Source organism: Haliotis rufescens, unplaced genomic scaffold, assembly GCF_023055435.1.
Source record: "Haliotis rufescens isolate VD_foot unplaced genomic scaffold, xgHalRufe1.0.p SCAF_3, whole genome shotgun sequence".
Taxonomy (NCBI): domain Eukaryota; kingdom Metazoa; phylum Mollusca; class Gastropoda; order Lepetellida; family Haliotidae; genus Haliotis; species Haliotis rufescens.
Window position 1 is genome coordinate 22382954 of NW_025964001.1, and position 64318 is coordinate 22447271.

At 40.2% G+C, this 64318-nt stretch overlaps 1 protein-coding gene across 1 annotated transcript; it reads right to left on the minus strand.

Annotated features, from left to right (window-relative positions):
• Positions 1 to 26832: 26832 nt before the first annotated feature.
• Positions 26833 to 60109, minus strand: LOC124146466 (dynein regulatory complex subunit 7-like). Its single transcript, XM_046516772.2, has 18 exons — positions 60091 to 60109; positions 59272 to 59553; positions 58230 to 58401; positions 57469 to 57594; positions 56727 to 56921; positions 55696 to 55854; positions 53751 to 53969; positions 51813 to 51935; positions 51498 to 51573; positions 49696 to 49824; positions 48998 to 49126; positions 44738 to 44970; positions 38373 to 38588; positions 32964 to 33074; positions 32628 to 32738; positions 31859 to 32053; positions 30949 to 31088; positions 26833 to 27730 (listed from the first exon to the last, which is right to left on the minus strand). Exons 2-18 carry the CDS (start codon positions 59478 to 59480, stop codon positions 27649 to 27651), a joined length of 2625 nt encoding a protein of 874 aa, XP_046372728.2. The 5' UTR covers positions 59481 to 59553; positions 60091 to 60109; the 3' UTR covers positions 26833 to 27648.
• Between the last annotated feature and the right edge of the window lie 4209 nt (positions 60110 to 64318).

A 64318-nucleotide genomic window follows, 5' to 3' on the forward strand; every position in this document is an offset into this window, starting at 1 on the left:
TAATTATCTCAAGAAGAGTCTGATAAAATCAGTGTTAATAGCATATGGAATGGTGGCCTCTGTGCATAGCACCCACAAAGCCCAATATACCTTGAAGATGATAGGCTGGTGTCTGATGCTGATTCTAGATAATGCCACACTGACTATTTGAAATGTGCTTGAAAAGGTATTGTTTATGTGCTATATTCTCCCTGCTCATAGTATGCTACAACGAAAGGGTAATATGTATACACACAAGTAGATATCTATATAAATACACTAAGGATCAATCTGGAACCCGAACCCACAATCTTAGGGTTCTGGCACGCCTAAGGGATGCAACTCTGCATATTGAATACCAGCGCCTTATACGACTGGGACACTGGACACACTCCGGCGCAGTGGTGACTCAGCGTACCACCACTGCCAAAGACTAATTTGCATATCACGTGACCGGACTTTTTCCTTGTTTGTAAACAAACGCGATTTTTCAGAAATCAGTATAGAATGGACTAATGCAGGTATTTTGGGGCGCTTTACATATTGTTTTGCATAATTATATAGATATGCTACTACAACTGCGACAGTGAGTTGCATGACAATATATATTCATACATCAAAGTGACCGTATCGCTAGCTCTCCGTTGGGCTTCGATGACAGCACGTGGAGCCGTACAACCAATGTAAACAAAGGATAACTACGCAAAAACAAGTAGATTTTCACGTATTAGGATAATGAACCGTAAACATTCTTTGACATTTGTTTATGAAAATGTGTAGACTTGTCAAACATGAAACGGATGAAAAGCATATGCAATATCTTGAATGGACTGTGAAAGATGTGATGAATCGTCACATGTCGCTGGCCTGTGGCAGAGGTACTATGCTGGCTGGCTGCCGGCCGCATGGAACTCTGGGTAGGAGAGTGTGACACTGGTATCCCTTTCTATTTACGAATGTCGTCGTTCGCCGTACTAAGTTCGTATTAATAGTTAAGTTTCTAGCACATACCCGGCTTGATTTACCTTAAACCTGCAATAAATATGAATCACTATGCATGATAAACCATAGCCAAGAAATTGTCAATGGCTTTTTGAGAATAAATGTCACTTTGCTCACAATCACAACACTATAAGCATTTCTGAAAATGTACATCAACCTTTAATTCGTCACACGATATTTTGTTATTCTTCCAGCTGCGGCATTTAAGCTCGACTACATTCACTGTCCGCCAGCGAGGTTGAACATATCAGAAAAGTAATGCTGCATAAATGTGCTTTCTGCAAGACCTGTCTCATGGCGTCGGTTTTTGACATGACATGCCTACTAACCCTTATCGCGAACACCTGTCATAACTGATTTTGAGTGATCCATTCATATAACTTTCACCGCTATTTTCCTTTAACGCCCAGTGGAATCTGTTTCGGTGGACTATGGTGACTGTTTATTCCCTGGCGTTGACGTGTGATATTTTAAATAAAAACGACAAAACAATTTCCATATTCTGAGCTAAAAGCAGAGTCATTGTGCTATTCTACTATATCATAAGCATGTTTTTTTATGAATTATTATCACATAGTACCGATATCAGATGTTTGCGAAATTGTTAGCGAATCATGTTCCACTGTTGGTACCCGTCACAAACACATACAAGGGCAAGTCAATTGATCACCTGAACAAAATATTAGGACCATATGGTTGAAGTCAAAATAGCGAATTGACTCGGACATCATTTTGGTCATTACAAATGTCCACCATTTGTCTACCATAAAACGTTTTGAAAGTTTTACTCTGACGCTCTTTGAAATCTTCGTAGAAAGAGTATGCTCAATTGTGCCTCACAAGTTTAGAAATGTATACATCACAGGCTGGAACTTTTCTGCATTATTTCTACCAAAACGCCAATAGCGGCGTGCATGCACGTGTGTTTGTGTGTGTGTGCTTGTACTATTTTTTGGTGTTAGACCACTGAGGCGAACTATGCCGAAGTGTAACATGAATACAGCATACAAACACAGCATACTGACTCCGAGCCGACCAGTCCTCGTTTTAGCCGATTAATGGCGGGCGCCAGGCAAGGTAACAACAAGTACCATCTGTTAACGTATTTTGGTATAACACGGCCGGGATCGAACGCCGGACCTTATGCTCTCCGGGCGGACGTTCTACAACTAGACCGCGGAGGCGGTCAGAACCGACGTTAAAAGCAACCTGTGGACCATTGCCTCTTGACCATTGCCTCTTGGCGGAAGTTTTCGTGAAAATGGCATATTGATTGGTGTTAAGCAGGTATCATATACAGTGTGCCGCGCGGAGTGTGCGCTCGACGGTAGCACACATTTCCTCCCCCTCTCCCTCAGGCAAACACCTCGTGGGGGAGTAGCCTGGTCACAGGTCAGTCGTGCACTCGTCAGCTGTTTGACCGGTGGCTAGTGAGGGGTGCAGGGGGCCGGCCATACATACTCTTGAAGTTCTGGGATGCTGTTTCCTAGGCCAAGAGTAAGAATATCCGGACGACCACATCAGGAGAGGCATGTGGGTTGTGGACGAGATACTACGTGGCCTAGCCGTATTATTTTAATGAAGGTTATTAGGTTAGTTATATGCATGTAGACCAGCGCGAGCAGTTGAGTTCTGGGAGCTAAACACTAAACACCAGGTGAAACCCTCTCAATAAAACGTTGTGGAACCGCAGACGAACTTTTGAAAAGATGTATGGTAGACATGTGGAGGACATTTCCAAATTTGACTCATCAGTGACAAAAATGATATCCGATGCAAGTCCCTATTTTGACTTTTCAGGTGAACAATTGACTTGTCTTTGCATGTGTTTGTGACGGGTGCCACCTGTGGGGCAGGATACGCTCACCCTTTCGCGAATACCTGGTATCATTACTATTTGATAGACTCATGCTTATGATCAGAATCGTAAAATCGAATCGAGATTTCTATTGAATATGGAAAGGGTTTTGTCACTTTATTGTTGTTATTTTTAGTTGTAAATTTACGTTGTAAATTTAAGCAATATCCGCTAGAACAACCATATTCTACGGTGGATACAGGTGAGATAAAGGTGAAAGGTTATCATAAAATCAGGAAAGGGCATATTATTGTTTGTAATCCGAAATATTTATCCTTTAGTAGACATAGCAACGTGGACATGAATATTACATTTCGCAAATTGCCAACAAGGCGTAACCTAGCGGGTAATATCTTATAGATGTTTACCTTTATTTACAACTCATGATGTCATCGGTAATTAAAATATATATTAACTCAGTCCACTTCGACCAAACATGCGATAGCACAGGAAACAAATGTGGCCTTTCATTCGGTTGCTTCTTGAAAGGGAGAGGAGGTGTTTGGGAGAGGAGAAAGAGGTGCTTGAAGAGGAAGAGGTGGTAGAAAAAACAGCAAGATTGAAGAGGAAGAAACGCTTGGATGGCAGCAAGAAGAGGCGGAGAGGAGGAAGGGCAACACTGGCAGGTGGTTGAAGGGGAGCAGGAGACGGGGGTATTTGAGGAGAAGGCAGGAGACGGGGGAATTTGAAGAGAAGGCAGGAGACGGGGGTATTTGAGAAGGAACGACACGTGGGTATTGGAGGGGCAGGCAGGAGACAGGGGTATTTTGAGGAGCAGGCAGGAGACAGGGGTATTTGTGGAGCAGGCAGGAGAGAGGGGTATTGGAGGTGAAGGCAGGAGACAGGGTTATTTGAGGGGCAGGCAGGAGACAGGGGTATTTTGAGGAGCAGGCAGGAGAGAGGGGTATTGGAGGTGAAGGCAGGAGACAGGGTTATTTGAGGGGCAGGCAGGAGACAGGGGTATTTTGAGGAGCAGGCAGGTGACAGGGGTATTTGTGGAGCAGGCAGGAGAGAGGGGTATTGGAGGTGAAGGCAGGAGACAGGGTTATTTGAGGAGCAGGCAGGAGACAGGGGTATTTTGAGGAGCAGGCAGGTGACAGGGGTATTTGTGGAGCAGGCAGGAGAGAGGGGTATTGGAGGTGAAGGCAGGAGACAGGGTTATTTGAGGAGAAGGCACGACACGTGGGTATTTAAGGAGAAGGCAGGAGACAGGGGTAATTGAGGAGCAGGCAGGAGACAGGGGTATTTTGAGGAGCAGGCAGGAGACAGGGGTATTTGAGGAGCAGGCAGGAGACTGGGTATTTGAGGAGCAGGCGTGAGACGGGGTAATTGAGGAGCAGGCAGGAGAGGTGGGTATTTGAGGAGCATGGGGATTCAGGTTGGATTCAAGAATGGATTCAAATAACAAGATGTTTAGCCCATGAACATATCGTTTTGGTTTCAGCAAAATCAGTAAACGTGCTGTCGTGCACTGATTTGTCTGGTCAGTGACACTGTATTGTCAAGATTCGATTGTTTACAGGGCGCCATCGTATGGCACGAGAAATGCTGTGCAGTGTCAGACGACAAACAAACACTTATTTATGAAAACTGTGTGAGTGGCGGGTGCTGTCGGTAGAGCAGGACATGCTGACCATTTTCGCGAACATCTGATAGATTATTGTCTCGTGATGACGTTTGAATGTATAAAAAATACGTGTGATAACACATTACAGACTATATCGGTCCCAATTAAATAACCTCCTTCTGGAACCTCCCCCGCAACCTGTTTAATGATACACGACCGACGATGAAAGCCGGGCTCATTTATATGTTAATATGTCATCATCTGCAGTCGATAAAATGTAACTCAACATTAGGAAGGCCTTTAACACGGTACAGTACAGGGAACGCTACGTCTCATGCACAATCTGAAGACTTGTCCACGTTGTCAGCTTCGGAACAGGGCGTGAAAGGGTAATCTCATTATTCGGCGTTGGCAAGTTCTGAGGCAAGACGAGACCAATTGTCCTACAGGGCTTTCCGTAACGTCTCTTACCGTGCATAGCCTGTTTACCTCGCCATGTTTTTAACTTAACTTGGCTCCACATAAGACGTTTTTTTCCAGTCATGCAAATGAAAATGGCGTCCCAGACCAGTGCAGCCTTTAGAGGGAGGGCTATTTGTTTGGTGTCGTGTATCTCTATACGATGATAGCCTGAACACTTAATGCTCTCCAGTGTATATAACAATGGATGGCATGTACGATAGTTTCACAAGTATCCAGAAGCCATCCACTCGTTTTGATTATTTATTTTCCCTGGTCGGCTACAGACGAAACCTTTCGAATTTCTCTTAAAACAATTAAGGCTTCATCGGGCGGTGCTTGAGAATTTCCGCTTCAGATAGACAATGGTTCTATTTCGATCTGCAAGCTGAACTTGTGTGGCAATCAATCGTTTGTTTATAGTTCTGTTTTTATCACACACATTTAACACACAGATATTGTACAACTGAGAATTTATTTCATACACGGATGAATACACTATAATTTCATGAGTATCAGCTTCATAATAGTTTATATTCTTGTGTGTAAACTTTGAATGAACAAATTATCAAATATCGAGCAGATTCTGAACAATGCAGCGTTAAACAATGTCATATCCGCGATTGGTTATGCTTCCTTTCAGTTATTGGTATACACGTCTTGAAAAGGAATCGTTATTTTTGGTGAGAATAATCGCCTACTAAGTCTTGATAGAGTGATACCGCACCCCGTGTATAGGGAATCCCTCCTCCCGTCAATCTTAGCACTTTAATAAGTCATTTGCACTTATGATTGCTGATTATATTTCTGCTCTAATAATCGCATTCAATCTAATGCCCTTGAAATATTTTGTAATAAAACAGGTATGAGGGTAATTGTGAAAAAAAAGACTAGAAGCTATTGTTTGTAGAAATGGTAAGAGGTGAACGTTTTGAAATTCTGTTGCTACTTTGGACTTTTTTCTACCGTTTTAGCAGGGCACGGTTACCCTTTTCGCGAAACCTGGTGTCCATCAAGTGATCCATACATATCATTTTCACGACTATCAAGCTTTTACACCCAATGAAGTTCGTACAAGCAGATAGTCGAGACTGGTTATTCTCTGGCATTGACGTTTTATATTTACACACAAACTGGTATGGATTAGAGCTGAAAAACAGAGATTTTGCAACATGAGTTCACTCCAATGGGTGAGCTTCAGTATTTTGGGAACCTTCCATTGTAAAAGTATTGCACCTGTACAGATAAGCATTTTGAATATTTCTTAAGAATTGATGGAACATCATTTAATGGCATGATACTGGGTGTAAAATGTGGTATACTCCCCCAACACCAAAATTACATTATGCTTAGACGAAAGTGGGCGCATAACATGGGCAAATAAAGTGAAAAATATATGTTTTCTAAATGGATTTGAATATGTGTGGTTAAGTCGGTAATGTAAAAATATTCATTTGTTTAAACAATTGTGTGATACCTTGAAACTGTCTTTTGAGCAGTCTTTTTGCGAACACCTGAGATCATCACTATTTGATTCATAAAGATTCATAATGTACATGCACGTCGCTATATAAGTGAGTGTAATAATCTTGGACGCGACGTTAAACCCCATTTCACCTCACCTGATTCATAAAGACAAGCTCATGATATAGTCGGAATCATACAATCGACTTTTGGTAGAGATTTCTTGTGAATATGGAAAGGGTTTTGTCGCTTTTATTCTATATATAAATGATTCTCAAAACGCTATAATTAATTATGAGGTCATACTTATTGAGAGAGTGAGTGAGTACGGTTCGAGATAGATTGATTATTCTCTGGCGTTGACATTATGAATCACACCGATTTAAGCAATATTCCACAAAATATCACAGCGAGAAACGCGTAGATTATGTCTTCAGCAATCCATGCTTGCCGTAAAAGGCGACCGTGTTGTAAGAGGCGACTACCGGATCGGGTAGTCAGGCTCGCTGTCTTTGTTGATGCTTGTCATCGAATCCCAATTGCGTAGATCGATGATCATGATGTCAGTCACTAAATTGTCTGGTCCACACTCAATTATTTACTGTCAGCCTTATTATAATTGGAATATTGCGGAGTGCAACAAACAAACAAACAAAATCACATGTTATAATCATTTGACGAATCAAACCGTGACCTACGACGACACGGATCACACTTTACAACTACGCTACCTATCGCCCCCACAATACCAGAGGGCATATGCGTGTTATCCTTGATATTAGCTTATAACAGAGACATACTGGTCAATGAATTGATTTATAACTACGCGCCCACTTTGACAGCATCTTGACGTACGAGGAACTCCCACCATTCTGCATTCAGCAGAATCTACGACTCCGACAGCTATAACTGCCTCATCTCCGGACATGGCAAAGTGCTGTCCTCTATGATTTGGAAAAGCATGAAAGTGCATACCTACCCAGACACAAGCATTAAGTCATTACGGAATGTGCCGAGGGCATCTGAGTGATCGGAAATGACGTTCTATTTTTGTCTATAACACAAAGTTGAGACTCGCTGAAAACAGAAAACGATGACATGGTTTTCATGTTGACGGGCGTTGGAAATGTATAGCCAATGTGCCCGGTGTCAAGTTAATGCCACACATTGATCGTTTCTCACGTGTGATTATATACATATACGTCTACAAGACTTTAGATTGATGCTTCAGATAACACATATGTTGTCAGGCTTGAGCAGGTAGATCGGAATAACATGTTACTGTGTGACGATATCTATAAGCATCATTGTCCGAAAGAAATAGTTCAAAACGCCAACGCCAGAAGAATAATAATCCTTACAATTCGTACCGTATGTGATAGATACATTAGAGAGCATTTTCAATACTCTATTGAACGATTATACAATTTGACGTTATTGTTATTAAAATAAACAGATTCCATTAGGCGTAAAAGGCACTGAAAACATGCATAATGGGATCACTGAAAATCAGTGATGACACCAGGTGTTTGTACAAATTTGTACACATAAGCTTTGTTGTACAGTGTAGGTTTGACTTAATTTGTTTATCAATATTTAAGGGAGCGACCATTTCATATTTTCTAGGGGTCTGGGATTTTTCTTACAGACGAAATATTGTTTTCAGTTAGAGCTTTTGTTCTCACAAATTCTTTATTGGACCGACAGCGCATAAATTTTCAAAAAATCCTGCATCTGCAGTGAACAATTGTTTGTGTGTAAAGCCTCAATTCGCTGTTGCATCCCTTGGGCACGCCAGAAATCTATGATCGTGATATGTTTCTTGGTTTGTCAGCACCATACCTGTGCTCGTGGGTTTCACTGAAGTGTTCAACGTCTGAGACATGCCTCACTTCGGGCTTTCCTCCCACATTAAGCTGACACTCCGTGATATAATTGGAATACTGTTCAAAGCGGCGTTAAACACAACTCACTCACTTGATAGTAAACATGGACACATATATTCCATGGTATTATTACATGTAGGAATTAGCTATATTTACGCGAGATTAGTAACTGACACATCCCAGTAGCTGATACGCATAAATCCCATAACACAAACGTCACACGTTGACAGACTGGCTGTTTTACGTCTTCAGAAACCATATTCCCGACAATGAAAAGCTTACCCGGATTATTATGGTACGGGTTCCCTATAGAACAAGGTATTAGGTCGACGCCATCTTAGAGTATCATCTAGGCTTGTCTCTTGAGATACAAGATAATCACCTTCAAGTCTCATTCACAGTACTTAGTGTTCCCTGAAAGTTCAAGTTCTTTGTCTGTCTAATCCCCCTGTAAACCCTGCATTCAAACCACTCATTGTCAAGTCTCAAAGGAACTCCGAACATCACAATCTTTTCAAATACGGATTTTTGAAGCATGCAGTTTTATCATCATCATCATCATCATCATCATCATCATCATCATCATCATAATCAACAACAACAACATAAGGAACAGAATTTTAGACAACAACATAAGAAAGGGAATTTTAGAATACAAAAACAACAACAATAATAATAATAATGATAATTAACGTGGAGGCTCTTTATAATAGAATTGCATTGTGCACTTTAGCACACATTTATATGTCTGATGATGCTCTTGTATAGCATGTCAAGATTCATAATGACAACAAGGTATTCCACAGGCTTAAACTAGCCAAGGATGTGAGACATAATCTTAATGTCAATGTTGATTTTGTTGATGGTTGTGTAGTGCTGGACGGTTCAGAAATGAGTGTCAACCAAGCGAAGTGCCATATCAAATCGGCCCAGTCTCATTTTTGTATAAAGGAGAGGCTATCTGAACGACTACAGCATCGAGTTTATGTGCAGTGTGTTGAGAGAATCAGCAACCCTGCGTAGTCATTCGCTTGGATGAAGTCGTCTGGCCTGAAAAGTGAAACAGAAGGCTTTCTGTTTGCTGCTCAGGACTAGACACTTCCCACTCGAAACCGTCAACTTGTGATCAAAACGTAAATATGAAATGTAGATTATGCAATGAATTTAATAAGACTGTCCAACACATTGTCAGTGGATGCCGAGCTTGTCAATGTTGATTTTGTTGATGGTTGTGTAGTGCTGGACGGTTCAGAAATGAGTGTCAACCAAGCGAAGTGCCATATCAAATCGGCCCAGTCTCATTTTTGTATAAAGGAGAAGCTATCTGAACGACTACAGCATCGAGTTTATGTGCAGTGTGTTGAGAGAATCAGCAACCCTGCGTAGTCATTCGCTTGGATGAAGTCGTCTGGCCTGAAAAGTGAAACAGAAGGCTTTCTGTTTGCTGCTCAGGACTAGACACTTCCCACTCGAAACCGTCAACTTGTGATCAAAACGTAAATATGAAATGTAGATTATGCAATGAATTTAATAAGACTGTCCAACACATTGTCAGTGGATGCCGAGCTTGTCAATGTTGATTTTGTTGATGGTTGTGTAGTGCTGGACGGTTCAGAAATGAGTGTCAACCAAGCGAAGTGCCATATCAAATCGGCCCAGTCTCATTTTTGTATAAAGGAGAGGCTATCTGAACGACTACAGCATCGAGCTTATGTGCAGTGTGTTGAGAGAGTCAGCAACCCTGCGTAGTCATTCGCTTGGATGAAGTCGTCTGGCCTGAAAAGTGAAACAGAAGGCTTTCTGTTTGCTGCTCAGGACTAGACACTTCCCACTCGAAACCGTCAACTTGTGATTTTGCATCAAAACGTAAATATGAAATGTAGATTATGCAATGAATTTAATAAGACTGTCCAACACATTGTCAGTGGATGCCGAGCTTTGGCACAAACGCAGTATCTTAAGCGACAGCCTAGGGCGTATCCAGGCCAACAAACCTGATCTTGTCCGTTTTGATAAATCCAAAAATCATATTATTATCATCATCATCATCATCATCATCATAAATATGCTGTCACACAAAGGTAATTAGCAGGGTCATGTATTACTCTGAGGGGGGAGGAGGAAGGGCTTTTTTGTAAGCGAAAGAAGTTGTTTCATGATTACTGTTTCAAGATCAAGATAGTTTGACGGAGCCATTTTAAACTACACAGTATAATTAGCCCTGGTTAAAAAGGGAGAGCGTCTATATTTAGCTCCAGGGCCTTTATTACATCATGGACCGTGCGGACAAATCAGGCTTTAACGAGGGGCTAAAATCAAATCTCTGTGTTTGGGGATCTCATCCACGTCGTTAACACATGCTGCTGTAACTACAGAGCATGTGCGTGCAGACACCGTCTTACCATTCCGCATTTGGTTCACCGAAAGACCGCAATTATGGCTGATCAACTTGAAGGTCACAGAGTCACATTACCGTCTGTGATAATGCGACAGAGGACGCCGCCATCTTGGTAATTAATGCTGATACATATACGGCTGGTACCTTAAGTGAAGAGAAGATCAAAGATATGTTTAAAATGCTTCCTATATATAAATTTCCGTTATTTTAAAATGTAAAATTAGAAGGGCTGAATCTCTTGCCAAATGTTCATTATTTTTTTTCATGTCATGGAACAAACTGCTTTTAGACTGCGTGTAACATGGCGGCCGTTTTATCAGGAATACTTTTATTTGAAAAAAAGCAAGCGGAAATAATTTGAACAGCCGTACAGTACGACAGTTTCTTATGTGTCATGCGAGAGTCACGTACACGAATCTAGTTAAATGGTTCCTGCCAGTGGTAGCCGAGGTACTGAGGACTGCAGCAAGCCAACTCATCCTGTAGCTATCTTGGATCCCGTCACTACCCAGGAAGGGGCAAGTATCCAATTTACAGTGTTTGCACTGTCACTTCCGGTCCCATTTCCCTGTAGCTATTACTGTTGATATATGTGCTGGTGCCGACAGGAGAACATGTAGGTTATGAAGGTATGTTTTTCTCCCAATTAGTGCATGTTTATATCGTAAGGGAGTGTAAGTAACAAACAGTATCTAACACACCATAGTTTGCTCTAGCGACCGCCTCCGTGGTCTAGCGTATAGAGCGTCAGCACGGTGAACGGAAGGTCGGGGGCTGCGACATACTAAAGAAGTTAAAAGATTGGTTGTACCCTGCCTGGCGCTCGGCACTAAGGGGCTCAAACAAGGACTGGTAGGCTCGGAGTCAGTATACTGTGTCTGACTGAGGTATTCATGTTAACCTGCGGCATATTTCAGAGGGCTAGCACTATAAAATCGGCATTAGTCCGGATGAGTACAAGCAGCCACACACACAGAGTCAGAGAGACATAGAGAGAGAGAGAGAGAGAGAGAGAGAGAGAGAGACGTTTCGACCCTTTGTGTTGCTCGTGTTATGGCTTAAAACATTAGTCGTTAACTGATTCAGTCTGATTGACTGAGTATGGTTTTACACCGCTTTCAGCAATATTACAGCAATATCACGGCGGGGGACACCCGAAATGGGCTTCACACATTGAACCCATGCCGGGAATCGAACCCGGGTCTTCGGCGTGACGAGCGAACGCTTTAACCACTGGGCTACCCGACCGCACCTAGTCTTTAACAAAATATAAGCGACTATACCCTTTCTATAATGATAACTTCATAGGTTCGGTAATGACGTCTTGTTTTAAGACGTCATCACACATCGTGTCTGAATCAAGTTATTAAATAATCAGCGCAGCTAAGACAGCCTTGGTGGGTTATCATGACAACAACAACACGTAAATGACCTACCTGAACTATATAAACCGATGCTCTCAAGATTAATTCTATAATGTTTTGATTCTGGCCATTATCATTTTGACGTGTACGATGTCAAAAGTTTACAGCTGTGGCAGATGACCGTGGCGTACAGTGTGTGCTGCGTGTTGGCGAGACCGGTCTGAAAGGCTCTGTTGTCCAATTACCAAAGTCTAGAAGACAATATGAGATAAGCTCCTTACAGCGTTGACATTTGTGTAGATTACACAGCAACACAACTCGCCATCTAGTGTGCGCCACTCCAACAGCTGACTCGAGGCACTGAGAAACGATGCTAGCGTGTGGTGGAGCTCAGCTATATTACGATTTTGGTTAGCATCGAGACCATGGTATATGTTTGTGTTTGACATGCAAACAATAATAGGAGAGGTATATTGATTCGCACTTAGTGGGGATATGATTTCTGACGCTGGGCAAGGCGTTACGTTAGTTCGACGTCAAAGTCTGTTTTGAAATGTAGCATGGTTCCACTTTTCGTTAAAATGAGTTAATGGAACGGATTCGTCTTCATCAGAAACGATCAAAATATCATTTTTCTGTAGAAAATGTTTCCTGTAGAATCATAATTTGATATTATCTGATAAACATCAGTCGCCCGTGGCGGCCGCTCCTCGTTTTCATCTCATTGGGAAGATGTTTTCTTCCTAATCGAGTTAAACACAAATTGTAGGCATGAAGTCTGCCATATTATGCGTTGTTTTGGTGCCAAGCCTCTAAAATCACTTTCCAAAACTTCACGTCTCTGTTTGTGATTCATCAATAGCACCTATCCGAAAACAGTCGGTTAGCTTCGTTTGTTGTTAAACGCGCCGCTCAGATATGACGGCGTCCTAGAATAATTCTGGACTAGACAATCCAGTGATTGATATTATGAGCAACTATAAATGCCCTCGAGGCTCAATGACACGCAATCAACCAAGTCACCGAATATGATCACCCGATCCATTATGTCGCATTTTACAACCAACAAAGGGTGGGAGGGGTCTATTCTAAATGGGAATTCCTACTGCGAAAAGGAGAGCATCTATGCTAGTCATATTTACTGTTCCGATACGATTTTATAACAGAAAATCGTCATTTTACGCCAGCCGTATCAATGGTTGCAGAGATATGACTGTGATTAGAAGAACAGGTAACATTTTGATTATACGTGAAATACCAATCCAGGAAAAGGATTTTACACAAATTTTAAACGATTTTAATTCGATTTTACAAAACAGGTACAAATGTACTCGCACATGAAAATACTTCAAAGCCGCAAATAAATATTTGTTCGTCGGATTTCTTTGCCCTGAGTGTGGCGTCGGGATAGCCTAGTGGATAAAGCGGTCGCTCGTCACCTCGAAGACCGGTTTCGATTCCGAACATGAGTACAGTGTGTGAAGCCATTTTCTGGTTTCCTCCGCAGCGACATGGCTAATATCGCTAAAAGCGGCATAAAGCGAAATGCATTCACTATACGGTTTTCGTTACTGTTCCTCCCATAATTCCATCTTCTCATCTTCTAGATTCACACGGTGAGAGTTAAGGATAACACTCATTCCTATCTCAAGGCTAACGTCGTGCACCGATGACGTGTTTAATCAAACGTCTGTGGCCAATCATTGTGTAGCCAGGCAAGGGGATTCAGTAACAAGGCTGTAGTTCCCACAGTCTTCTTAGGAAGCCTCGGCTTCCCGTTTTACGCTTCACGGGACACAGATTTCTTTAATCAGTCATCAGTGAAAATTCTTTAAACGCTACATTAGGCCTGACTTTGTTAGTAGCATAGGAATAGGCCTTAACCTTCTGGTGAGAAGGTACCTAAACAGACGGCGTCGATGCTAGTACACGCACAAGGCAACCGTGATTAGGACTAACCATTTTCAAATTATTTTGAAGCGACAATTGGAATCTTTTGTTGGATAGGAAGCTCCTTCGTAATTCTCATTGCAGTGGTAATCTTCGATGTACGAATAGTTGACCCCGTTCCTGACACAAATGGGTTTCATAATCCCATTATCCGCTTACAGCTGCTGAACAACTACTGCAATCAATGAAAACGCTATGTAATCTGTTAACCGATATCAATGTTATTATCAGTCCTTATATGTCATACTTGTGATGTGATTTGAAAATGTTCTCCAAATGCAAATAATTTGAAAGTACATACGGGTTCGCCTCATGGGGATTCTCCCCGAAGGACCCGGGATTCCAGGTTAACTAGGTCCTCAGTAACCCATGCTTCTCGTATGAGTCCACTGATGAGGATGCGGTCGGGTAGCCGAGTGGGAATTTGCCCATGAACTCCCAAAGGTTGCTCATATAATGCTCAATGTTTAAAGCTATTCTTACAGATATATCATCATGTACATTGAACATTCTTAATTTTCAGTATATTCTGCCATAGCTCGTTATGTACCTTGCCAACAAATAAAAAACATATTCAAACAGGAGTACCTACTATCACTATCGGGGCGGTCGGGTAGCCTAGTGGTTAAAGCGTTCGCTCGTCACGCCGAAGACCCGGGTTCGATTCCCCTCATCGGTAGAATGTGTGAAGCCCATTTCTGGTGTCCCCCGCTGTGTTATTGCTGGAATATTGCAAAGTCGGCGTAAAACCACACTCACTCACTCAAATTTGTGAGTTGGAGTGGATCGCTGTTCGTGCGATCGAATACTGGTTTGCCTGGACGGGTGCGAAGTTTTACGAAACGCCATGATAAAGCTTTACTGTTGCTCACTGCGGCGTAAAATAGCATTAACACACAAAGCTGTCTGGTTTCTCCGCGTGGCGAGGTTATATATTAACAATTAGGAAAGCACTTGTACATATCGATGTAGCTCAAGGATTGATTGTTATTTTGTTTGATCAAAGAACATGATTGCGAATTGAAACACTCAATTTCTGTTGTATTGGATTTTAATACAGGTGGAGATTATGACACATGCTAAACGATGGCGAGGCGTCTGTGGCTACGTGGTGCGGCGAGTGCTTGTAACGGCGACGTCAAGTGCACCATGTCCTGTTACATGATGACATGAAGTGGCAGCACTGGATAAGCGGCAACAGCGATCAAGTACTGGAGTTCATTTGTATTATAACAGGTTATATATGTTACATACGTTGTGGGGACGGTGGGCTAGCCTTGTGGTTAAAGCGTTCGCTCGTCATGCCGAAGGCCCGGGTTCGACACCACATTGATATATTGAGTAAAGCCCATTTCTGGTGTCCGGGCCGTGATATTGCTATAATACGAGCGTATAGACACACTCCCTCACTACAAACGTTGTGTGATGCTGGAATATAGATGACCGACCTCCTGATAACCTGTACCCACTGAAAATGATTTCTTGAAGATGAAAAATCTAAATAAAACCACTTGCCCTCGTTGAAATGATTGATATTCCATTAATGAAGTTCTAAACGCGTTGATCGGAGATCATAATTCATCATTGACATATTCCGGATATTTTCAACTAAAGTTTAAAGTTTAATCACAATATCAAAGAGGGAGGACACATGTGATAATGATAATGGACTCATATTAGTAACCTTTAAGCATCTTAAAGTTATGCATAATGCTATACAATCTCATTAAAATCAGATCTGAGTCCTGTAACGAGAACTAAGGTCTGATATTAATGAGATTGAATGCTATACAACTGTCATCCACGTCCCGTGTCACTTTCTAGTGGGGAAACATATGTCGTATATCCATAACTAATATTCATAAATCAGATTTATGCAGTACCATTTGTGAGGGTCAGTAAAAAAAGTAATTATAGAAACTAGTAACTAAGAAACATTATAACACTTCAAGTGCTTCTTTAAGAATCTATAATTTTGTAGATGTGATCTATCCACAGATGAGCGTCCCGGGAGCAGTCATCAAGTGGCCATCGACAAGCATCTACAACTCCTCGGCGTTCTGTCAAATAAAGGACAAGTCTGTCGGTCAGATACCATACATCTTGATGACGTTCGGCGAGGGCAACTACAGGCCTATATAGTAAGATCCGCTGACATCTTGATGACATTCAGCGAGGGCAACCACAGGCCTATATAGTAAGATCCGCTGACATCTTGATGACATACAGCGAGGGCAACCACAGGCCTATATAGTAAGATCCGCTAACATCTTCATGGCATTCAGCGAGGGCAACTACAGTCGTATAGATAGTAAGATCCGCTATCATCTTGATGACATTCAGCGAGGGCAACTACAGTCGTATAGATAGTAAGATCCGCTAACATCTTGATGACATACAGCGAGGGCAACTACAGGCCTGGATAGTAAGATCCGCTAACATCTTGATGACATTCAGCGAGGGCAACCACAGGCCTGGATAGTAAGATCCGCTAACATCTTGATGACATACAGCGAGGGCAACTACAGGCCTGGATAGTAAGATCCGCTAACATCTTGATGACATTCAGCGAGGGCAACCACAGGCCTGGATAATAAGATCCGCTAACATCTTGATGACATACAACGAGGGCAACCACAGGCCTATATGGTAAGATCCGCTAACATCTTGATGACATACAGCGAGGGCAACTACAGGCCTATATGGTAAGATCCGCTAACATCTTGATGACATTCAGCGAGGGCAACCACAGGCCTATATGGTAAGATCCGCTAACATCTTGATGACATACAGCGAGGGCAACTACAGGCCTGGATAGTAAGATCCGCTAATATCTTGATGACATTCAGTGAGGGCAACCACAGGCCTATATAGTAAGATCCGCTAATATCTTGATGACATTCAGCGAGGGCAGCTACAGGCCTAGATGGTAAGATCCGCTAATATCTTGATGACATTCAGTGAGGGCAACAACAGGCCTATATAGTAAGATCCGCTAATATCTTGATGACATTCAGTGAGGGCAACCACAGGTCCGGTAAATCTTCCAACAACAAAAGGGCTCCTTTCTTACCCACTGGGAGTGCCAAATTAATCAAACAGATATGTTCATATGTAACCGTTCAAAAAGACTTTTCTTTCTTACGCTTCCGTGTTAAGGATTTCTGACATGATCAAGTACAAGGCTAGTAGTTGGTTTGTTGTTTTACGCCGCACTCAGCAATATTCCAGCTATATGACGGCGGTCTGTAAATAATCGAGTCTGGACCAGACAATCCAGTGATTGATATCATGAGTATCGATCCACGCAATTGGGATCGATGACATGCATCAACCAAGTCAGCGAGCCTGACCACCCGATCCCGTTAGCCGCCTTTTACGACAAGCATAGTCGCCTTTTACAGCAAGCATGGGTTGCTGATGACCTATATTCTACCATGGATCTTCACGGGTCACTAGGCTAGTACATAAGTATGAACATGATTGAAAAAGCTGGGTTTTATAAGATCTTAAAGAGGAAATCTAACTCTGAACTCTGTTTTATCATTTGTGTGTGCTGACAAATGACACATGCTAAAAAATCAGCTGGGGTAAAATAAACAAACCATATAGACACATAGATCACATAGATCACAAAATAGGTCAAGAAGTTTCTAACGGGGCGGTTGGGTAGCCTAGTGGTTAAAGCGTTCGCTCCTCACGCCGAAGAACCGGTTTCAATCCCCATTTGGGTACAATGTGCGAAGCCCATTTCTGGTGTCCCCAGCCATGATATTGTTGGAATGTTGCAAAAAGTGGCGTAAAACTATATATAAATACTCACACGCATGTTTTTAAAGCTTTGAGTTTATATTGGATTCTAATACAGTTTAAATTTGTGTAAATTTGTTGCAATAATCCAATCCAATCCATACAGACAATGGGTTACCACGTTCTATATAGCTGAAGTAAGTTATGAATCGATATACGTTAATGAGCAAGTGCTATACGTGAATGAAGACGCATTGAGAGCTCCATCTTCACATTGTCTGCACGTAGCACACAAAGCTATGAATGGACGTTTCCAAGAATATCCAGGATGATAAATGATTTACAGGCGATTATTCAATTTATCTTGTTTTCCATAATTACCCGCCTTACACTGCAGAACAGGAACAGGGGAAGATGTATTGGGCCGTGTGGCTACGGCTGTCATAAATATGCTAATACCCTACCGACTAGTTCTACCTCGCTGTCATAACGGATAATTATTTGCAGCAGTCATGATCATTACTCGAATAAGGAATGCGTTGTATTGAATATGTGCTAGGCCGTGGGATAGGAATTAGTAAATCGATGATAGATTCTTTTGTAATCAAAGAAATAAGTTTAAGAATTGAAATATCGATGAAGTTTATGTACGGGAATGTCAGGTATCGCTTGTGCAAAGGGTTTTATGTTCCCCGTGAGTTGGCTCCAACAAACGTGATCGTATAACGATTTTATGACATTTTTAAATGTCTTTGTTATGGAACACAGTTTTACTTTTAGAAACATACATCTTGGCTTATGTTACAACAACACGTAGCGATGTCGCCAAGCGTCATGGAAAAACCGTATTTCCTCAATTAAGAGAACGTTTCTATTAAGGACTTGGGCAAAGGGTTAGGTTTTTAAAATGAAGATGGGGTCGAATGGGCATAGTCGGTTAAAGATTTATCTCCGTTACATTTCGTACGCAGTTTACTTAACTATGGCGTCCTTTCTCGTCACTTCCGGTATAGGAATAAACACAGCACCGCCAAAAACAGCCGGGGCTATGTTTTAGACTCTTAATAGAAGACTATACCCATATCAAAACAATGCGTTAGACAGCAAGAAGCCTATTTCGGGAAATTGTGCAATTAAAACTCGAACGGTTGGCTGCGGCTATGGTCGTGCAGTTAAAGCAATCGCTCGTCACGCCGAAGACGCAGGTTGATGTCCTACGTGGGGACGCAATATGTGATTCCAGTGTGATATTGCTGGAATATTGCCTAAAACGGTGAAAATGCTCACTTTATTTGGATGCGTCGCGTAGGCAGTAACACAGTCTTTAACAGGACATTAACAGTAATCCCTTTCGTGACAGCAATTCGGTCATTGATTTAAAAACGTTGAATGTCAAACACACATGCTCATTCGGTCCAGGATACATCGAACTTTGTTATGTGACGGTGGAATTTACACAATGACATTCTCGTTACGATTTAAAATCTTTTAATAATGTTGACGGTCGCGTTCAATATATGTGATAACAATTACAATTTCAGTAAAAAACGCAATTCTTTCCGTTCCCCCCAAAAGCTCCTTCTGCGAGCAATCTCGAAAAACTCCGCTTCCTTTTACAAAACTAAATGTTTGCAATTATTTCCTTGACAAGCGTTTTCATTTGGGGAAAAAATAATAGCTTTGAAGCAGAGTAATTCTGTCAAAACCCAGTATTGAGAACCTGAGTTGGGCCTAATCACATTGAACTTTAGCTGGGCCCCGTGGCGAGTAATACACTCGCGAGATTAGCACGTGTTTTTGCGAGAGCTAAGGCAGATAGCACAATCGCGCATACTTCCGCAACCCCCCTCAAATAACATGAATGAGGAATCAGATTTGCGTTTCTAATAATGTAGTATAGCCCGAATCTCCTCTTTATATCAAATCCCCATCTGGCCTGGAAGGTGTGTTATTGTTTCAGGATTCTGCGCACTAATGAAAGCGGTGGTTCAGCTTCGCATACAGAAGTCACGTGACTGTTTATTGAGAAGACGTCAGTGACAACCTTTCGTGCAGCGCCGAGATGTAAACAGCACAAAAACATATGACAATCGGTGTTTGTCACATCATCACAAATGCGTGGTAACGTTGTTTTGAGGTTTGGGTCCTGCAAAACAGAAGTTTTATGTAGCTTAAGTTCGGGAAAGGGCATCTCATAAATGTCAGTTGTACTGTTGCTGTTAATGTTACTATCACGACGAATGTCAATCGAACGTCTAAATAAATACTAGTGTAATGGTCAATTAAATCTTCAGCACACCTGAGGTCAAGAATTAGAGGGAGCGGTTTAAATTCCAGTTCCAAAGCCATACCTTAGACGTATTCTACAGACGGGGGATTGGACGTTGGGGAATATGCGTCGAAACAACGTTTTACCATCGCATGTTGCAAAAAACTGCACTGTGGTAAATTACCCTCTTCAGGCTCAAATCATCAGAAAGTAATAGCTTCAGAGGAGTCTTTAAAGAATGTTATATTTTAGTGTTAAAGCGGGCGTTTTTAATGAAAGCTCACTACAGCGCCAAAAGCCTGTGGGATCAAGAAACCTCTTTTGATGTGGAATATTTCGCCGCCGCAATTATTTGCCAGTATCGATATTACAACGCGGTATCGGATGGTATTGGCGACCAGAAGGTCGCAGTGACATTTTACCGCCTCTTCAAACACATTTTGATGTCGAAAGGACGTCCATGTTATATTGGAGTCTTGCTCATAATGATCTGTACCGAAACGTCGCTATAACGGTTTATTAAGTTGTTATCCAAAAATTGGGTCTACTTTGTCATACCTCACTTTCCAATGAATGACTATCAAACAAAAAATGTAATTGGAACACTTATTTCTCATGTTTCTTGTTGGCGGATACAGCCGCTGATCATAACGGGGCTTCCAGATATCGATGTACCTGAACTCTTCTCTGTTATTGCGCTGTTACACATGAATTCCATATATCATGTATTGTAACGTGGAGATGTTTGGTGGAGCGATGTAGTTAAGTTAAAAAACTTTTTTCAACAATTGAATTGTACATCGCACAAGAGTATGCCGAGAATGGACTTCATGAGTTATATCATGTTGGGGTTCCGACATACACTTACTGTGTGTGAAAATTCTGGTGGATTGTTATAGAAACACAAATAATAATAATAATAATAATAATAATAATAATAATAATAATAATAAAAAAAATAGAATAAAAATAAAAGAATGATCATCATCATCAGAAGAAGAAGTCATTTGCATGTGTTTTACAACCTGTAATTCAATGTGGGCCCTGCACATCAACAACTACAACAACAACATCAACTCCTGTGATTCATTGTTGGCCCGAACCGGAGTGCTTGAAACTCTCATGATCTAACAGCGCTCTTCGTTGAGATGATTTACAGGTGTTAATTTCCCAAATTGAAACTAGCCCTGCGAAATAAATGTATCACATGTTCAATAAAACAAGGCTCTGACCCTAAACTGAAATTAAATGTAACCAGTTGTTGGCGCCTGTGAGTTATGTTGACCCAGACGCCGCGAAATAGCAATTCTTTTGTTGTGACACCTAATTATAACTAACAAGCTTCGCTGGTGCATTTAACTTGAACTTGATACCACTCACTAAAAGCATTTGACGTGAAAATTGCTGTTAAAATATGAACTGTGGAAGTCGGAATCAGTAGGAGCACTTCCTTCACCGCGTCATCCAGTACAAGCACCGGGTGGCTATAATACACGGAGCATTGATAATTTACCCATAGAGGATTAAAAAATCGATTTCCATCTACAATTTACGTCATGCACAAATGAGGTGCATATTAACGCGTCTGTTGATACTGCAATTGTGCATGTGTTTCTGTGATTGTGTTACAAGGACATGCGGTTCTTGTGTGCCCACTTAAACACCACTGGGATATGAGTATACTGGGATATGAGTATACTGGCTTTGATCACATCATTTATGATTTAGACTCCATTGATATTGGAGCTGCGTATCTTTGTACGCAGTTGATGGCTCGCACACACACGCGATGTTGCATGTGTAACCGCACTGAAGTTGACCTTTGATTTATAAGTAGCTTTGTTCTAAACCGTAGTTTTACATCATATAAATGTAAGATGATAAAATGAAGAACACCATATTTTTACGGCCTAGTACTTATTTTCAAAGTGGTCGTGATAGAACATGTGAGGTTTCTGGTCAGTCGTCGAATTGAACGCCTTCCCGTAGGTCCGTGGAAGGTAGATTTCGTGTCGGGACCGTAGTTTCAAATTTGTATGGGTCCTTAATCTATGTGTCGACGACACAACAACCTGCTGAGGGGACTCGTGAAGATTCTGAAGATCCCAATCGCGTGGATCAATGCTCATGATATTAATCACTGGATTGTCTGGTCCAGACTCGATTATTTACAGACCGCTACATATAGCTGGAATATTGCTGAGTGCGACTTTAAACAACGAACCAACCAACCTGCTGAGGAGATGAAGAGTTTAGTCAGCAACTGCAGCTTCAGAGCTCTCTGGGTCGTGATGGCTGCCAGGCAATGGGTTTTTTTTAAATTTCAAAACACTCATTCTGGCGTAGAACTGGTTCCCCGTAACTTATATATTTTCCAAAAAGTCGACTAAAATACATCGAGTCCTGAGGTTTGTCTGATTTCGTATCATCGCTCCCTGGTCGTTGTTCATGGTTTCAGTCACTGGTTTGTCTGGTCCACATCCGAATATTGACAGGCCGCCGTCATAAAGCTGACTGCGGCGTCAAACAACATAGCTCTCGCACTCCTGGTGGGCATGGCCGTAAGTCAAATTTAGAAGTGAGCGAGTGACCACTCCGGACAGCTTGTCAGTCATATCAGGGCGTGTCAGCTTGATGCGGGTGGAAAGTCCGTAGTGAAGAGTGCGAGCACGGGTATGGTGGAAACACACCATCGAGTTGTTTCATGCACACGGCAAACGGATCCGTGCAGGTTATTTGGGATAAATGAAGACATAAATGTATTTCTTCTATTGAGAGCCTGGTCTAGGTACAAAGACTACTGCCTTCCCGTCTCGTCACTCATCTTGAAGGTAGCCATCATTTCAAGCGCTGCTTGAATATCAAAAGGAGGCTTACAGCGTCAGTTTGTTTTCAATAAATAAGCCTTGACTGGTAGTTATTTCTAAGACTGGGTGTGTCTGTGGAAACGGAATCATTGGAGACGTCACGTGATACCTTAGGTCACGTGATACCTTAGGTCTCCAAGCCTTTGCGTGTCGCCCGATGACTTTAAGGGAATATGGCCTGTACTGGTTTGCTCTTAAAAGTAGACAATATAAGGGCCTCTGATTGAGGAAATACGGTAACTGCCGATACGGTATTCGATATGGTAGCCATTCATTTAGCAGTGTTAGAATTAATGGAATAACGATTCAACAGCAACACACATGACCGAAGTGAAAGCATTGATTTATTAACATCAAGTGTTTCCTGGGGAAAAAAGGCATTGTCAAGGATTTGAATTAAAGAGCCTTTTGTTCAGTTCACAACACATAAATAAATCAGTGGCACGAGCCCACACATCGCTGTGGTGATGAACAACATGGCGATGATCACATGCAATGTATCACTGCTATGAAGCCAGTTCCGCTAGGTACCACGGGATTAGAGTAATCATGTGACCTTCACAGGCGCTACTGGAATGAATACAGGACAGGGGCAAATGTACAAACTACAGACACAAAATAAGGGAACCAATTATTTGATTGTAGCTATCGTTGAGGTGTACATTTGTGAGCAGGGCGGTTGGGTAGCCTAGTGGTTAAAGTGTTCGCTCGTCACGCCGAAGACCCGGATTCGATTTCCCACATGGGTACAATGTGTGAAGCCCATTTATGGTGTCACCCGCCGTGAGATTGCTGGAATATTGCTAAAAGTGGCGTAAAACAATACTCACCCACTCACTGGCATGTCCCAGCAACATAATTATGATGGTCGTAAGATTTGTTTGTTTGCTTGCTGTTTAACGCCGCACTCAGCAATATTCAAGCTATATGACGCCGGTCTGTAAATAATCGAATCTGGACCAGACAATCCAGTGACTGACATCGTGAACATCGATCCACGCAATGGCGATACGATGACATGCATCAACCAAGTCAGCGAGCCTGACCTCCCGATCCCGTTTGTCGCCTCTCACGACAAGCATAGTCGCCTTTTACGGCAAGCATGGGTTGCTGAATACCTATTCTACCCCGGATATTCATGTAAGAGGTACACAGGTACAAATGGTACTCAGGCTCTGTGACCTGGTTGACAGCATAACCGCTGAAAGTTCGGTGTTAAACAACAAACAAACAAATGGCTATTTCAAGGGTAAAACGGTAACTAGAATGCGCAGTTCGTTTGACATTTAACTGTACACCGTCTGTCGTTGATTGTCTCATTCATTCAACATCGGCAAGTAAGAGGCTTATTTATAGACATGGTATGTAATAATACACGGAAAGCGTGATTACAAAGTCAGGTTCCAATGTACTTGGTAAATGTAGTATTGTTATTCCAGTTGATCTAGTATGGTTATTCCAGTTGATATCTCGTATTAAGGAATACTGAATCAGGTTAAGATCGTAGTTCTGATAATCCAGTCGGCTCAACTCACTCCCATTTTGGTAATCTCGGATAGCATTTGGAGGATCAATATTGGAACAAGACTAATTTCACTTGTTCACGTGACTGTGACGTCACACAACACAACTTTTGCTGTAGATCAAATTTTATACCTTATTTCGCTTAACCATGAAAAAACAGCTTTTATCAAAATCGCCCGGCGTGTTGTATTGGTCGGGATGCGATTTATAGTGAACTCTTGCAGTATCACTACTCAACTGCTCGCCGAGGTATCTTGGCGGTAACGGAATAAGCCGAGTGGGCTCGAATGAACCCACCGGAAACCTATGTTTAAGTTTTGAGTTCCAAAAGTCTTAGCACTGAGATAGCTTTGGGTAATTGGGCCCAGGCGAGTATTCCTCGGCAACCACGGTTGATTTTCAGGGTCCATTGGTCCCCTCCGTCTTGCAATGGTGCCAATGTTTAGTCGATCGCCATCAGACAGAGGCTGATTATTCTGAAATAAACTGATGCAGCATGTTTCCACAATGCCAGGTACAGACGCGTATATTCCACTTGTCTTTCCATGATAAACTGTTTGGGCGATTTGACTTGCAGGAGAGCTGCTTTGGTGCTGGCAGCATGGAACTGTGCCAACATTAGGGGCAATAACCAAATGGCTCCTAAATATAAAACCAATTGGACACTTTCAAGAACAATAATTTGTTATTCATATTTATAGATAAATACCCCACTTTGGTTATTTGATTGAAGATTAGTAGTGGACTTGTCAAGATCACTTACTTTCACATTCAGGTATAAATACATCTGAAACTGTCCGTTATGTTGAGTCTTGTAGATACATCTCATGAGTGTACATCTTCACATATTTCAGAAATGGTTTCTGTGATGTTCCAGGATTAATCTTAATTCGGAAAAAAACTAAAACATTAATCTGCCAATATGGACTCAATTCATAACAAACCTGTCGATGCCCTTAACCGGGATAATGATATTTCCTGTTATAGAATATGACCGACTTGAAAGCGAAGACAGCTCAAACAGGATTTAATTTCAACAAATATTAATCAGCTCACCTAAGAGAAAATTCCGCAATCAATTCACAACTTTAACTGGCTAATCCATGGATGTTATGAACACGCTTATTCATCCATAACCTGCACTCTTGTTCAGTTATATATAAAATATGTCAGAACATTTTACTGAATCTAATATACCAATCCTCATTTTACATCTCATTTGTATGGAACGTCTGCCTGGAGAGGGTAAGGTGGGTGGTTTGATGCTCGACCGCGTGATTCCAAATGTCGTAAAAAGATAATGCTCGATGTTTTGCTGCCTGTCACTCGGCATTTAGGGGATAAAACTTCGGCATTAGTCGCCAAACCGATGCGCACGTCTGCATGTTCACTCACTCGTTCCAGTGATGGTTGTTGGAAATTACTATCTCCACATGAGTGAGTAGGGTTTAACGGAGCTTCGAACAGTATTCAAGTTATATCAGGGGTATCAGCTTAATGTGGGAGGCTGCGACACCTAAGACGACTGGGCTGTCCCCTGCCCCCATCTCCACATGGGTGAGTGAGTGAGTGAGTTTCGTTTTAGCCCCTTTTAGCAATATTCCAGCGATATCACAGCGGGGGACACCATAAATGAGCTTCACACATTGTACCCCTGTCGGGAATCGAACCCAGGTCTTCCGCTTGACAAGCGAACTCTTTAACCACTGGGCTACCCGCCCGTCCCCCATCTCCACATGATCCTTCATAGCACAGAGCTGTGTGAGCAAGAGATTATGATATCAGAACTTCTTCTAGCAATATGAAGAATGGGCTTACACGTGTCCCCATGTAGGGAATCTGTGTGACAAGCAAACACTTAGGCCATGAGTCTACCCAACTACCTCACACAGCATATGCTTTGTTGTAATGTAAACATACATAATGAAGGACAAAATTAAATTACTCAAATTACATCTGTATCTACTGAAATGAAATGTTGGCTGAGAACGCAAAATATATGTAAAACAGTGAAGTGAGAGTGAATGTTGTTTAAGCAGTGGTCACTGTCACACCTATATCATTGTAGCTTGATGGTAACTAAGCGGTTGAAAGCAGGATTTGTTTCTTTGTAGTCTAAGGGTAAGGTTAACCTGTAAACATTTGAGTCTGGACCACACAATCCACTGATTCATATTATCAGTGTCAACCCATGCCATCCAGGTACAAGACACAGAGTCAAAGAAGTCACCAAACCAGACAACCCGATCCATTAAATTGCATCTTATGACCAGCATAGGTTGCTGGAAAGCAATTCTAACTCAGAATCAAAAGCACAAACATTCATCAAATCCATCTGATAATGATGACATCACCATCCTGGTTGTCACTGGCTACCTTCCGATCACCATCATCATCATCATCATCATCATCATCTGCAAAACATTCATGATATCTCAGTCTTCCGAGACTGCAAGGAAAGTTCCTTCACTGCCTCAATGATAAGTAAGTCTGCCTTCATAGATACAGATTTTATTTAATTCAATTCCAGTCAACCATCTGACATATATACAACTATATGTTAATGTACACAGCAATGGGGGGACTGGTCATAATGCTCATTTACTGAATACTGAACAACTTCTTCATTCCACCAGCAGTGGATTTACTTCCAGATGTGGTCCATGCTAACATCTGAGAAAGTTTGGGAGGATCTCTACTGAGATTTAGGAATTCACCCAAGACAATACATACTGCTCCACTCTCTATTTATTTCCTTCAGGTCTCATAAAAGTATTCAAATCTACAGTAAACTACGGTTATACCTAACTCAAAGGGACCACAAGTTTTCGTTCGTTATAACCGTAGTTCGTTATAAGCATATAAACAGCATATAGACAGCATATGACAGGGACCTAAAAACCAGTTCGTTATATCCGCCAGTTCGTTATAAGCATGTTCGTTATAAACGTAGTTTACTGTATTTTTACTTTGATATAATACAGCATTGATAAGAAGTCATATAATACAATTATATCTGAACATGTTTTATTCAATTTGGGAAAATACTGGAATGACCTTAAATGTTATGCAATTGAGGAAGTAGTATTCATATGCTGCAATTGTGTAAAGCCAAACATTAACTTACAAATCAATATAAATGACAAAAACTGAATATTCCCCAACAGCCATTAATTTTTATGAAGCTATCACAGATATTACTGGGATGAAACAATATGCCATGACAAATGACACAATATATCACAAATGAATCTAAAAACAAGGGCAGTATGTGACAAAGATTGGCTTGAGCAGGTTTGTATTGTGTCAGTCTAGAAGTACTCAGTCAGCCGGTTGTCACTCCGTAGCTTCTGTTCCAGGGCCATGTACTTGTGTGGAGCCATCTCCTTGTGTCTGAAACATGAATACAGCTTTTTTCAAACCAACTGTGACATAGATTATCTGATTTAACCAAACAACATGAGGCCATGTTCATATTCAGGTTCTCAGTGCCATAGGCAGATCCAGAGATGGGCTTTGGGGGCCCTCCTCAATATAGTCAGCCCTCCTCAATATAGTCAGCTCTCCTCAATATAGTCAGCTCTCCTCAATATAGTCAGCTCTCCTCAAAATAGTCAGCTCTCCTCATTATAGTCAGCCCTCCTCAATATAGTCAGCCCTCCTCAATATAGTCAGCCCTCCTCAATATAGTCAGTCCTCCTTAATATAGTCAGCCCTCCTCAATATAGTCAGCCCTCCTCAATATAGTCAGCCCTCCTCAATATAGTCAGCCCTCCTCAATATAGTCAGCCCTCCTCAATATAGTCAGCCCTCCTCAATATAGTCAGTCCTCCTCAATATAGTCAGCCCTCCTCAATATAGTCAGCCCTCCTCAATATAGTCAGCCCTCCTCAATATAGTCAGCCCTCCTCAATATAGTCAGCCCTCCTCAATATAGTCAGTCCTCCTCAATATAGTCAGCTCTCCTCAATAGAGTCAGTCCTCCCTAATATAGTCAGCCCTCCTTAATATAGTCAGCTCTCCTCAATATAGTCAGCTCTCCTCAATATAGTCAGCTCTCCTCAATATAGTCAGCCCTCCTCAATATAGTCAGCTCTCCTCAATATAGTCAGCTCTCCTCAATAGAGTCAGTCCTCCCTAATATAGTCAGCCCTCCTTAATATAGTCAGCTCTCCTCAATATAGTCAGCTCTCCTCAATATAGTCAGCTCTCCTCAATATAGTCAGCCCTCCTCAATGTAGTCAGCCCTCCTCAATATAGTCAGCCCTCCTCAATATAGTCAGCTCTCCTCAATATAGTCAGCCCTCCTCAATATAGTCAGCCCTCCTCAATATAGTCAGCTCTCCTCAATATAGTCAGCTCTCCTCAATAGAGTCAGTCCTCCCTAATATAGTCAGCCCTCCTTAATATAGTCAGCTCTCCTCAATATAGTCAGCTCTCCTCAATATAGTCAGCTCTCCTCAATATAGTCAGCCCTCATCAATATAGTCAGCCCTCCTCAATATAGTCAGCCCTCCTCAATATAGTCAGTCCTCCTTAATATAGTCAGCCCTCCTCAATATAGTCAGCTCTCCTCAATGTAGTCAGCCCTCCTCATTATAGTCAGCCCTCCTCAATATAGTCAGTCCTCCTTAATATAGTCAGCCCTCCTCAATATAGTCAGCCCTCATCAATATAGTCAGCCCTCCTCAATATAGTCAGCCCTCCTCAATATAGTCAGTCCTCCTTAATATAGTCAGCCCTCCTCAATATAGTCAGCTCTCCTCAATGTAGTCAGCCCTCCTCATTATAGTCAGCCCTCCTCAATATAGTCAGTCCTCCTTAATATAGTCAGCCCTCCTCAATATAGTCAGCCCTCCTCAATATAGTCAGCCCTCCTCAATATAGTCAGCCCTCCTCAATATAGTCAGTCCTCCTTAATATAGTCAGCCCTCCTCAATATAGTCAGCCCTCCTCAATATAGTCAGCCCTCCTCAGTATAGTCAGCCCTCCTCAATATAGTCAGCCCTCCTCAATATAGTCAGCCCTCCTTAATATAGTCAGCTCTCCTCAATATAGTCAGCTCTCCTCAATATAGTCAGCTCTCCTCAATGTAGTCAGCCCTCCTCATTATAGTCAGCCCTCCTCAATATAGTCAGTCCTCCTTAATATAGTCAGCCCTCATCAATATAGTCAGCCCTCCTCAATATAGTCAGCCCTCCTTAATATAGTCAGCCCTCCTCAATATAGTCAGCTCTCCTCAATGTAGTCAGCCCTCCTCATTATAGTCAGCCCTCCTCAATATAGTCAGTCCTCCTTAATATAGTCAGCCCTCCTCAATATAGTCAGCCCTCCTCAATATAGTCAGCCCTCCTCAATATAGTCAGCCCTCCTCAATATAGTCAGTCCTCCTTAATATAGTCAGCCCTCCTCAATATAGTCAGCCCTCCTCAATATAGTCAGCCCTCCTCAGTATAGTCAGCCCTCCTCAATATAGTCAGCCCTCCTCAATATAGTCAGCTCTCCTCAATATAGTCAGCCCTCCTCAATATAGTCAGCCCTCCTCAATATAGTCAGCCCTCCTCAATATAGTCAGTCCTCCTTAATATAGTCAGCCCTCCTCAATATAGTCAGCCCTCCTCAATATAGTCAGCCCTCCTCAATATAGTCAGCCCTCCTCAATATAGTCAGCCCTCCTCAATATAGTCAGCCCTCCTCAATATAGTCAGTCCTCCTCAATATAGTCAGCCCTCCTCAATATAGTCAGCCCTCCTCAATATAGTCAGCCCTCCTCAATATAGTCAGCCCTCCTCAATATAGTCAGCCCTCCTCAATATAGTCAGCCCTCCTCAATATAGTCAGTCCTCCTCAATATAGTCAGCCCTCCTTAATATAGTCAGCCCTCCTCAATATAGTCAGCCCTCCTCAATATAGTCAGCCCTCCTCAATATAGTCAGCCCTCCTCAATATAGTCAGTCCTCCTCAATATAGTCAGCCCTCCTTAATATAGTCAGCCCTCCTCAATATAGTCAGCCCTCCTCAATATAGTCAGCCCTCCTCAATATAGTCAGCCCTCCTCAATATAGTCAGTCCTCCTCAATATAGTCAGCCCTCCTTAATATAGTCAGCTCTCCTCAATATAGTCAGCTCTCCTCAATATAGTCAGCCCTCCTCAATATAGTCAGCCCTCCTCAATATAGTCAGCTCTCCTCATTATAGTCAGTCCTCCTCAATATAGTAAGCCCTCCTCAATATAGTCAGCTCTCCTCAATATAGCCAGCCTTCCTCAATATAGTCAGCCCTCCTCAATATAGTCAGCTCTCCTCAATATAGTCAGCTCTCCTCATTATAGTCAGCCCTCCTCAATATAGTCAGCTCTCCTCAATATAGTCAGCTCTCCTCAATATAGTCAGTCCTCCTCAATATAGTTAGCCCTCCTCAATATAGTCAGCTCTCCTCAATATAGTCAGCTCTCCTCATTATAGTCAGCTCTCCTCAATATAGTCAACGCTCCTCAATTTAGTCAACCCTCCTCAATATAGTCAACTCTCCTCAATATAGTCAGCCCTCCTCAATATAGTCAGCCCTCCTCAATACAGTCAGCCCTCCTCAATATAGTCAGCCCTCCTCACCTGTTGAGTCTGAGTTCCAGGATGTGGATGCGGAACATGGCCTCGCTGCAGTAGTTGAGGTACTCTTCCTCGTCATCCTTCTGCATGGACACCTGGTTCTGCTGGTACCAGCCCTGCTTCTTCTGCAGCTCCTGCGTCTCCTACAGCATCAGTGCATGAAAAGTTAGTAATGTTATTTATTACCCATAGAGTTAGAAATAACCAAGTCCATAAAAATCATATGTGCACTAGTGCAAATATCACTTCAAGCGCACCAGTGTATTGTTTTAGTCATCCAAACACCATTGTGACATAAGGTCGGAATCACGTCACACTAGAAATGATCTCATCGCTAAAGATTGTTGTGTCATTCGACAAATTGTGGTTTTCTAGGACAGCCATGGTAATCAGTACATTTTCCTAAAGGGGGTCTCAAAATGATTAAGAAATAATAGGTAATAAAGAAACTATTACACTCACACGTGTGTCATACTGATTTTACGAAAATCGTGTAAGAATTCATGTATTACACTTGCTCAGGAAATACGTAATTTCATAAAATCAGTGACACACATGCTTGTATAATAATCTCTATGTATTACTATGTATTACTCTCCATAAAACATCATGGCAAACAAAATCTATAAATTACTTCTGAGAAGTATTCCCTGGACAATAGTATCGTATCCTTCACATCCATACAGCATGGCTACTACCATAAATTCAACACCAGAGATATAAAATATCTGCTGCAACAAATTATCTGACCTACATTGTCAGGTGACAGTGATGAATGACACTGAATGTTTATGAGATAAGGTGAGTGAGAGTAATACTGTCACCTACAGCAACTACAGAACATCCTATTCCTAAGCTCAAACTGTAAATCTACCACATTGTTCCAATGATAACAAGGGGTTGTCAATCTTACCTTTTCGAACCTGGCCTGTATGAGGTTGGCCTTGTCAATGAGCCTCTGCTTGAGGTCGGCCAGACAGTCCTCCTTCAGCTTGTAGGCCTGGGTGCGAGATACCTTGTCCGGGTCACCGATCTGGGCCAGGAAGGGTGCCAGGTAGTCAATCTCCATCTCCTGCTTCCTCATCTTCTCCTCCAACTTGATACGTTCCTGGAAAAACACATCCTCTAATAATACACACTGGACCCTGAAGAATGACCTTCCATTTTCAGTAGCAATATTGGTCTCCTGGCCCTATATTTCTGAAACTAAGCCCAACACTCTCAAGGGCAATAGGATTTTATATCAGTGAGTGAATGCTGTTAAATTCCACACTCAATTTTCCAGTGTATTCCAGGTCAGGACCAGGCAAGTCAGTGCCGGAAAACATGAACAACGCCAATGGAGCACCATGAAACGCAATCATCAGAGTCACAGTGCCCGACCACTCAATCCTTTTGTGTTGCTTCTAATGACCAGCAATGGAATGCTGGGGAACCTATTCTAACCCAGGTACCCATGGAGAGGTATTCATGTCAGCTGAAGCACTGACTTCACAGAGCACAGGCATGACTTCAAACACAGTTAAACTGCTATCTCTTTTCCAGAAAATCATTGAGGCAGGTCTCTGACTGGGAGACCCTATTTTGAAAGATGTCTTGATGGATGTCCTGGGAGTCTCACTGTGTTTATGAATTCATGTGTTTAGTGTAAGGTACCCTGACAGGTACAGTGACATGCTTACCATCTCTCTCCTGTGTTTCTTTGCCTTCTCATTCCTCTCTGTGTCGTACACAGAAATCTCCAACTCTGAGTCACTCTCCTCCTTGGTTCTCTCATCCAGGATTTCCTTCACCTGTTATAATCACCAGGATTAGATACGGATGGTGGTTAGATGTGGAAAAAACATAAACATTCTGCTCCTTGGCATGTTCACTTTATTACTAAAAGAGAAACAGCTTGGACAATATTAAAAATATTCTTTGTAACCTTAATGAAAGCAAAGTTAATCTCAGTGTAAAATGAAATTATTTCACTTGTCAGTCTGACTATTATTCCTTATAATCTCCTTGTCACTAACCTCCTCCTCAGACTCTCGGAGACGCTCCCGACAGATTTCCTCAGCCTTGAGGAGTTCCAGCAGAGTCTGGTAGAGCTCCACCTGCTTATTGTAGGGAGCATTGGGGTCCACCTGAAAGCAGGGACAACAGGCATGTTTAGCAATATTTCATTATGTACACATATATGAGGCATGTATTAACCTTTAGCCTGCTGAATTATTTTCACACTTCTTACCCCTGCCTGCTGGATTAATTTTAGCATAAGGCGCTCTAAAGAGGGTGGGTGATTTCAAACAGTTGGTGCGTCATTAAACAAGGGCCAATTGAAGAAATATTTTGCACATTTATTCCTGATAGAAAACTACACAATACTATATAAAAATATCCTGATGTTTTCAATCATACCAAGGTTAAGACCAAAGCGAACACAAAATTTGTAAATTTTCTTGAACCTACCTGAATTGCGTTATTGAAGGTGGTTTGCATTTCATGCTAGGAACCTTTTAATATCGTAACATTTGTGCAAATTGATTTCAATAATCATATCTCCGATATCTTAATTTTAATTGAGTAAAAATTCGGGTTTTATAATCGGCATATATCAGCGCGATGGTAAATTATGAACCATTTCAGTGAATTTATTATCTAAACGTTAAACAGAAAAATAACTTAATTTTCGAGGTCATCATGTCGGTTGCAGAAATACGAATATTCGGGTTAATCTGACGTGTCATGTTATAAAATTTGCAGGAAACAATTAATGACTTATAAATATTCACTAATCCTAATTTCAAGCGTTTTGGTTGAATATTTACGATATACAAAAATAAACAACCCATGTCATGATGCTAGCAGACGTCCTAAAATCAAACATGGCGCGCTTCGCCCGACCTCCGCATAACTTATTGCTATTTTAATATCAACAAAGTTTACATTGCCTTTATAAATATAACTTGGCGAAAGTTGACGATCTTCTGAATCGAAGAATGTTTTCTTCGTCATATTCCAATAAATATGACGAGAGAAAAATGAAAATAAAGATCGTGAATTCTGACAGCACTATTTCAGTAAGTGCAAAGGTCACCGGATGTGATGTCACAGACAGGGGTAGTCTGCTGATAAGCTTTCGAAACAAAACAATTACAGTAAATTTTGAAATAGTTCGCCTATCACATAGAGCAAAAATATAAGTCGATACACAGTATCAGTAATCACCACTAACATGAAATAAATATGTGACTTTGACGATATAATTCACGTATTAGTTAATCCGTTTGACCTTGCATGCTCCCGTGACCCGGAAACGGTAGACGATAAATCAACATGCCACATGCAAGTTTCTCGGTATCTTTTATTTGAACTTCTGTTGATATTTAAGAATCACCATTCAATGTTGTGAATATAAATGGGACATAATTCATATTTCTGCGATGTACACGCTGATAAGTTTCACTACAACAAGTGTATCCCACGTAATACGACTATGGATATCGTCGATCAGCAAGATCACCCTCAACAACAGGTGCGCGAAAATGGGCTTGACAAAACTTGTTTCAAAATAACATACCCACGTTGCTGAATATGATAGGGTATATATAAGCAATAAAATGCTACGTACATATTTTCGGTGTTAGTTCCAAAATTACATTTAGGATAGTTTTCCTTTCGGGAATACATTCTAGCATGATTCTAGAACAGTTACACGAAGGATTTCTAATTTTTTTCCAAAAATATGAAGACCACCATGATTGCGTATTGATGATAGATTTGTAATTGTTTAATTATTTACAGCTGTTTACAGGTTTTAAAATTTTAAGTTATATTTAATAGTTATTTTTCCCACAATGATGGTGTGTGGGGACAGTAAATATTAGTCTTTGCATCAGCACAGTGTAACTGATCAAACTTCAATTATTATCTTTAGTTTAAACATATTTATTCAACAATTATTATCTTGCACTCTGAAAATCAACTATGTGAATAAGTAACTCTCTGATGTCATCATTTTAATTTTAGTTTTCCATGAATAATGAATAAATCAGATCCTTAACATATACGTACTAAACTCATATGAACATTAATCTTGTGCATTATGTGGTTTGTTTCCAAATAAAACAATTCTGAAATATAATTTAATAGGAATTAATTTAATTTAATTACAGTAACAGTACTTGTAACAGTACATGACATTTTTGTTTGTTTAATCACAAGAACCATGGTGGCACATGAGCTGGTAAGTTTGCCATAGGTTTCTTAGACAATGCAATCTCAGTCTTCTGGTTGGAATGAAAAGAAACATGCCTGTGTACATGTTTACCCTTGCCAGATGTATTTTTTCCAGTCAGCCAACCCATTACTTTTGTTCACCTTATGTGGTCTTTTTCATACATAAAGGTACTGCTTCCAACCTGTTTTTTCTTTGTATGCAATCACAGTATCACCACCTTCTCAGCTGGTGTGTATAAAAATTCCCCTGTCATCATGAAAAAAGAATTATAAAGAGAAGTCATATTTTCATTCAAAAACATATCTGTCTTTCCTTGAATACTCTTTGTCTAAGTGCCAGAAATGTCAGTGTCATAAAAAAATTAAAAAAAGATTTTCATAAGGACTTTTCTTAGATAGACCTAGATCAAAGTCAAACCATGTGACTAGTTAGGTAGAATAATACTTATAAGCCCTCATTTCTGAGGTGTCCATATTTTTCACATTTTAGGACTAAACGTGATCCATGTAGATCTGCCTGTTTTGTTATGTAAAACAAATTCTTGTCTTAAAAAATGAGAAAAGGAATCATTCAGACGAAATTTTTTATCCCATTGATTCACGAAAATCAGTTGAAATGTACAGTGGTGACTTTTGTACCCAAAATTTCTAGTAATTTGTTACCCAAATGGGTATGTGATTTTGTAGATCTACCTAGAATTATTTCAATTTGGTGTCTTAAACTTATCATAATATCACTTTCCTATCAAAACAATTCATTCTAACTTAGGTTTAACCAACTTAACTGGCCTCTCCTTCAGTGACAAGACGTCAATTTTCTCTCAACACTAAACAATCAATTTCAAGGATCACAGTCATAATCATATTTGGAACTTGATGAAATATTTTATCATGTGTTCTGTTCATCTACATGAAAACATAAATATAATTATAGATCTATTGTCTTATTTTCTAAGGTACAAATTCACAAAGTATTTTGGGTACAATTTAATTTGTTTTGGGTACAAAATCACATATATAGGAGCCTAGAATCTATATATATTTACACTAGCCTACCTCGTTGTGTACCAAAATTTTATCGGTTCAGAGGACGGGAGGTTCTCAGAAAGTTTTCAACAACATCTTTAATATTTAAATTGTTCTTTTTGTAATGTTAGACCAATAACAATATTATGTTATTATTATGGCATATCAATACGTTGTATCGTTCTCCGTTGCGTTCGTTTTTAGAAAATATTTTTAAAATTAAAATCATCGAGCGTGAAATCCATTACGGTTTCGGATTTAGACTTACACATTTGATGGCGACAATCACGAAGAAATATGAAACAAATAGGAGTGAAGACTGCTCTCCAGATCAATAAATAGTAAATAGTTGACGAAAAATAGTAAATTATGTATTTTCTTTTGAATTTGAATCTATTTCGGAATTTCTTTATGATAGCTTACCAACTTTTGCATATTTTGCTTCCATGTGTCACATGCGGTACGTGCTTCCGGTTTCAGAAATGATAGCTAAAATTGCAAGTATTTTGATTATTTCTCGTAAAATGCAATATTTTGCTATTGAATGGTTTACCTAGAATGTATATCAGTTCAGATTTTGCGTATCATCCAATATTTGTCATTTTTCGCAGCGTTTGTTGACTTTGTTAAACTCAACAATTCGCGAGTTAGGCCACGCCCAAACGTATCTCTGACGTTTGTCGGCTTGTCAATGTGTCGGAAAGTTTATCAAACAAAATCATTTGCAAACTCTTTAAAAATGAAATTCTTTTTACAAAGATTTATACATACGTGTCAATAATTCTAGAAAATTAAGTTAGATGTAACAAAATGATTGTAATAGTTTAACGGGATAACTATGCATGTGGAGTTGTTTGTTTACCGCCGTTGCCATGATCGTACAAGTTCCATCCAATCGATGATGTTACGATTCAGATTGTTTTTGTTTACAATTAGTTACAGCGAAAGTTGCGAATTTTTAGAAATAAAGGAACATGAGTGTTTTCCTTTCGTCAGCAAACCAAAAATTATGATCGAATAGGAAAAATGATGAAATTATAAAGAAAATATCGGACTGCATGCCGCTCAACGTGAAGTGCCAAAAGTCAACAATGGCCGTTTCTGGTAGTTGTGTGCCGAGAAGTTTGGCCGAAACATTTTTAACTCGCGATATTTTCTTTTTGAGGTAAATAAATGACTGAACGTTTTGATATTGAGCAAGCTGAGCATTTATGCATGTCATACGTAATTTAAATGTTACGCAAAGCCTTCTTGGTAAATAGATATGGCGAGTTTTATTTTGGGGTGTTGTTATGCTATTCGCCTGTCGAATGGGTTCGACATCAGATGCACGGGGATGGACACCTCTGTCGAATGGGTTCGACGTTAGCGTGCAGAGCTTTAAGGGAGTACTTGACGACATGAGGGCTATGGGGCTATATGGGACTTATCATGAGACGGGACATCTGGATTACTAGGCTAGGACTTCGGGACTACAGGGTAACATCGGGATTATGGGCTGGGCTGGGCTTCGGGACTACAGGGTAACATCGGGATTATGGGCTGGGCTGGGCTGGGCTGGGCTGGGCTGGGCTTGGACTTCGGGACCACAGGATAACCCTGGGATTACGGGCTGGGCTGGGATTTCGGGACTCCATAGACAACAAGATAACTGGACATCTGGATTACTAGGCTGGGACTTCGGGACTACAGGGTAACATCGGGATTATGGGCTGGGCTGGGCTGGGCTGGGCTGGGCTTGGCTGGGACTTCGGGACTACAGGGTAACATCGGGATTATGGGCTGGGCTTGGATTTCTGGAGTCCATAGACAACAAGATAACTGGACATTTGGATTACTGGGCTGGGATTTCTGGGCTAATCGTGACTACTGGACAACTTTAGTGAGGTGAGGTAAAATGTGGTATAATGTCGCGTTCAAGATTTTTTGTGTAAACTTCCCCACTGAGATACCATACCGCAGTGTGACATGAATACCCCACTCAGGCACAGTATACTGACTCCGAGCCGACCAGTCCTTGTTGTAGCCCCTTAATGCCGAGCACCAGACAGGGTAACAACAAGTACCATCTTTTAACATCTTTTGGTATGACACGGCCGGGAATCGAATCCCAGACCTTCTGCTCTCTGGGCGGATGCTCTACCACTAGACCACGGAGGCTGTGGACTACTTAGTACCTGGAATGTCTGGTGCATCTCTGGAGTCCAGGCCAGCACAGCTCCCTTCTCCTCCCAGTTAGTGGGCTTGCTGAACTCCCTGGTGGATGACGCGATTCTCTTGTCCTCTGTGTGGCAAGTCAGGAAGATCTTGTCATCCGACATGGTGAAGATCATTTCTGCAATGTCACAGTTGGCTGGTTTGGATTTGTTTCGGTGGAATTTCTGGGTCATTTTCTGAAAAGAAAAAAAAGGAAGTGATTCATGTTTTTAAAACATACAGTTATTGATATAGTTCTTGAAATCAAATATACATGATCCTACTATCCCAAACTGCCCTTCAGTACACACTGTCAAAAGCTTGCTTGACCAACATGCTTCTGATACTTAAAACAAGAGGCTAAAGTTGCCAACATACCTATGTTCCATACCAAATACTGTAATCACCTTAATAAGCACCCTGGATCTTTTAAAAACCATACACTAGTTAAATTTTCTGCCAGAGATCGAGTAATAGAGAACAGAATGAAATGTTTTCGTTAATAGTTACAGGGCAGTTACATAACTTTTTAACTGTAAAAATATCTGTAGTATCCACAAATAAATATGTACTGTCATGACAATTTTCGGGCTTACTACAGGCACTCATAAAGATTACATACAGATTGGTCGAGAAGTTGATCAGGATGCGCTTATTGGAGCGGGGCGCATAAAATGACTGTTACGGTAAAGAAAATAATCAATACATGTTATGTGCAAATAAGACTTTCAAGATGAAAACTATTGCCAAGAGATAATAATGCACAGAGCCATCAAGGGAAAATCGATGATATTATTGCCAGTTAATTTCTATATTCTCTCTTAACCATCCATTTGCAAAACACTATATTTGCTGCTGTCAGTCAGATAGTCCACATGGACATAAAGACATTATATTCCATTGATGTCGTGAACACATGGAGATGGTAGCCCTGAAGGACAACTATTTCATTACTTCCAGTAATAACCCACACAAGGATGGTCAATTTCAAGAATGAAATAGACATGAAAATAGACATTGTATATATATGCATATTACAACATAATGTCCAACTGAAAACAGATCTTTGCGTAAGACATGTGCTACAGGGAATCGTCATTCCGAACAGACACCACTATCAAGCTGTCACTCAGCTTAATTCGTCTATTTCCAAAGGCAAGAGAACCAGAAAAGTGGTCCTCATGTACATGGAGCATGAAGTTCATATCACAAATTTGCCATAAACACCTGTGGCAATCATGAAGAAGGAAATACGAGCCACCTACGACTGTAACATACGTCACTGCAATCAACATAGAAATAAAACAGTCTGGTTTAAATACAGTTCTCTGCATTGCAGCTCTGTGTTTCCTGCCAAGCCAGGGGCTAAATATGCCCCTGTGCGTCATGTATTTGGCTTGTATTTGCCATCAGTGCTGCACTTGCTATACAATTAGAATCCTTGTGCAAGCGTGGCTCCAACAGACTGGGTGGGGTATTGTTGGAAATACTATTAATAACGAAAATTATTAACAAAATCATCCCAGCATGTTGATTAAGATTTTGCATGTTGCAATTTCTATTCTAGATCTGTGAGCCATACATAGTTTGGACATGTGATGGTGCAACTTCTATTTCACAGAAATCTGTATGAGGTGTTTGCTGTATGTTTCAATATACATTTTATTCAACAATATTTTGACACAATATATTTTTATCTTGTTTTGTTTCATATATATATATATGTTTTGATCCATCAATATGTGTCTCATAAATTATGCAAATAAACCAACATGAACAAACTAGGTAATAATGATAACATATGAAGTGTACATTAACAAAATTATTGTGATTTCCTTCCCAACCATGCTATTGATTATCTTATGTTGATTATCTTGTTGTTTGTTTTTTAATCCCATACTCAGCATTTTGATGGCAGCCTATAACAGAGTGATTGATATCATGAGCAACGATCCACGTCGTCCGAGTACGATGACAGGCTACCAAGACCAAACGTCCAATCCACTAAGTTACCTCATAAGGTGAGCATTTGTTGCTGTTGACCCTAGATTCTTGTAATGATTTGTTTGCTTCTGGGGATTCTTTCTAACCCTGAATCCCAACAGGGGCATGTTGTCATGGAGAATTTGGCTTAAATTTGATCAAACAATAACAAAAGCTGGGACTTTGAGTTACACCTCGCATCATTCAATAGACTCACCCAATAGCTTTAGTGTGGAGAGGTGCTCAGAGAAGTGCTCAGCTAGATGCAATTCTGTCTAACAGTGTAGATTTCTCTATACAGAAAGGTACCTGGGCCACAACAAACCCTTCAGCTCAAGTAAGGATGATTGTTAGTTGTTTAACACCTCACTCAACAATATTCCATCCATACACTGACGACAATACAATCCAGTGATATTACATCACCTATTTGTTCCAATCTGCCTACAACGCTCAGTGAACTCTCCCTTTGACCACCAGACTCATGCAAAAGTGTCTTTGAGCAGATCCAGTCTGGAAATTGGCGCTATATAAATTTATATATTATTATTGTTGCTGTCATTATTATTATTTCTATTATTATTATTATTATTGTTGTTGTTGTTGTTGTTGTTATCATCATTATCATTATCAATATCATTTATAGATTAAAAATAAAAAATGCAGCAAAGAGGGTTTGGCACAGTCAGGCTGGTTAGGCTCATCATCAGCTCAGGGCCCTTGCCCCCTCCACACACAACCCAGACAGCGAATAGGACTTCTCCCAGTGCCGCCTAGTCAAACCCACCCAGAACTTTACGGAGAATGGGAAGACTCCCCAACACTGCAGCCTTCTGCATTACCCAGATTGTCAGAAGGGCTGTATTCCTGATAGCAACCCCGGGTACTCTCCCCATGTCAGTCAACAGATTGGGATACCAAACCTAAGGCACCGAGAACAATGGGGAGTCGGACAACTTGGAACTTGGGATGCAAGCGTGACATTTCGAAAGCGAGGTCTGCATATTTGCCATGTTTTTCCTCAATCTTGTCAATCACATTTCTGTGAAAAGGGACAGAAAGTTCAGTGATATAAATGATTTCATTGGTTTTATCAAAAAGGACAAGATCAGGTTTGTTGGCCTGGATATGTCTGAGGCTGTATACAGGCCTATTCCAAAGGATTTTGTATTTATCATTTTCCATGACGCCTACATATTCAGGGTTGTACCATGGATGGACCTCTGTGTCAAAACCACAAGCATGGCGAAGACAGTAATAAAATGATAGAGCCACCCCATCATGTTGCTTAAGATACTGTGTCTGTGCCAAAGCTGGGCATCCACTCACAATGTGTTGGACAGTCTCATTAAATTCATTACATAATCTAAATTTCATATTCATATTTTGATGCAAAATCACACATTGACAGTTTTGAGTTGGAAGTGACTGGTCCTGAGCAGCAAACAGAAAGCCTTCTGTTTCACTTTTCAGGCCAGACGACTTCATCCAAGTGAAGGACTCTGCAAGATTGCTGATCTTCTCAAAACGCTACACATAAACTTGATTCAGTGGTTGTTCAGAAAGCCTCTCCTTGAAAAACTGAGTCTGGGCCGATTTGATATGGCACTTTGCTTGGTTGACACTCATTTCTGTACCGCCCAGCAGTAAAGAACCATCAACATAATCAACATTGACTTTGAGATTATGTCCCACATCCTTGGCTCGTTTTAGAAAACTGTGGAATGCCTTGTTTTCATCATGAGTCTTGACATGCTTCACAAGAGCATCATCAGACAAATAAATGTGTTCAAAAGTGGACAAAACATTATTATTATTATTATTGTTATTGTTATTATTATTATTATTATTATTATTAATACGAGTAACAATCCATGTCCTTTAGGTGTGATGCCTCGCAATCAACTAAGTCAACAATCCTGACCGGCAAATCCACAAAGTTGCCTCTTATGACCAGCACAGGTTGCTTGGGACCTCTCCTTACCTGGAATCCCCAGGGGCAGCTCAAGTACAAGGCCTACACATTAGCAGGCTTGGTATCAGTAACCTAGAAGAACATGCATCTAAAGACAGCCACGGTGCCATGTACATGCTGCTAACTTAACATAGTGTGCATGTAAACACTGAGGCCATCAACGAGTTCATGGTAACGTGTGTAAAATATTGGTGTTGAATTAGAAATTGCTTGGATTTAATGCCATGTTAATGCAAATAAACTCTGAGAGAATCAATAATAATTGATTTGCATGAGTGGTATTTTCACATATCAAGTTTCAGAATTATTCTTGACATTCAAATTGTCCTTCAGCAATCATTTTTGTAAGATTTTTAAACCTCAATCGTGAAAGAAATTGCTAATTGGAAGAACTTGATAGCCAAGAAAGAATATCTAAAACCGATGAAACCCTATAAAGTCTCAGTTTTAAGTTGAATTAAATCCTTTCTTAGGGACACAAAACCACCAGGAAATTGCAAATTGCTTGAAATTATTAGTTTAAACTCACCTTCTACTTTGAATGAATATAATGTGTACATTCTTTGTCAAAAATAGTACAGATATCATGGATATTAGAAATGTTGAACAAATATTAATAAAAAAAATATCAGCTTCACATTTCAGTTAAAATAGACTATCCATGATTAAAATCAATATTTTCATAAGGTCAATACGGGAATTAACTGTATATATATATATATAACTCTTGATGCTTAATATGCTTCAGTGCATTTATGTCGTATGTATTTCTGATATTTGCATTGAATATAGAAAAATAAAATCCTACTTTTTGCGAAAATGGTTATATCACACGCTGCTGTTCAAGTTCACAAGTTTTGTAAATATTTAACATGAAAATGTTTTCCATTTCAACACATAACTCTCCTCATGAGATGCCATTTTGGAAAAAGAACGTCACTGACATCAATAGACAATATAGCCCAAAATATTTTCAAATATGATGAAAATATAACCTTTTTAAACTTGACAGATGGAAAAAGTTCTGACTTTCAAAGAATCTCAACAAAGACTTATTACACAAGAGGGAAAAAATGAATTCCTTTCTCAAAATTATAAACATACGGACTGGCCGTAAGGAAGACTGACACTGACGTCAAGACAAGAAAGAAATGTCAAGCTTGCCGCTGAGATGTCAAATTAAAACTATTTCCAGCTTGGTCAAATAGCTGCCGCTAAAGAAAAGCCACGCAGAATAAAACTATAATGGCCTCCTACTGTTGGTAGGCATCAAGTCGACAATTAATACCATCACTCGGATGTTGGCAGTGACAGTGTTGGCAGATAATGATAGCTTGATAATTTGGGGATTACTGGTAGTGAGGCCTTGCTGGACATGACAAGGGGCTTTGTCAATGTTAGATAATCAGATGAGATGAGCATCCTCAGTGTGTCCTTCTCTCAACACCGAACATGGAACCTGACTGGTGAAGGGCAGCGTCTCTTCTAAGGAATCTTGTACAGATCAGTTCTCATGATTTTTTTGCCTTAGAAAATGCCAAGCTGTCATCGAATTTGCTGAAATATGTGTCAACTGTTTGCACACATATTCTTTTATTCAAAGGGCTAACAATTTGTTTTGTGTTTTACAGTTTCATCATTGTCACAAAATAGAGGACGCAAAGTTGAAAAACAAACATTATTTTTTATATATTTCCTTCAACAAACTCGAAGTTAAGAAAAACAGATGGTTACATAAGCATAGTTTTATCGTAAAGTCTTGTTAAAGATTTAGGCAGCTTCTTCAATAAAACACAAAAACAAAATGTGTCTGGCCTGACAAAAAAAAGCCTTCTTGCTGTTCAAGATATTGGGCAAATTATTTGTTGTACAAAATGTATTGAAAAAAATTGTGTGTATGTCAATATCACTCCTTCTAGACTTTTATTCCTATTCACAAGTTCAAACATTGTTGATAACTTTGAGACAAATAGCACCAAGAATTAAAAACATATTTGAATATATATTTAGTTCAGCACATATCCTTCCAATAGATACAATTTCTGACTCAAGTTTACTTTAAAAATTGGGAAGTTAAAGTTAAAATTAAACTATGCAGTCAACAAAATTCCAACCCTGTAAATAAGTATGTATTGACGAGACCAAACTGTGACTGAACATGCTGAAAGCATGGTCAGTGATCTACATTCTCACGGTACAACACACAAAAGTAGCCAAGACATCCCTGATCCTGGTTAGTTGGCTCCTAACACAAGCCTGGGTTACCATGGTTACTAGGGACCTCATCCTTCCCAGTATCATATAGTGACTCACATTATGACATAACAGTACACAATGCAGCAACTGCCAAATATACAACAGTTTTCAACAAATACAACAATTCCTTACCAATATAGGTCTCTGGTTGGCCGATGAGGACCCATCCTGTGGGCCAAACTTCTTTACTCTCTTGCTAAAGATGACATGTTTGTAGAAGAGGAAGTCATCTCTGTCTTTGAAGTGCTCGGTCATCTCAGCCGGTGTCTCAATACGTTTGACCAGTCCATCCACTCGGGCATCATTGTGGAAGGTCATCGTCCTCTCATTCTCTGGTCCTGGCTGACTGGCCTTGTACTGGTGCTCTGACAGGTCAAGAATAATACTAGATTTAAATATCAAATAACCAAAGACAGAGCTGACAACCCCCAAGGGTGTGTTCGGAGTGAGATTACCTGTCACCATAGATGTACCGAATACATAATTTTGCGTGAGATGTTTGCTGAGGAGTGTTAGAGCATTTGATCCAAAGGCGTGAACTTCACGCATGTTGCTGACAGATCTGCAAAGGCTCTTCTTTTGTGATCCTTTGTAAAACATGAAGGTAAAATATCATGTGAAGTTCCACAAAGAAGTTCCAAAGATTGACAGGAGACCATGCATGGCCTGGCACTGGTGAACCTGGTCTAACAGCATTTAACCTGGTCTGACGAGATGGTAATGCAAATGGCTGACTGGCTTGTATATATATATATTTAAGGGTGGCTGCTTATCACGAATTCGAGATAGAATTACATAGAGCTATCTCAAACCTTGAACTCAGTTCCAACTTTGACTTTACTACAGAATTTTGTACCTTTATCTCAAAGTTGGCATTTGTCACATTAACAGTTTTGAAAAGTGCAAGTGAGTGAGTGAGTGAGTGAGTTGGGTTTAACGCCGCTTTTAACAGTATTCCAGTTATATCACGGCGTGTCAGCTTAATGTGGGAGGAAAGCCCGAAGTGATGCAGGTCTCAGACATTTACCACTTCAGTGAAACCCACGAGCACGGGTATGGTGCTGACATACCTAGAAACATAATCGGGGCGAACCGGGATTCGAACCCACAATCATAGGTTTCTGGCGTGCCCAAGGGATGCAACTCTGCACAGCGAATCGCGGCGCATTAGACGACTGGGCCACCCGTGCCCCCGAAAAGTGCAAGTATATCTCCTTTCTCCTCACATCTAACATAGCTTTATATGTACAGTGCAGTTTAAACCTATACAGTGCCGTAGCCAGCCGGGGGGCAGGGGGGCCAGTTGACCCCCCTAGATTTTTCATAGAAAACAGTTTTATTTGAATCAAGTTGGGGACAAGTGATACTTGTACAAATATTTGCCCCCCCTGTCAAAAAAAGCTAACCTACGGCCTTGCAATAGCTCAACCAATTACAGTAAACTACGGTTATAACAAACACGCTTATAACGAACTGACGGATATAACGAACTTACTTTTTTAGTCCCGACTATTTGCTGTAGTTATGCTGTATATATGCTTATAACGAACTACCGTTATAACGAACTAAAATTAGTAGTCCCTATGAGTTCGTTATAACCGTAGTTTACTGTATGTACTTTCCTTTTTAACCCAATTGTAATTGTAATCTCTATTGACAAATAAAACATTGTGCTTAGACATGAGCAAATCATGGCAGAACTTCCTGGGTACATCAAAAAGTGCTAATCAAAGTCGGATTAAAGGAATCAAAGCCATGTGATGCAAATCACAATATCCAAGCTGTGAATTTAAAACCTTGAGGTGAGACTGGCACTTGGTTATCGTATTGCTGTGCATATATATTACTGTTACTTGATCTGTCTGGATCTTCATGCCTCGTTATCTCGAATGCATATTTTGAAGTCATAACGTGTCCTGTTAGGTATAACGGGTTCGACTGTATATCCCAATGGGGGGCACCAAGAACTGGTTTCACACATTTCGCCCATGTGAGGATTCAAACCTGGGTCTTCAGTGTGATGAGCAAATGCTTCATCTAGTTGCCCTAACCCAAGCACACCTCTCAAGGCAATAGGTGGTGTTCCATTTCATTTTCACACTCCAGTAAGTACTACATCATTTCCAAAACAATATACTCTACATTATTTATCTGAGACAACAATAACTATTAATTTTTTATCCAAATTAATAAACAATGTGAGAAGATTGGTATTTTCTTTTCTAACACACTGATCCACATGATCAAAGCATGTGTGTACATTAACAGTCAATGGATGTGATTCACATGACAGGACCACTTGTGTATTTCAACAAGTAAACATTGAAAAGAGAGAAGGGTGCATACATTTTTTAGCGACTTGGGGACAACAAAATGATTTCAGGCAGGGTGTTTGGTAGTGAGAAAGGTTGGGAAGAAAATCATTTAAGTAATTTAGCAAGGCCTTTGGGTTCTAAAAGATTATGTGATCCCTGGCACTGGCATCATGATTAATGAGTTTGAGTTTTTCCAATATATTTTTAATAAGTTGGAAAATAGATAAGGCAAGGACGAACATGATGAAAAGGACACTGAAATTGTCTCATATCTTCCAAAACAATAAGATGACAAAGCCCCGATAAAAAATCCAGTGTAATTTGAGTTGAAAGCAGAGGAGGATAAAAAAGACATTAAAGTGTCTAAATGCGGAAAAAACGACCTCCTATGAAAGGAGAACTATCATATATATCAGATTAATAATGAAATAACCACAAGAAAATATTTTTTACAAAAACAGGTTGTCATTTATACCATGTTTACTGGAGTTCTGAGAAAAGTCTGCTCATTAAATGATCACTTGATATATGTTTGTAAGATCTCTCTGAAGTGCTATTTCTGCATCATCCCTTTGTCAGCTCAAATTACCTCATGGACAGTGTGGGTGATTGTCAAGCCTCTGGCTTGTAGCTATCCTATTAGGTTTCATAAAAGAACCAACCCAGTGAGCACCGATACAAGAACTATCCAAGTGAGCACCAATGCAAGAACTATCCAAGTCAGAGCCCATGCAAGAACTATCCAAGTCAGCACCCATGCAAGACATATCCAAGTCAGCACCGATACAAGAGCTATCCAAGCGAGCAACCATGCAAGAACTATCCAAGTCAGCACCCATGCAAGAACTATCCAAGTGAGCACCCATGCAAGAACTATCCAAGTGAGCACCGATACAAGAACTATCCACGTGAGCACCCATGCAAGAACTATCCAAGTCAACACCCATGCAAGAACTATCCAAGTGAGCACCGATACAAGACTCACCAAGTCAGCACCCATGCAAGAACTATCCAAGTCAGCACCCATGCAAGAACTATCCAAGTCAGCACCGATACAAGAACTATCCACAAGCACCCATGCAAGAACTATAAAAGTCAGCATCCATGCAAGAACTGTCCACGTGAGCACCGATACAAGAACTATCCAAGTGAGCACCCATGCAAGAACTATCCAAGTGATCACCGATACAAGAACTATCTAAGTGAGCACCCATGCAAGAACTATCCAAGTCAGCACCGATACAAGAACTATCCAAGTCAGCACCGATACAAGAACTATCCAAGTGAGAACCGATACAAGAACTATCCAAGTGAGCACCCATGCAAGAACTATCCAAGTGAGCACCGATACAAGAACTATCCAAGTGAGCACCCATGCAAGAACTATCCACGTGAGCACCCATGCAAGAACTATACAAGTGAGCACCCATACAAGAACTATCCAAGTGAGCACCCATGCAAGAACTCTCTTAGTGAACACCCATGCAAGAACTATCCACGTGAGCACCGATACAAGAACTATCCAAGTCAGCACCGATACAAGAACTATCCAAGTGAGCACCCATGCAAGAACTATCCAAGTCAGCACCCATGCAAGAATTATCCAAGTCAGCACCCATGCAAGAACTATCCTAGTCAACACCCATGCAAGAACTATCCTAGTTAACACCCATGCAAGAACTATCCAAGTCAGCACCCATGCAAGAACTATCTTAGTTAACACCCATGCAAGAACTATCCAAGTCAGCACCCATGCAAGAACTATCCAAGTCAGCACCCATGCAAGAACTATCTTAGTTAACACCCATGCAAGAACTATCCAAGTCAGCACCCATGCAAGAACTATCTTAGTTAACACCCATGCAAGAACTATCCAAGTCAGCACCCATGCAAGAACTATCTTAGTTAACACCCATGCAAGAACTATCCAAGTCAGCACCCATGCAAGAACTATCTTAGTAAACACCCTTGCAAGAACTATCCTAGCATTAAAAAAGAGTAATTGGTATTATCTCAGTTAAGATGTGAAGAAATTGCCTAATTTTGTTCAAGATATCCATGTGTGGACAAGCCATACCTTTAAGACATTTGACTCGACCAGGGTTGAAGAACTCGGTGACCCAGCCAGTGCGATGGTTGTGCACCCTTGTGTGGAGCTTGTCCTTACGATGTGCATAGTACTCCTTCACAAGGACAAGGTCCGTCACTGCAAGGAACAGATGTCAGTGAGTGAGGGGTATTTTATAGTGCAAAGGCTCATACACAATTGATGCTCAAAACATAATTATGACAAAACAAATCAGACTGCACATACCAGGGGATACTTCTTTTAATAAATATTTTTAAAATAAATTTTAACAGAGGACAGAATTCAATTTAATGTTATGGTTCATGGGTAGTATTCTGCAAAATGTGAAAAAAAAGCATTATGAGAATATGCAGCCATGTGTTCAGTGGTTTAAAGCTTGTCTGTTGTTTAAATGTATTGTAACCTATTCACCTGCAGTTTAACCTATCGTTATGTGGTGAACAGGGTTAGAACCATACTAAAGCTTTACTAGCCCGGATAAAGATAAAATGCCCTTGTAATGTTAAAAGAAATGGGAAATTTGTCCATACCAACAGGAACTTGTACTAGTCCCAGGTTTGCATCAAGTGTTAATTTCTAAGGGTGAATTTTACAGAATTCATAAATAGTGCTTATAATAGACTTTATATATTGCCTCAAATCTTTTTCTTAATGAAACAGCCTAAGCAGTCCCAGGTGACACTCACACTCTTTGTCATCGTACACAGACAGCCGAGACACAAGGCCATCGTTGAGGAGATAGTGGGCAAACTTTTCCAGCTTAGCTCGCTTGTACAGTTTGGTCTTCTTGCCTTGTGGACAACGCATCTCAAAATCTGTCACATAAGTACATGCAGTATGGATGAGGATTCAAGCATTAAACAGTCAAACAATTCCCTTTGCAGAAATTCTGTGATATGACATTTTTATTTCATTTCTTTTGCAGGCTCCCTGAAATATAAGAGTGGTGAAGGGGAGATAACCCCTGGTGTTCAGTGAGTGTTTACATAAGGGGGGTGACCAAAGAGTACAAACAACTTACTTGCAAAGAGTAACATCATGAGACGCGACTATCTGGGGCTAATTTCATTGGAGCTAGTTTCACTGGAGCGAGCGAGTGAGTGAGTGAGTGAGTGAGTGAGTGAGTGAGTGAGTGAGTGAGTGAGTATGGTTTTACGCCGCTTTTAGCAATATTCCAGCAATATCACGTCAGGGGACACCAGAAATGGGCTTCACACATTGTACCTATGTCGGGAATCGAACCGGGGTATTCAGCGTGACTAGCGAACGCTTTAACCACTAGGCTACCCGACCGCCCCAGTTTCACTAGAAACGTTATGGTGATGTCTGTGTGTTGTCAGTTTTGTTCACAAGCCCCCAAAAGATGTAAAGGATGTGTGTACACTAGTTTGATAAGGAGTTAGTCTGAGACATGTAACATCACTGATGGAACTGTCGGAGTGACACTAAGATAAACACTAGACAAATTAACAAATCTGACAAAAAACATTTCCTTTATGCTGACAGGCTCAGTGTCCATCGTCATAATTGTTTGTGCATGTTGTGATGTGTTGCTAAGCAACATGACATCACTTCAGAGCATCATATAAAAGGCTGGGCTCATGTCTTATCTATTTTGCAAACCCAGATGTTTAAAACATTTTTGTACGAAATAATAATGTGGTTAGCAATACCAGCATACCAAACACACTACCTCGAAGTATTATACCTGAGTTAACATGAAACAAACACAGTAAGAACATGTCTAACTTTATGTATAACAGCTTCTGGTTTGTTGCATATGGCGACGTTTTGATGTAGATTCTTACTCCGTTAACAAGCCGGAGCGATGGTATGTGATGTGGCTACATGTGGCTTCCTTTGTTTGTCACAACAGAACCTGTGTGCACGTTCAGTTACCATACCGAGAATCTGGTGGCGATTCGATACATGTGTCATTAGCTTTCCGTCTTGTGGAGTACAAGTCCATTGACCTCATAAAATCCTGTGCGGCCCATTATTGAACCATTTAACTCACGAAACATCTTCCTGAGGCAGGGGAGTTAACTGGCTATAAAAGTCCAGATTCCACCCTTGGCCAAATTTACAGGCAGCTAACTCCCTTGCCTCGGGAACATGCTATGCAACAGCGATGTCATGAAAGTCGTCCATGAAAACCTGTGGTTTGCTTGATTTCATGAGCAACAACGTAAGTGTTGTGGGGGTACTATGACAAGGGGGATGGTGAATCTCGCCTGCCCTTGAACCCAAACAACTGACATTATTGTGGTGGTGGTGGTGATGGAAATAATAAAAATATTTGATGGGTTTGGCGGAAGAGATAGGTCATGAGAAGTGCTTTGAATGCAGAATAGACAGGACAGGTTTTGAGTTCAAATGGTATCTGGTTCCATGCAACTGCTGCGGCAAATGAGCAGAATCTGCCTCCATGGTGCGTTCACAACAGGGGCAGTCAGGAGATCAGTCAACTAATGAGGCTGCTACCCACCTCTGAGGGAGAGTCTGAGGGGCTCCACCCAGGATGGGGGCATGTCAAGGTGCTTCTCTACGTCATCATTACTCTCCTGCAACACAACAGATATTTATCATGTGATAAAATTAAAAGCAGACAAATCAGTCGACTTCTTACCAACATTTTTGGAAAGAGCTGTCTGTTAATGAATCAGCAAGTTATCAAGTTTATGACATACAATATATGTTCAATATAGGAATAATCACAACATAAAACCATGACAGAAAAAAAACATGGTAAACTTGAAAAAGTCCTGCACATTCAGAAGCATCTCCAACAACAAGGACCTACCTCATCATCATCCAGGCCGTCCATGAGATCTTCCTCAGTCTCCGGGATCTGCAGCAGGTGCTTGTCCACACCCGGGAACATGTACTCCCACATCGTACAGTCTCCCAGGTCATAGGACAGGCCCTGGAATAAGGTTATGTCACAGTTACTCCAGGTCAGGTGGTGAGTTGAACTTCACTTTCAAGATCATTTCCATTAAACTTTCGACAGTGTTCAGTAGGGTAAAAAAAATGGTAGCCTTAAATTCCTCTCTTTTCAACTACAAGTAATGGAGTGTGCATGCGTGGAATGTTTTTTATTCGACAACTTCTGGTTGTTCCGGTTCTGGGGCCCAAATACTGCAGTCTACCCCATTTCCCTTACATAGCCACTCATAAGGACGCGTGTCTATATGGCTGCTTGTGCTAGTCTGGATTATGGAGGATTTACAGTACTTGCAGACTGAATTACCATGCCACAGTTTAACATGGATACCACACTCAGACACACTATTCTGAATCTGAGCCGACCAGTCTTCGTTTTATCCCCTTAATGCCAAGTGTCAGGCAAACATATTTTAGTATGACACGGCCAAGGGGTAAACCACTGACCTTTTGCTTTCCGGACAGACACTCTATCCACTATGCTCATCTTGAGACTATGCCAAACAAAATGAATAGTTGCTTGATACACCGTATATACACAGTGTTAAAAAATTAAAGGACGTTTGGGGTCCTTGATATTTAATAATATGGTATTTGTATCTGGGGCTTACCAAAATCTTCAATTTTTAACATATGGGTTATGAAAGGAGCCTGACTTTCATACTTAATTACAAACAATGTAAATACTTAAATCTTTCATTTCAGCACCAGTGTCAGGAATAGGGCGGTAGACTCTGAACTGTTTCCGAATAGTTTGCACAAAATAGTAGGCGAGGTAATCATGCTAATAACAGTTTACTAGTAAAGATGTCAAAAGATGAGTTTGAACCAGGGTCAAACGTGTTTTGGTATGTTTATATTCATCATCCATACTTCTGATACGACATTTTACGATCCTGCATTCTGATTCCTCCGCCAGTGGTATCAAACCTCAATCCTGCCTGTTTTGCAATTTCAAATACTGATCTTACTTCTAAGACGGTGGCTAAATAACATGTTTCCACATTATTTACAAGTGTGGTAATATATTTGGGGCGGAAAACTTAAAGATTTAATTTTGGGGGCTACTCTATCACGTACTGTGATGTCGTATCTACTGCATTACAATGCTTAGACTTCATATCTGTAGAACTTCATGACGTCATAATAGGGGCATGTACTTTAGAACAAACATTACAAAGTTTCTTCAGTTTGACTACATGATTACAACGTATCTCGGTGAAGTGGTTCATGTACAACGGTGAAAGTTATGATCTGGGTACATAAGGTATATAGATATATGCAGATTAAAATCGATCCTCACTGATCCCTGAATTCGTCTTTCAACCAACTCAAAATATTAAGTAAAATCTACATATTTTTTACAAATGTAATACTTATTCTGCATTACTACTTAATGCATCCTTTTACATATCCTTGGATAACCCATATGTTCTCTATCATGTAGAGTTTAGTTTGGTGTACTAGGGTGGATGTTTAGGCTTAAGATAGCATGTTTTTGCCACATCAAGGCCACATCACTAATTTCTGCTATAGCCAAAGCGTTTTCATTTGTTTTGTCATTGTTTCAAGGTAGAATGGAGATAAACCCACTGCATTTTTGATGTAGTCATTGCGAACTTTGACTGGATAACTGTAAACTTTTCAAATTTGACGGGCAATTGCCTTCAGGTTCAAATTACATTTGCAGGTATCAAATCAATGTTCAAAACCTCTACATTGAAAACACACTAGGTTTATCTCTAAAGTGGTGACCAGACAAACAGATTTTCCACACCTATGGCAGAAATAATACCTTGACTCCATCGGAACAGTCCTGCATGTTGACCCAGTAGTTGACGTTGTTCCACACCGACTCGATGCCCAGGTAGTTGGGGCTGTCTGCTTCATGTGACAGGCCAGTGAAGGGCTCGATGAAGAAGCTCTCTGGGACCTCTCGTTTCCCTGACAGAATCAGCACCCAGGAGTGAATCCTCAGCCCGTGGAGGGGGTCGGTGGGAGGCAGCTCTAGGGCCTACAATACAGTCAGTGACTATATCTTTACCGAATATCAGAAAATAATGGGGAATGCAAGAGGACTTCCCACATTGTACTTATTGGGGGAGTTGACTATTAGTCTACGATGCAGCCTTAGATAAAATATTCTACAGAAAAAAAACACTTGTTAATTTATATAATAAAAAGGAGCCCAGAGAGTTTCTCCTGAAACTGCAGTAATCTAGACTTGCCAGCTATTATAGACTTATATGGGAATATTGGATATATTGTTTCAGGGTCTGAATGATAGACTTCATTACACCTTATGACAAGGAGTATTATGTTATACATGTACATACGAGTTCAACGTTTCAAAGCTGGTGATGAAGGGCGAAGAACTAGGCCTAAAATGTTGTGTAAGTATGATAAAGAAGTTGTTATCCATATTCCTTCTTGTCATACTTATATTCAGCTTCTAAAATTCCTATAAAGACATCGACTCAGAAATCGATATATTTGACACAATTAATACATCACACCATAATATGGTATGACATAACATAAGTGCATAACATAATAAACACAAGTACATTTTCCACCAAAGAAAATGACCTTAAGCATAATTCAGAGCCAACAGAAATATAAAGTTTGGCGTATCTCATTATAGCCACATCAATAACAAGAAAACACACTCCATTGAGAAATGCCAGTATGAGTAAAGGGAGACAACTCTTGTTATATCTGTTCATTTGTCCTGCTTAAAACTGAATCAGCTAGAAACAATATCATTATAGAATTGGTTCATCTTAGTTTCTTAATACAATTCTTTAAGATAACCTAATATGCTACTGCAGGTTCCCTGTGCTTTTGTAACGTCTAAAGATGATGGCCACGATTGTGAGCATGTCATGAGTTTAATGTGAGATAGAAGGTTATCTATGTGCAGCTCCAATACAATCATGAAAGCAAACATAGCTTCAGCAAAATTGCATTCACATCAAGGTACAGCCATCCTTCTAGGAACTGTCCCATCCTGAAACTTCTTGAACAGTCAAACCTGCCATGTTTGTTTACCAGAAGGGCAGATAACACTGGCCACTACAGCAGGAATACTGATACAGAATGTGGAACTGCTGTCTTCATTCAAACTTCACTAAAATTGAGTTTAAACACTGCTTTCAACAGTAGATCAGTTACCACAATGTGTCAGCTTATTGTTGGCGTTAAGGCAAAAGTGATGCAGGTCAGAGAAGTTTACCACTCTGGTGGTTTACCACAGTTATTGACCTGATGACTATGGATAATTGTAATATGATATGGGGCGATGGGGTAGCCTAGTGGATGAAGCTTTTACACATCATGCCAAAGGCCTGGGTTCAATTCCCCACATGAGTACAATGTGTGAAGCCCATTTCTGATGTCCTCTGTCATGATATTGCTGGGATATTGCTGAAAGTGGTATAAATCCATACTCACATCCCTCACTCTAACATAATGTTCATATGAAACCATTAAGAGTCTAATGTTATCCTAGAGGGCTGCCATATTGTCAACTTACATGAAATCACATTCAACAAGTCTTTCCCTTTAAACATGTTAAATGTGTACCTTACTTATTGTCATCAGTATATATGGAATCAATAATGGTATAGGAAAGTCTTTGTTATTTTTGTTTTACTGCCTAGGGGTGACAGTAGTAAAAGTCTAGTACAAGAACTAGGCCCTGGGAGGTGAAAATTTTGAAATCAAGTATATATGTCTACCGCCAGTCGTTCCTCCTCCTCCTTCTTCCTCTTCTCCTCCTCTGCCTTCTGTTCCTCCTGTCTCCTCCGCTCCTGCTTCAGCTCGAACTTACTCCGCAGATCCCGCGGGGGCTTCACAGTGTACTTCTTCATCTCCTTCCTCTTCTCTTCCTCTTTTCTCTACAATGACAGGGATTGACATTTATCACACTTTCACAACAGCGCCACAACGAAGTATCAGTTTAGCATGCCTATATCAGCTCTATTACAGTATACTGGATACCTTCTGCCATGTTGTTGAGGTAGTGAATGAACAAGTGACTTTAAATTTTACATCACATCGGCAATATTGCAGCCATATATCGCGATGAGAACAAGATAGTTACTGTTATTCAAGACCTGTTGACGAAGGACTGTAAGCAATGTGTCACATAAGGCTTCAGAACAGTTAGTCTTGTTTCTCACCACCGATCAATCACAAACACTGCCCAACACTACCAATCTCATAAAAATCAGATCTTACAGTTCTCGCTATCGCTAAACAAAGGGTAAACGAGACGTAAGTCTAAGATCTGATTTTATTGAGATTGCCAACGCTGTATTGGTGTATGTTTTCATGTGCACTCTGTTTGCAACAGAGAGTAAACAGCTATCAAACATTTACAGTCAGCGTCATATCCATCACTAACAATAGGGACTGTCGGGCAGCCATATCACAGTCTAGATATAAAACAAACCTGAGCAATATTAAACAAAGAATTTTTCAGTAGATTAGTTCATATAAATTAAAACCAGGCCATAGACTACTATAGCAACCAAAGCTAGACCACCTAACTGGGAATCATGGGGACTAACAGTGCTTTTGCGTCCTGCATGATTCCCAGCAGGATTTATGCCATCGCTTTTGTCACCAGTGGATGTATGTAATGTTGATGAGGCAATAGTATATGCAGGAATATCTTCTTCCAAGTTTTTCAGTTACCATTTCTACTTGATTTTTAATGCATGAAAATCTAATGATCAATCTGTGGCCCCCCAAATGGAGTGTATACCTCCTCTTTCTTCTTAAGCATGGGGCATATCTCTCGTGACTCGTCAGCCAGGCATGTCTCCCGTGTGGCATATCCGCTGACCACATATGCATCATATCCAGCAGCAATCAGCAGAGAACACAGCAGGGTGCTATACTCAAAACAGTTGCCCTTCTGGCGCTTCAGGACTGTGGACGGGGAAAGTAAGACCTTGGGCTAAAACAAACAACATAGCCATATAAGCATCCCGACAACATCACATTTTAAAGAACCACAAATAAATAACACATACCCAGTAAACATGGGAAAGTCTAAGAGAATTTAATTTTATAAAATCTTTCTTTTTCTTAAAACTTAAATATTAAAAATGATGTGTCTTACTTGAATATTTGTATTAAAAAAAACGACAAGCATATTTCATATGCATAGGTTTTCTCTCAAGATGTGTGTATCAGGCCATACCAATTTAACTTCAAAAGTTGAAACCTTAATTTTGCAAAAGTAAACAATTAATAATAAATAAAAATACTGTTTGATTTACATTCTTATATTGTATAGCAAAACTTAAAAGGACAGGCCTCATTTATAAAATTATGAGAAATAATCTAAAAACTAAAATTACATTTTATCACAACACATCAAGAATATAATCATGATGTTCACGATAGTGATTTAGAAAAATATACTCGACCAATAGTTACACAAAGATGTTAATGTATATCCTGCTATGAGGTCGCTACAATGTATACCCGGACTGTCTTACCAGCTCATAGGGTGGATCAAGGGTCTGGAAGTTGAGGTAGTCGGCCACAAACTCTGCTGCACCATCCCAGTTATACAGCTCCTTGTAGGGTAGTTGAGTTGGACGGATAGTTGTGCAGACCAATTTCTGTAAGCAATGTGTCACGTAAGGCTTAAGAACAGTTGGTCTTGTTTCTCACCACCAATCAATCTCAAATACTGCACAACACTATCCCAGTCCCTTGCCTAGGGAAGATGTCGGGCAGTCAGAGATCAAAGTGTTTGGTGTTTCAAGCATGCCACATGGGCACATATGAAGATGGATAGTTGTTCCCACTAAGTGGGCCATCAAGAAGACGAATTAAAAAATGTTATTTGAAGGGCTAGTGTCCTCGCAAAATTGTTTCGCAATTTATATGTCCAAAGTTGCCTAAACTTGTAAGACATCTTAGCTACATCACAGTTAGAGACTGTTTTTCAGTATATTAGACTCTTCTTTTGATAATGATAGCAATTATCCGAGTAGTTTCTCAAGATTCCTGATGGATAATTCTGACTGGAATACAAAAGACAAGGGCGATGTCATGTTGTTTGTAAATACTGAAAGCAGTCCCTACTTGACCTTTGATATTTGCATCAGTATCCATATATGACTCCAATGGATATCATTCAACTTCTTATCCACTGGCCTTATCCTCCTGAGAAACCTACCCATTATATGATACATTGATATCTTTTTTAGACCGAAATAATGACAAAGGAACATAAATGTGATCAACATACGTCAATATAAAACTCATTCAGTGGGTTGAGGAAGAGTGGCTTCCTGTCTCTGTAGAGGTGGACGTACTGTCTGCGGAAGTTGTCAGCGTACTGGAGAACAAGCTTTTCCTTTGGGAGGTTGTCTTTGTATGATGATGGAAATTCTGCTGGGTCAAATACTTCCTTTGGTGGACTGTTGACATAAAAGGGCATGGAAGATACATTTCCATCTTTGCATTCATCAAAATTGTCAGCTTGTATATAAGGCATTGTTTGGACAAATAACCAAATTCAGCATGTTCAGAACGAATAATGATGGACTTCAATATTTTTGGTGTTTTTGAGGCATAAATGTAAGAACCGATGTGCACACTGTGTAAATCCACTTCAATTCTTATAAAAAAATATCAACACATTAATAATTTCAGACTGCTGATTTAATCACATTACATAACAAAAACTGTATACAACATACAGTACGAAATCAGTGATATCATTCTTATTATGATAATAGTGCAACTCAGGCCCGACCCATTCTTTTATCAGCCAATCAGGAAACAACCGGGCTTGAGCTTTTTTTCTCAGTTTATGGAAAAGCGAAGAAATTTACTTGGTTAGCCAATCCAACCATGGAATATCACACACACACACACACACACACAGGGCTTTATCACATTTATATACAAGTTTTCAAGCATGTAAGTTGACCATATGTGGTATTACTGACAGACTTATTACTCCTAAAAAATGTGATAAGCTGGTTTATTCAAATTCACAGATTTAAATCTTACTTTACAATGCTGACTACATATGATTGTTGATACAATAAATAATAATTTGCTCATGTGTTGACATAATTACCGCATCTAAGAACAAAGTGAGCAACTAATGGGTTTTGAAGAGTTATCAACATTATTAAATGACAATTGTAAACATTGACAAGATATTGTCAACATTATGTTCGTTGGCTGAAATCATATTCACCAAATCCTTCCTTCATTGAAAACCTGTTTATAAACATTTTCCCTCTATGTTTGAATAATAGGTATTCACCATTACTTACGGTTCAATGACAGGTGCATGTACAACAATTTTGGCTAGCTCCTCGGCAAGTGCTTCAGCATCTTCTGAAAGGGAATTTTCGTCTTCGGCCTTTTCTTCGTCGTCTGCTTTTTCTCCCGTATTTCCTTCTGACTCTTCTTTTATTGGGTCTGCTGCGTGTTTATTTGCATCCTCGATCAAAACTTCAGTTTCGCTGGCACCACCCTCCATTTTGACAAGTCGATTCAGTTATCTCTTTCCAAAGATGAAGAAACGAGTTGGTGTTATCGTTTACAGAGGTGACCTAACAACACATGTTTAAAATTAATCCGCTCCATAGCAACGCACAATATAGTCCTACAGTCTTGTCGTTAAACGATTTATGAAACTATATAAAGAAGGTTTGTACTATATGAATTATTTCCATCGTAAAAGTAACAATACTTTTAGCAATTTCTGGTTACAAAGAGTATTATTAACATTTATAATATCAATACGCCAAAAATTAACAATTTCCGGTAAAAGTAGAGTTACTTCCCCTGACTAGGATAAAAATCCAAGCTCCATCCCAGCGCGTGAAACCTTCGTTACACTCTCGGTAGTATAGAGAGCTCCGCGAACGGACTATCGCTGTCTGGAGCTTGGGATTATATGTGCGCTTGTTTATAGCTCAAAATGTTGAACTGTCCACTCGCTCATTTCATTGTCAGTTGTTGTATTTACATGCGTACCCAAATGACTAGTGCGTTATATTAGTTTAGGCATGTCAAAGAAGTAGGGAGTCAACTGAAATGTTCGATGTGTATAACCGTGTCACATCCCCTCCTTCGTTATTACCTACCTTTCATTGACTTCTATAAATATATCCTTGCAATCCACTCGCCGAGAACCGACTGGTGGAGTCAAACATGGTAATCACACCAGCGACGAACAGCAGCATTGTTGCAAGTCCTTATTTACAGTCATGGGATTCCGTGAGTTAGAATATTTTTTTAAACTCTGAATGTACCGCTCTGACACCGGGTTGAATGGAGTAAAAGGAGTTTCGAAACATGTCTATGTAAATATTTTATGTCCGTTTCAATAATGGAATCCATTAAGGGGCATTGTCGAGACACGTTACAAAAACAAGCATGCAGAAAGTATCACAATTATCCAAAGCCCGACAATGGACAGTTTGACCAGTGGTCGCATTGTTGCGCTTTGAATAATATTTTTAATTGTTACCAAAGGGCGACAACGAAACGTTTTTCAAGGTCAAAATATGTCCCGTCGTGGCACTGTCGCCACATCTTAAATCTGTGACAAAAGACGTTAAAATGCGCGACAGCGTGACATATTGTCGCATTGTCGCCCTTTTCGATTAATGGTGCGCATGTATGTTAAGTGAAATATATATGTATGCGCTCAAGTGGTTATACTTCTTTTCAAACTTCTTTTTAACTCCGACGCAAGGATACTAAAACCAAAGTACCAATATGAATATGGCATGCTTTCCTCAAAATGAAAACAAATGTAAAATTGTTGTCTGTGTTGTGTTCACAAACAACGTGTTTTGACAGCAAGAAACAAACTATTTGTGTTTCTATTTAGTTTTATTTCTGTCTCCAACAACTCGTCAAATCGATGAAGGGCCACGGATGGTACAGTCGCCATAGGCGTCGCAATTCGTTGTGCAGAGTTGCGTCTCCTATGCGTACCAGAAAAATTATGATGTTTGCTTCGAGTCCCAGCGCCTACACATGCATCACTTCGGGCTTTCCTCCTCGATGAAGCTGACACATAGTGAAATAACTGTTCAAAACGGAGTTTATCTAACTCACTCACTCAAATCGATGAATTCACTATGCAGAGTGGCATCACGTAAGACTTCTATGGTCGTGTGGTTTGTCAGCTTGTTGGTTTCTTCAAACTCGTTATGTCTAAGACCTGCATCAGTTTGAGCTTTCCTCCAACATCCAGCTGACACGCCGTGATGTAACTGACATACTGATGAAAGCGGCGTTAAACAGTACTCACTCATGCTATCCCTTTTGACGAAACAGACCCTTGAAGATCCGGGGTAGAATAGGTCTTCAGCCATCCATGCTTGCCGTAAAAGGCGCATACGCTTGTCGCAAGAGGCGACTAAGGGGACCGGGGGGTCAGGGGCGCTTACTTGGTTGATGCATTTCGCGTGGATCGATGTTCATGATGTCAATCACTAGATTGTTTGGTTCAGATTCGATTATTTACAGACCGCAGTCATATAGATTGATTATTGCTTAGTGCGGCGTTAAACAACAAACAAACATACTTTTGACGAAACGAAGCTAAAGGGTATTGGTAAATAAGAAACATATTTCTCAATAATGTTTTTAGATGTGTTTATACTTAATACGTCAAACGCCAACCACATGCATTCAACTCTCGAGATATGTACAGCCGTAGAAGTCCATTGTTGTCCTACGTGATACAAACCAAAGACGTATATAGAATCTATAGACGTCTTTGTACAACCAATCATCACTAATACTCGCTCACACACTCACTCACTCATTCACTCATGTATAAACCTAGGAGTGGCTTTACCACAGAATAGTAAAATACGAGTGAATATGTCAACCGAATATGATATGTTAATAGCGTTATGCGATGAAACTCATCAGTAGCATCTTTCTTTGTTTTATGTTTCTCTAGTACTTCCCCTCCCTGAAGGCGATAATCTTGGACGCGACGTTAACCCCCTGGATGCCAGAGGGACATATATGTCCCTCCTCTACAACCCTCACTTTGAAGTCGAATAAAATTCAAAATACATCCCCCACACAACAACACTTTACAGTTTTGAATAAGGTGGGAAATTCCCTGTTCTGTGATATCATCCACTGGCATTTTAGGCCAAGCAAAAGTACTGAACATGACCTCTGAAAATTAGGTACATCGTAAATGTCGCCATTTTTTACACATTACTAAATCACCACTCACGGCGTTATTTACAGCATGTTTTGAAATCTAAATTTCGGATATTTACTCGGAGAAATGAATTTCAAAAATAGCATATTAGTGATCACTGGTATCTGTCTTTTATGAAATCACCAATGATCATTCCAAAACGTCTCCGATAACCCTAGAATCGTTTAGAATGTTTTGGGAAAAACGAAAACACGAACGCCGAAGTGAACTTTCCGCCATATTGGATAGTGTTTACAAAATCACGTTTCAGGTACACCGGTTATGAGACGCCTGTAACATCACGTATATTTCAAACTTATCTGCAATACCTACATCCTTGAATTCCTCATACATTTTAGAATCAAATGACCAGTGGTCTTTGTCACCAATACAAAGTGGCTAGATGAAATCAAGCAAAATAACTTAGGTGTGAAAACGAACGCTGTGCTCGAAAAACTGCACATGGTTGAAATGTAAACAAAGCAAAATTCAGATTTTACACAGTGTAGCATATTCTCCTATTTTGAGCTATCCATTCGTCTTTTCGTTCAATATATTGGCTCAACATTTTCAGAACATGCATGGGAAGAGAAACGTAGGAAGAAGTACGGAATTTCAAATAGATACATTGCAATGATTAGATATTTTCAACAGAAGTTGTCAAAGTTACCGTTCTGGTTGACGCCATGACTGACGCCAAATCACGCACAACGACAACGGTATTTATCGGAATTTCTGACTATCTCCGTTTGTTTCTATGAAAATTATGACAACAAATAACAGTACATAGATTGTCAGAATGTTTCTGATTACTTACATGTCACATTTATGTTTATACGATCCCTGAATCAACGAAAGTCCCCTCGTACAATCCCGCGTACTGTTGAAAGTGTACACGCCATTTTGTAAAAGTGGGTCACAGGTAGTGATGTCATACGTCAACATTGTTGTACATATTTGGTCATTTCTTTGAGGTGAAGGTCCTTGAATGAGAGTGCACACGATCACTGTATCATGCTGTTTACAGTTTCAGTTATGGTGTATATTTTGCATGTCTTTTATACATTTTTTCACACAATTAATTTCACTTTGGATATTTGTCAATGTTCAAAATGAAATCATACGTACATATAGCCCACAACATGTATGAAGGAACCTTTGATAATCTCCTGTTTGTTTGAACATTGTTTACATAACAATGTGATAGGTTTATAGTGTCGACTACGATATTTCTTTCCTTTGGACAAGTGTTACAAGATGAAGTGTAAATGTAACTGCAGCATGTACATATTTCTTGGGATGTGTAATAAGTCAATATTATAAGTTCATATAACCAATGTCCATGAACAGCCGTTTCATTTTATTTTATAACTAAACCTGAATATATTACTTTAACAAAATGGATAATATGTTTCGGTAAAATATATGCACACATTTCTGAAATGTCTTGGTCTTGGATTTGTCTTTTATGTCGTTGGATACAAAGAACAGTGATATCTAACGATTCACCAGGTGCGCGTTAGTCACAAACAATTTACGAATTATTCCTCTCGTTTTGCATTATATAATCAATGGTTACATTATTGTTTCAATATTGTGATCACAGGATAGTAAACAGTTTACTTTATTCTCCAGGAATTGTAAAATGTATAAAAATAAAACCCATGCCAGGTACCCCGTTGGTTCAAACGTATACGATTACCCTGATAATTCTATACCAATAGAGCTTTCTTTGCATCTTTTATTGTGTAAGAAAAAATAGCATAATCATGAACAAATATATGTCCAATATTGAATATAATTCTGGTTGTTTTGAAATATTCTTTTGGGAATTTCATTACGTAAATTGATGCCAAACAGGTGCGTGTCTTGTCCAGTTAAGATACACGATAAACGTTCTAATTGTATACATATTCAAGACATTATTTACTTGGTGAGAGCAGTCGTTTTATGTTGTGTCGAAAAAGCGTCAAATTCCGTTTCACACATCGAGATTTTCCATACCATGAACGAAAATTAGGGGAGATATATATTAATCAAAATACCAGTGTCGTCTTTTTCCGACGTTATCGAAGACATAAAACCAGCCATGACGTCAAAAGGTATCGTGTTATTTTTAGGGTATTTCATAACAT

Bases quoted from the DNA above. Each gene is read 5' to 3' on its own strand.
- LOC124146466 (XM_046516772.2), bottom strand. From the start codon at position 59,480: ATGGAGGGTGGTGCCAGCGAAACTGAAGTTTTGATCGAGGATGCAAAT. The intron at 38,589-44,737 runs GTAAGGAATTGT...TTTTCTTTTCAG, and splicing joins CCAACCAGAGACCTATATTG to AAAATGACCCAGAAATTCCA. The intron at 31,089-31,858 runs GTAAGATTGACA...CTGATGCTGTAG, and splicing joins TACAGGCCAGGTTCGAAAAG to GAGACGCAGGAGCTGCAGAA.